At 58.9% G+C, this 68267-nt stretch overlaps 2 protein-coding genes across 8 annotated transcripts; both read left to right on the forward strand.

Annotated features, from left to right (window-relative positions):
* The first annotated feature begins 8174 nt into the window (after window positions 1-8174).
* On the forward strand, window positions 8175-48464 carry LOC106731983 (uncharacterized). 6 transcript variants are annotated; one of them, XM_075918166.2, is made up of 6 exons: window positions 29784-33171; window positions 38466-38553; window positions 39773-39899; window positions 40430-40543; window positions 44088-45733; window positions 47552-48464. In XM_075918166.2, exons 2-6 carry the CDS (start codon window positions 38530-38532, stop codon window positions 47612-47614), a joined length of 1974 nt encoding a protein of 657 aa, XP_075774281.2. In that variant the 5' UTR covers window positions 29784-33171; window positions 38466-38529; the 3' UTR covers window positions 47615-48464. The 6 variants fall into 6 exon arrangements, with proteins under 6 accessions (XP_089630424.1, XP_075774282.2, XP_075774281.2 ...); XM_089774298.1 differs by lacking the exons at window positions 29784-33171; window positions 39773-39899; window positions 47552-48464 and adding exons at window positions 8175-8208; window positions 19930-20014 and having other exon boundaries at window positions 44088-46771; XM_075918167.2 differs by lacking the exons at window positions 29784-33171; window positions 47552-48464 and adding an exon at window positions 19931-20014 and having other exon boundaries at window positions 44088-46770.
* LOC102457868 (uncharacterized) lies at window positions 19925-28317 on the forward strand. Of its 2 annotated transcripts, none has more exons than XM_014572428.4 (2): window positions 19925-20014; window positions 25706-28317. In XM_014572428.4, the coding sequence occupies exon 2, from the start codon at window positions 25880-25882 to the stop codon at window positions 26726-26728; it is 849 nt and encodes a 282-aa protein (XP_014427914.2). In that variant the 5' UTR covers window positions 19925-20014; window positions 25706-25879; the 3' UTR covers window positions 26729-28317. The 2 variants fall into 2 exon arrangements, with proteins under 2 accessions (XP_014427914.2, XP_014427915.2); XM_014572429.4 differs by having other exon boundaries at window positions 19997-20014; window positions 25709-28317.
* Window positions 48465-68267: the final 19803 nt, after the last annotated feature.

Consider the following 68267-nt stretch of genomic DNA (forward strand, 5'->3'; position numbering starts at 1 on the left):
AGGGGGGGGACCGGTCGGGGGGGGGAGTTGGCCGGGGGAGGAGGGGGGGAACCGGTGGGGGGGGGGAGTTGGCCGGGGGAGGAGGGGGGGGAGAACCGGTCGGGGGGGCGGAGTTGGCCGGGGGGGGGGGGGAGAACCGGTCGGGGGGGAGTGGCCGGGGGAGGGGGGGGGGGGAGAACCGGTCGGGGGGGCGGAGTTGGCCGGGGGAGGAGGGGGGGGGGAGAACCGGTCGGGGGGGCGGAGTTGGCCGGGGGAGGAGGGGGGAGAACCCGTGGGGGGGGGGCGGAGTTGGCCGGGGGAGGAGGGAGGGAGAACCGGTCGGGGGGGAGCAGAGTTGGCCAGGCATGTCAAACTCGAAACCTACTGAGGGCCACACAAACGAAAACTGATAGCTTTCAGGGCCACCAAAGAAAACGTACTTTTATCGGAAAGTCCTAATTGTTTATTATTATTAGATTATGTTTTAGGTATATTTGATAATATTTTTTCAGGTTTGTTTGAATAGAATACAGTAATTTGATGTGTAAAATTGTTATTTGCATTCATGAAGACTTTTGAGTTTAAGGTGCTTGCCCCCCCCCCCGCTATAACCCAATCCCTCTCCCCTCCCCCAGAGCCAGGCACCCTCAGCCTTCCCTCCTCCCGCTCTAACCTAATGCTTGGGCCTCAAAGCCACCACCATCTCCTCCATGCGCTGGGGCACGTGCACAGAGCGGCCGGCCGTGAGCAGTCCTGGCGCGCAGTTCAGAACCAGCAAGAGCCTCGTTTCCTTAATCAAAGAGCCGTGGATTGGCCACCCCTGTTATAAACAGTGTAACTGGGCTGCACTTAGATCATTTATAAAGATGTAGTTGCGGGCCACAAAAAAATTCTGTTGGGCCACATGTTTGACATGACTGCTGTAAGGGCTACAGTTGGGAACCCAAGGATATTAGCCTACTTGCTAGAGGACACTAGAGCCTGCAGCAGGGTGGGAGGGTTGCCCTGGGCCTAGAGAACTGAGGGGGAGTATCAGAGGGGTAGCCGTATTAGTCTGAATCTGCAAAAGCGAGGAGGAGTCCTGTGGCACCTTATAGACTAACTGAAGTGTAGGAGCATAAGCTTTCGTGGGCAAAGACCACGAAGTGCATCTGACGAGGTGGGTCTTTGCCCACGAAAGCTTATGCTCCTACACTTCGGTTAGGCTATAAGGTGCCACAGGACTCCTCGCCGCTTTTGAGGGGGAGGTTGTCCAAGATTCCCCCACCGAGCAAGGCTGGATTCAGACCGTTAGAGGCCCTACACACCGTTAGAGGCCCTAGGACCCGGCGGGGCTGGGGGCGGGGGGAAGCGGCCGGGGCCCAGCGGGGCTAGGGGCGGGGCCCGCACGGAGCGAGGGGGAGGCGCTAGGACCCGGCGGGGCTGGGGGGGTGGGGGGAGGCGCTAGGACCCAGCGGGGCTAGGGGCGGGGCCCGCACGGAGCGAGGGAGGGCGCGGGGACCCGGCGGGGCTGGGGGTGGGGCCCGCACGGAGCGAGGGGGAGGCGCTAGGACCCGGCGGGGCTGGGGGCGGGGGGGGGCGCTGGGACCCGGCGGGGCTGGGGGCGGGGGAGAGGCGCTAGGACCCGGCGGGGCTGGGGGCGGGGGAGGCGCTAGGACCCGGCGGGGCTGGGGGCGGGGCCCGCACGGAGCGGGGGAGGCGCTAGGACCCGGCGGGGCTGGGGGCGGGGCCCGCACGGAGCGGGGGGGGGGATGGGGAGGCGCTAGGACCCAGCGGGGCTGGGGGCGGGGCCCGCACGGAGCGAGGGGGAGGCGCTAGGACCCGGCGGGGCTGGGGGGCGGGGAGAGGCGCTAGGACCCGGCGGGGCTGGGGGCGGGGGAGAGGCGCTAGGACCCGGCGGGGCTGGGGGCGGGGAGGAGGCGCTAGGACCCGGCGGGGCTGGGGGCGGGGGGGAGGCGCTAGGACCCGGCGGGGCTGGGGGCGGGGAGGAGGCGCTAGGACCCGGCGGGGGAGCGGGAGGCGCTAGGACCCGGCGGGGCTGGGGGCCGGGGGAGGGAGGCGCTAGGACCCGGCGGGGCTGGGGGGCGGGGGAGAGGCGCTAGGACCCGGCGGGGCTGGGGGCGGGGGGAGGCGCTAGGACCCGGCGGGGCTGGGGGCGGGAGGGAGGCGCTAGGACCCGGCGGGGCTGGGGGGGCGGGGGAGAGGCGCTAGGACCCGGCGGGGCTGGGGGCGGGGGAGAGGCGCTAGGACCCGGCGGGGCTGGGGGCGGGAGGGAGGCGCTAGGACCCGGCGGGGCTGGGGGCGGGGGGAGGCGCTAGGACCCGGCGGGGCTGGGGGCGGGAGGGAGGCGCTAGGACCCGGCGGGGCTGGGGGCGGGGGAGAGGCGCTAGGACCCGGCGGGGCTGGGGGCGGGGGGGAGGCGCTAGGACCCGGCGGGGCTGGGGGGGGGGGAGAGGCGCTAGGACCCGGCGGGGCTGGGGGCGGGGGAGGCGCTAGGACCCGGCGGGGCTGGGGGGGCGGGGCCCGCGGAGCGGGGGAGGCGCTAGGACCCGGCGGGGCTGGGGGCGGGGCCCGCACGGAGCGGGGGGGGGGGGGATGGGGAGGCGCTAGGACCCAGCGGGGCTGGGGGCGGGGCCCGCACGGAGCGAGGGGGAGGCGCTAGGACCCGGCGGGGCTGGGGGGGGGGGAGGGGGGGGGGGGGGGGGGCGCTAGGACCCGGCGGGGCTGGGGGCGGGGAGAGGCGCTAGGACCCGGCGGGGCTGGGGGCGGGGAGGAGGCGCTAGGACCCGGCGGGGCTGGGGGCGGGGGGGAGGCGCTAGGACCCGGCGGGGCTGGGGGGCGGGGAGGAGGCGCTAGGACCCGGCGGGGGAGCGGGGGGCGCTAGGACCCGGCGGGGCTGGGGGCCGGGGGAGGGAGGCGCTAGGACCCGGCGGGGCTGGGGGCGGGGGAGAGGCGCTAGGACCCGGCGGGGCTGGGGGCGGGGGAGAGGCGCTAGGACCCGGCGGGGCTGGGGGCGGGAGGGAGGCGCTAGGACCCGGCGGGGCTGGGGGGCGGGGGAGAGGCGCTAGGACCCGGCGGGGCTGGGGGCGGGGGAGAGGCGCTAGGACCCGGCGGGGCTGGGGGCGGGAGGGAGGCGCTAGGACCCGGCGGGGCTGGGGGCGGGGGAGAGGCGCTAGGACCCGGCGGGGCTGGGGGCGGGAGGGAGGCGCTAGGACCCGGCGGGGCTGGGGGCGGGGGAGAGGCGCTGGGACGGCGGGGCTGGGGGCGGGGAGAGGCGCTAGGACCCGGCGGGGCTGGGGGCGGGGAGAGGCGCTAGGACCCGGCGGGGCTGGAGGCGGGGGGGAGGCGCTAGGACCCGGCGGGGCTGGGGGCGGGGGGGAGGCGCTAGGACCCGGCGGGGCTGGGGGCGGGGCCTGGCTCAGCTCCGCGCAAGAAGCGGCTCGGAGGCGCCCCCGGCCCTGGACAGAGCCCGGCGGGGGGATCCCCAGCAGGGCCGGTCCCGCTGCTCCCTCCGCGCCCCCCGCCCGGCCAGGACCCCCCAGGGCAGCGCTGGGGCGGGTAAGAGAGACCCCCTCCCAGGGCAGCGCTGGGGCGGGTAAGAGAGACCCCCCCTCCCAGGGCAGCGCTGGGGCGGGTAAGAGAGGCCCCCGCAGGGGCAGCGCTGGGCCCCCCTCCCAGGGCAGCGCTGGGGCGGGTAAGAGAGACCCCCCTCCCAGGGCAGCGCTGGGGCGGGTAAGAGAGACCCCCCCTCCCAGGGCAGCGCTGGGGCAGGTAAGAGAGACCCCCTCCCAGGGCAGCGCTGGGGCAGGTAAGAGAGACCCCCTCCCAGGGCAGCGCTGGGGCAGGTAAGGGCCCCCTCCCAGGGCAGCGCTGGGGCGGGTAAGAGAGACCCCCTCCCAGGGCAGCGCTGGGGCGGGTAAGAGAGACCCCCCTCCCAGGGCAGCGCTGGGGCGGGTAAGAGAGACCCCCCTCCCCAGGGCAGCGCTGGGGCGGGTAAGAGAGACCCCCCCTCCCAGGGCAGCGCTGGGGCGGGTAAGAGAGACCCCCCCTCCCAGGGCAGCGCTGGGGCGGGTAAGAGAGACCCCCCCCCAGGGCAGCGCTGGGGCGGGTAAGAGAGACCCCCCCTCCCAGGGCAGCGCTGGGGCGGGTAAGAGAGACCCCCTCCCAGGGCAGCGCTGGGGCGGGTAAGAGAGACCCCCTCCCAGGGCAGCGCTGGGGCGGGTAAGAGAGACCCCCTCCCAGGGCAGCGCTGGGGCGGGTAAGAGAGACCCCCCTCCCAGGGCAGCGCTGGGGCGGGTAAGAGAGACCCCCCCCCAGGGCAGCGCTGGGGCGGGTAAGAGAGACCCCCCCTCCCAGGGCAGCGCTGGGGCGGGCCCCCTCCCAGGGCAGCGCTGGGGCGGGTAAGAGAGACCCCCCCTCCCAGGGCAGCGCTGGGGCAGGTAAGAGAGACCCCCCTCCCCGGGCAGCTGGGGCGGGTAAGAGAGACCCCCCCTCCCAGGGCAGCGCTGGGGCAGGTAAGGAGACCCCCCCCCTCCCAGGGCAGCGCTGGGGCGGGTAAGAGAGACCCCCCCTCCCAGGCAGCAGCGCTGGGGCAGGTAAGACACCCCCCTCCCAGGGCAGCGCTGGGGCGGGTAAGAGAGACCCCCCCTCCCAGGGCAGCGCTGGGGCGGGTAAGAGAGACCCCCTCCCAGGGCAGCGCTGGGGCGGGTAAGAGAGACCCCCTCCCAGGGCAGCATTGGGGCGGGTAAGAGAGACCCCCCCTCCCAGGGCAGCGCTGGGGCGGGTCAGAGCCCCCTCCCAGGGCAGCGTGGGGCGGGTAAGAGAGACCCCCCCCTCCCAGGGCAGCGCTGGGGCGGGTAAGAGAGACCCCCCCTCCCAGGGCAGCATTGGGGCGGGTAAGAGAGACCCCCCCCTCCCAGGGCAGCGCTGGGGCGGGTAAGAGAGACCCCCTCCCAGGGCAGCATTGGGCTGGTAAGAGAGACCCCCCTCCCCAGGGCAGCGCTGGGGCAGGTAAGAGAGACCCCCCTCCCAGGGCAGCGCTGGGGCGGGTAAGAGAGACCCCCCCCCCCAGGGCAGCGCTGGGGGCGGGTGAGACCCCCCTCCCAGGGCAGCGCTGGGGCGGGTAAGAGAGACCCCCCCTCCCAGGGCAGCGCTGGGGCAGGTAGAGAGACCCCCTCCCAGGGCAGCCCCCCCCCTCCCAGGGCAGCGCTGGGGCGGGTAAGAGAGACCCCCCCCTCCCAGGGCAGCGCTGGGGCGGGTAAGAGAGACCCCCCCTCCCAGGGCAGCGCTGGGGCGGGTAAGAGAGACCCCCCCCTCCCAGGGCAGCGCTGGGGCGGGTAAGAGAGACCCCCCCTCCCAGGGCAGCGCTGGGGCGGGTAAGAGAGGACCCCCCCCTCCCAGGGCAGCGCTGGGGCGGGTAAGAGAGACCCCCCTCCCCAGGGCAGCGCTGGGGCGGGTAAGAGAGACCCCCCCCCCCAGGGCAGCGCTGGGGCGGGTAAGAGAGACCCCCCCTCCCAGGGCAGCGCTGGGGCGGGTAAGAGAGACCCCCCCCTCCCAGGGCAGCGCTGGGGCGGGTAAGAGAGACCCCCTCCCAGGGCAGCGCTGGGGCGGGTAAGAGACCCCCCTCCCAGGGCAGCGCTGGGGCGGGTAAGAGAGACCCCCTCCCAGGGCAGCGCTGGGGCAGGTAAGAGAGACCCCCCTCCCAGGGCAGCGCTGGGGCGGGTAAGAGAGACCCCCCCCCTCCCAGGGCAGCGCTGGGGCGGGTAAGAGAGACCCCCCCCTCCCAGGGCAGCGCTGGGGCAGGTAAGAGAGACCCCCCCCTCCCAGGGCAGCGCTGGGGCGGGTAAGAGACCCCCTCCCAGGGCAGCGCTGGGGCGGGTAAGAGAGACCCCCCCCTCCCAGGGCAGCGCTGGGGCGGGTAAGAGAGACCCCCTCCCAGGGCAGCGCTGGGGCGGGTAAGAGAGACCCCCCTCCCAGGGCAGCGCTGGGGCAGGTAAGAGAGCCCCCCTCCCAGGGCAGCGCTGGGGCGGGTAGAGAGACCCCCCTCCCAGGGCAGCGCTGGGGGGCAGAGAGACCCCCTCCCAGGGCAGCGCTGGGGCGGGTAAGAGACCCCCCCCCCTCCCAGGGCAGCGCTGGGGCGGGTAAGAGAGACCCCCCCTCCCAGGGCAGCGCTGGGGCCCCCCCTCCCAGGGCAGCGCTGGGGCGGGTAAGAGACCCCCCCTCCCAGGGCAGCGCTGGGGCGGGTAAGAGAGACCCCCCCAGGGCAGCGCTGGGGCAGGTAAGAGAGACCCCCCCAGGGCAGCGCTGGGGCAGGTAAGAGAGACCCCCCCCTCCCAGGGCAGCGCTGGGGCGGGTAAGAGAGACCCCCCCCCTCCCAGGGCAGCGCTGGGGCGGGTAAGAGAGCCCCCCCCCCTCCCAGGGCAGCGCTGGGGCGGGTAAGAGACCCCCCCCCCCCAGGGCAGCGCTGGGGCAGGTAAGAGACCCCCCCCTCCCAGGGCAGCGCTGGGGCGGGTAAGAGAGACCCCCCCCAGCCCAGGCAGCGCTGGGGCAGGGAAGAGAGACCCCCCTCCCAGGGCAGCGCTGGGGCGGGTAAGAGAGACCCCCCCCCCCCCCAGGGCAGCCCCAGGGGCGGGGCAGGAGAGCCCCCCCCCCAGGGCAGCGCTGGGGCGGGTAAGAGAGACCCCCCCCCTCCCAGGGCAGCGCTGGGGCGGGTAAGAGACCCCCCCCCCCCAGGGCAGCGCTGGGGCGGGTAAGAGAGACCCCCCCCCTCCCAGGGCAGCGCTGGGGCGGGTAAGAGAGACCCCCTCCCAGGGCAGCGCTGGGGCGGGTAAGAGAGACCCCCCCTCCCAGGGCAGCGCTGGGGCGGGTAGGAGAGACCCCCCCTCCCAGGGCAGCCCTGTGGGCGGTGAAGAGACCCCCCTCCCCAGGGCAGCGCTGGGGCGGGTAAGAGACCCCCCTCCCAGGGCAGCGCTGGGGCGGGTAAGAGAGACCCCCCCCCTCCCAGGGCAGCGCTGGGGCGGGTAGAGAGACCCCCCCCTCCCAGGGCAGCGCTGGGGCGGGTAAGAGAGACCCCCTCCCAGGGCAGCGCTGGGGCGGGTAAGAGAGACCCCCTCCCAGGGCAGCGCTGGGGCGGGTAAGAGAGACCCCCCCCCCAGGGCAGCGCTGGGGCGGGTAAGAGAGACCCCCCTCCCAGGGCAGCGCTGGGGCGGGTAAGAGACCCCCACACCCCGGGCAGCGCTGGGGCGGGTAAGAGAGACCCCCCCCCCCCAGGGCAGCGCTGGGGCGGGTAAGAGAGACCCCCCCCCTCCCAGGGCAGCGCTGGGGCGGGTAAGAGAGACCCCCTCCCAGGGCAGCGCTGGGGCGGGTAAGAGAGACCCCCCCCCAGGGCAGCGCTGGGGCGGGTAAGACCCCCCCCTCCCAGGGCAGCGCTGGGGCGGGTAAGAGAGACCCCCCTCCCAGGGCAGCGCTGGGGCGGGTAAGAGAGACCCCCTCCCAGGGCAGCGCTGGGGCGGGCCAGAGACCCCCCCCCCCTCCCAGGGCAGCGCTGGGGCGGGTAAGAGACCCCTCCCCTCCCAGGGCAGCGCTGGGGCGGGTAAGAGAGACCCCCCCCTCCCAGGGCAGCGCTGGGCCAGATGAAGACCCCCCTCCCAGGGCAGCGCTGGGGCGGGTAAGAGAGACCCCCCCCTCCCAGGGCAGCGCTGGGGCGGGTAAGAGAGACCCCCCTCCCAGGGCAGCGCTGGGGCGGGTAAGAGACCCCCCTCCCAGGGCAGCGCTGGGGCGGGTAAGAGAGACCCCCCCAGGGCAGCGCTGGGGCGGGTAAGAGAGACCCCCCTCCCAGGGCAGCGCTGGGGCAGGTAAGAGAGACCCCCCCTCCCAGGGCAGCGCTGGGGCGGGTAAGAGAGACCCCCTCCCAGGGCAGCGCTGGGGCGGGTAAGAGAGACCCCCCCTCCCAGGGCAGCGCTGGGGCGGGTAAGAGGGACCCCCCTCCCAGGGCAGCGCTGGGGCGGGTAAGAGACCCCCCCCCCAGGGCAGCGCTGGGGCGGGTAAGAGAGACCCCCCCTCCCAGGGCAGCGCTGGGGCGGGTAAGAGACCCCCCCTCCCAGGGCAGCGCTGGGGCGGGTAAGAGACCCCCCTCCCAGGGCAGCGCTGGGGCGGGTAAGAGAGACCCCCCCCCCAGGGCAGCGCTGGGGCGGGTAAGAGAGCCCCCCTCCCAGGGCAGCGCTGGGGCAGGTAAGAGAGACCCCCCTCCCAGGGCAGCGCTGGGGCGGGTAAGAGACCCCCCCCTCCCAGGGCAGCGCTGGGGCGGGTAAGAGAGACCCCCCCCAGGGCAGCGCTGGGGCGGGTAAGAGAGACCCCCCCCTCCCAGGGCAGCGCTGGGGCGGGTAAGAGGGGCCCCCCCCCCCTCCCAGGGCAGCGCTGGGGCAGGAGGGGCGGGTAAGAGAGACCCCCCCTCCCAGGGCAGCGCTGGGGCGGGTGGGGCCCCCCCCCTCCCAGGGCAGCGCTGGGGCGGGTAAGAGAGACCCCCCCCCCTCCCAGGGCAGCGCTGGGGCGGGTAAGAGAGACCCCCTCCCAGGGCAGCGCTGGGGCGGGTAGAGACCCCCCTCCCAGGGCAGCGCTGGGGCGGGTAAGAGAGACCCCCCCTCCCAGGGCAGCGCTGGGGCGGGTAAGAGAGACCCCCCTCCCAGGGCAGCGCTGGGGCGGGTAAGAGAGACCCCCTCCCAGGGCAGCGCTGGGGCGGGTAAGAGACCCCCCTCCCAGGGACCCCCCCTCCCAGGGCAGCGCTGGGGCGGGTAGAGAGACCCCCTCCCAGGGCAGCGCTGGGGCGGGTAAGAGAGACCCCCCCTCCCAGGGCAGCGCTGGGGCGGGTAAGAGAGACCCCCCCTCCCAGGGCAGCGCTGGGGCGGGTAAGAGAGACCCCCTCCCAGGGCAGCGCTGGGGCGGGTAAGAGACCCCCCCCTCCCAGGGCAGCGCTGGGGCGGGTAAGAGAGACCCCCCCCCCTCCCCAGGGCAGCGCTGGGGCGGGTAAGAGAGACCCCCTCCCAGGGCAGCGCTGGGGCGGGTAAGAGAGACCCCCCCTCCCAGGGCAGCGCTGGGGCGGGTAAGAGACCCCCCCTCCCAGGGCAGCGCTGGGGCGGGTAAGAGAGACCCCCCCTCCCAGGGCAGCGCTGGGGCGGGTAAGAGAGACCCCCCTCCCAGGGCAGCGCTGGGGCGGGTAAGAGAGACCCCCTCCCAGGGCAGCGCTGGGGCGGGTAAGAGAGACCCCCTCCCAGGGCAGCGCTGGGGCGGGTAAGAGAGACCCCCTCCCAGGGCAGCGCTGGGGCGGGTAAGAGAGACCCCCCTCCCAGGGCAGCGCTGGGGCGGGTAAGAGAGACCCCCCCCTCCCAGGGCAGCGCTGGGGCGGGTAAGAGAGACCCCCCCCTCCCAGGGCAGCGCTGGGGCGGGTAAGAGAGACCCCCCTCCCCCGGGCAGCGCTGGGGCGGGTAAGAGAGACCCCCCTCCCAGGGCAGCGCTGGGGCGGGTAAGAGAGACCCCCCTCCCAGGGCAGCGCTGGGGCGGGTAAGAGAGACCCCCCCCAGGGCCCCCCCCCTCCCAGGGCAGCGCTGGGGCGGGTAAGAGAGACCCCCCCTCCCAGGGCAGCGCTGGGGCGGGTAAGAGAGACCCCCCCCCCTCCCCAGGGCAGCGCTGGGGCGGGTAAGAGAGACCCCCCCCCCAGGGCAGCGCTGGGGCGGGTAAGAGAGACCCCCCCTCCCAGGGCAGCGCTGGGGCGGGTAAGAGAGACCCCCTCCCAGGGCAGCGCTGGGGCGGGTAAGAGAGACCCCCCCTCCCAGGGCAGCGCTGGGGCGGATAAGAGAGACCCCCCTCCAGGGCAGCGCTGGGGCGGGTAAGAGAGGACCCCCCCTCCCAGGGCAGCGCTGGGGCGGGTAAGAGAGACCCCCCCCTCCCAGGGCAGCGCTGGGGCGGGTAAGAGAGACCCCCCCAGGGCAGCGCTGGGGCGGGTAAGAGAGACCCCCCCTCCCAGGGCAGCGCTGGGGCGGGCAGAGACCCCCCCCCCCAGGGCAGCCGCTGGGGCGGGTAAGAGAGACCCCCCCCTCCCAGGGCAGCGCTGGGGCGGGTAAGAGAGACCCCCCCTCCCAGGGCAGCGCTGGGGCGGGTAAGGAGACCCCCCCCTCCCAGGGCAGCGCTGGGGCGGGTAAGAGACCCCCCTCCCAGGGCAGCGCTGGGGCGGGTAAGAGAGACCCCCCCCTCCCAGGGCAGCGCTGGGGCGGGTGCAGAGAGACCCCCCCCCTCCCAGGGCAGCGCTGGGGCGGGTAAGAGAGACCCCCCCCCCCAGGGCAGCGCTGGGGCGGGTAAGAGACCCCCCCCTCCCAGGGCAGCGCTGGGGCGGGTAAGAGAGAGCCCCCCCCCCTCCCAGGGCAGCGCTGGGGCGGGTAAGAGAGACCCCCCCCCCTCCCAGGGCAGCGCTGGGGCGGGTAAGAGAGCCCCCCCCCCTCCCAGGGCAGCGCTGGGGCGGGTAAGAGAGACCCCCCCCCCCTCCCAGGGCAGCGCTGGGGCGGGTAAGAGAGACCCCCCCCCCTCCCAGGGCAGCGCTGGGGCGGGTAAGAGAGACCCCCCCCCTCCCAGGGCAGCGCTGGGGCGGGTAAGAGAGACCCCCCCCCCCTCCCAGGGCAGCGCTGGGGCGGGTAAGAGAGACCCCCCCCCCTCCCAGGGCAGCGCTGGGGCGGGTAAGAGAGACCCCCCCCCCCTCCCAGGGCAGCGCTGGGGCGGGTAAGAGAGACCCCCCCCCCCTCCCAGGGCAGCGCTGGGGCGGGTAAGAGAGACCCCCCCCCTCCCAGGGCAGCGCTGGGGCGGGTAAGAGAGACCCCCCCCCCTCCCAGGGCAGCGCTGGGGCGGGTAAGAGAGACCCCCCCCTCCCAGGGCAGCGCTGGGGCGGGTAAGAGAGACCCCCCCCCTCCCAGGGCAGCGCTGGGGCGGGTAAGAGAGACCCCCCCCCTCCCAGGGCAGCGCTGGGGCGGGTAAGAGAGACCCCCCCCCCCAGGGCAGCGCTGGGGCGGGTAAGAGAGACCCCCCCCCTCCCAGGGCAGCGCTGGGGCGGGTAAGAGAGACCCCCCCCCTCCCAGGGCAGCGCTGGGGCGGGTAAGAGAGACCCCCCCCCCCTCCCAGGGCAGCGCTGGGGCGGGTAAGAGAGACCCCCCCCCTCCCAGGGCAGCGCTGGGGCGGGTAAGAGAGACCCCCCCCCTCCCAGGGCAGCGCTGGGGCGGGTAAGAGAGACCCCCCCCCTCCCAGGGCAGCGCTGGGGCGGGTAAGAGAGACCCCCCCCCCCTCCCAGGGCAGCGCTGGGGCGGGTAAGAGAGACCCCCCCCCCCTCCCAGGGCAGCGCTGGGGCGGGTAAGAGAGACCCCCCCCCCCTCCCAGGGCAGCGCTGGGGCGGGTAAGAGAGACCCCCCCCCCTCCCAGGGCAGCGCTGGGGCGGGTAAGAGAGACCCCCCCCCCTCCCAGGGCAGCGCTGGGGCGGGTAAGAGAGACCCCCCCCCTCCCAGGGCAGCGCTGGGGCGGGTAAGAGAGACCCCCCCCCCTCCCAGGGCAGCGCTGGGGCGGGTAAGAGAGACCCCCCCCCCTCCCAGGGCAGCGCTGGGGCGGGTAAGAGAGACCCCCCCCCCCTCCCAGGGCAGCGCTGGGGCGGGTAAGAGAGACCCCCCCCCCTCCCAGGGCAGCGCTGGGGCGGGTAAGAGAGACCCCCCCCCCTCCCAGGGCAGCGCTGGGGCGGGTAAGAGAGACCCCCCCCCCTCCCAGGGCAGCGCTGGGGCGGGTAAGAGAGACCCCCCCCTCCCAGGGCAGCGCTGGGGCGGGTAAGAGAGACCCCCCCCCCTCCCAGGGCAGCGCTGGGGCGGGTAAGAGAGACCCCCCCCCCTCCCAGGGCAGCGCTGGGGCGGGTAAGAGAGACCCCCCCCTCCCAGGGCAGCGCTGGGGCGGGTAAGAGAGACCCCCCCCCCTCCCAGGGCAGCGCTGGGGCGGGTAAGAGAGACCCCCCCCTCCCAGGGCAGCGCTGGGGCGGGTAAGAGAGACCCCCCCCCTCCCAGGGCAGCGCTGGGGCGGGTAAGAGAGACCCCCCCCCCTCCCAGGGCAGCGCTGGGGCGGGTAAGAGAGACCCCCCCCCTCCCAGGGCAGCGCTGGGGCGGGTAAGAGAGACCCCCCCCCTCCCAGGGCAGCGCTGGGGCGGGTAAGAGAGACCCCCCCTCCCAGGGCAGCGCTGGGGCGGGTAAGAGAGACCCCCCCCTCCCAGGGCAGCGCTGGGGCGGGTAAGAGAGACCCCCCCCCCAGGGCAGCGCTGGGGCGGGTAAGAGAGACCCCCCCCCTCCCAGGGCAGCGCTGGGGCGGGTAAGAGAGACCCCCCCCCCTCCCAGGGCAGCGCTGGGGCGGGTAAGAGAGACCCCCCCCCCCCTCCCAGGGCAGCGCTGGGGCGGGTAAGAGAGACCCCCCCCCCCCAGGGCAGCGCTGGGGCGGGTAAGAGAGACCCCCCCCTCCCAGGGCAGCGCTGGGGCGGGTAAGAGAGACCCCCCCCCTCCCAGGGCAGCGCTGGGGCGGGTAAGAGAGACCCCCCCCCTCCCAGGGCAGCGCTGGGGCGGGTAAGAGAGACCCCCCCCCCTCCCAGGGCAGCGCTGGGGCGGGTAAGAGAGACCCCCCCCCCCCTCCCAGGGCAGCGCTGGGGCGGGTAAGAGAGACCCCCCCCCCTCCCAGGGCAGCGCTGGGGCGGGTAAGAGAGACCCCCCCCTCCCAGGGCAGCGCTGGGGCGGGTAAGAGAGACCCCCCCCCCTCCCAGGGCAGCGCTGGGGCGGGTAAGAGAGACCCCCCCCCTCCCAGGGCAGCGCTGGGGCGGGTAAGAGAGACCCCCCCCCTCCCAGGGCAGCGCTGGGGCGGGTAAGAGAGACCCCCCCCCCTCCCAGGGCAGCGCTGGGGCGGGTAAGAGAGACCCCCCCCCCCCTCCCAGGGCAGCGCTGGGGCGGGTAAGAGAGACCCCCCCCCCCCCTCCCAGGGCAGCGCTGGGGCGGGTAAGAGAGACCCCCCCCCCCTCCCAGGGCAGCGCTGGGGCGGGTAAGAGAGACCCCCCCCCCTCCCAGGGCAGCGCTGGGGCGGGTAAGAGAGACCCCCCCCCCTCCCAGGGCAGCGCTGGGGCGGGTAAGAGAGACCCCCCCCCCTCCCAGGGCAGCGCTGGGGCGGGTAAGAGAGACCCCCCCCCCCTCCCAGGGCAGCGCTGGGGCGGGTAAGAGAGACCCCCCCCCCCTCCCAGGGCAGCGCTGGGGCGGGTAAGAGAGACCCCCCCCCCCCCCAGGGCAGCGCTGGGGCGGGTAAGAGAGACCCCCCCCCCCCCAGGGCAGCGCTGGGGCGGGTAAGAGAGACCCCCCCCCCCCCAGGGCAGCGCTGGGGCGGGTAAGAGAGACCCCCCCCCCCTCCCAGGGCAGCGCTGGGGCGGGTAAGAGAGACCCCCCCCCCCTCCCAGGGCAGCGCTGGGGCGGGTAAGAGAGACCCCCCCCCCCTCCCAGGGCAGCGCTGGGGCGGGTAAGAGAGACCCCCCCCCCCTCCCAGGGCAGCGCTGGGGCGGGTAAGAGAGACCCCCCCCCCTCCCAGGGCAGCGCTGGGGCGGGTAAGAGAGACCCCCCCCCCCTCCCAGGGCAGCGCTGGGGCGGGTAAGAGAGACCCCCCCCCCTCCCAGGGCAGCGCTGGGGCGGGTAAGAGAGACCCCCCCCCCCTCCCAGGGCAGCGCTGGGGCGGGTAAGAGAGACCCCCCCCCCCTCCCAGGGCAGCGCTGGGGCGGGTAAGAGAGACCCCCCCCCCCTCCCAGGGCAGCGCTGGGGCGGGTAAGAGAGACCCCCCCCCCCTCCCAGGGCAGCGCTGGGGCGGGTAAGAGAGACCCCCCCCCCCCAGGGCAGCGCTGGGGCGGGTAAGAGAGACCCCCCCCCCCTCCCAGGGCAGCGCTGGGGCGGGTAAGAGAGACCCCCCCCCCCTCCCAGGGCAGCGCTGGGGCGGGTAAGAGAGACCCCCCCCCCCTCCCAGGGCAGCGCTGGGGCGGGTAAGAGAGACCCCCCCCCCCTCCCAGGGCAGCGCTGGGGCGGGTAAGAGAGACCCCCCCCCCCTCCCAGGGCAGCGCTGGGGCGGGTAAGAGAGACCCCCCCCCCCTCCCAGGGCAGCGCTGGGGCGGGTAAGAGAGACCCCCCCCCCCTCCCAGGGCAGCGCTGGGGCGGGTAAGAGAGACCCCCCCCCCCTCCCAGGGCAGCGCTGGGGCGGGTAAGAGAGACCCCCCCCCCCCTCCCAGGGCAGCGCTGGGGCGGGTAAGAGAGACCCCCCCCCCCTCCCAGGGCAGCGCTGGGGCGGGTAAGAGAGACCCCCCCCCCCTCCCAGGGCAGCGCTGGGGCGGGTAAGAGAGACCCCCCCCCCCCTCCCAGGGCAGCGCTGGGGCGGGTAAGAGAGACCCCCCCCCCCTCCCAGGGCAGCGCTGGGGCGGGTAAGAGAGACCCCCCCCCCCTCCCAGGGCAGCGCTGGGGCGGGTAAGAGAGACCCCCCCCCCCCTCCCAGGGCAGCGCTGGGGCGGGTAAGAGAGACCCCCCCCCCCTCCCAGGGCAGCGCTGGGGCGGGTAAGAGAGACCCCCCCCCCCTCCCAGGGCAGCGCTGGGGCGGGTAAGAGAGACCCCCCCCCCCTCCCAGGGCAGCGCTGGGGCGGGTAAGAGAGACCCCCCCCCCCTCCCAGGGCAGCGCTGGGGCGGGTAAGAGAGACCCCCCCCCCCTCCCAGGGCAGCGCTGGGGCGGGTAAGAGAGACCCCCCCCCCTCCCAGGGCAGCGCTGGGGCGGGTAAGAGAGACCCCCCCCCCTCCCAGGGCAGCGCTGGGGCGGGTAAGAGAGACCCCCCCCCCCCTCCCAGGGCAGCGCTGGGGCGGGTAAGAGAGACCCCCCCCCCCTCCCAGGGCAGCGCTGGGGCGGGTAAGAGAGACCCCCCCCCCTCCCAGGGCAGCGCTGGGGCGGGTAAGAGAGACCCCCCCCCCCTCCCAGGGCAGCGCTGGGGCGGGTAAGAGAGACCCCCCCCCCCTCCCAGGGCAGCGCTGGGGCGGGTAAGAGAGACCCCCCCCCCCTCCCAGGGCAGCGCTGGGGCGGGTAAGAGAGACCCCCCCCCCCTCCCAGGGCAGCGCTGGGGCGGGTAAGAGAGACCCCCCCCCCCTCCCAGGGCAGCGCTGGGGCGGGTAAGAGAGACCCCCCCCCCCTCCCAGGGCAGCGCTGGGGCGGGTAAGAGAGACCCCCCCCCCTCCCAGGGCAGCGCTGGGGCGGGTAAGAGAGACCCCCCCCCCCTCCCAGGGCAGCGCTGGGGCGGGTAAGAGAGACCCCCCCCCCCTCCCAGGGCAGCGCTGGGGCGGGTAAGAGAGACCCCCCCCCCCTCCCAGGGCAGCGCTGGGGCGGGTAAGAGAGACCCCCCCCCCCTCCCAGGGCAGCGCTGGGGCGGGTAAGAGAGACCCCCCCCCCTCCCAGGGCAGCGCTGGGGCGGGTAAGAGAGACCCCCCCCCCCTCCCAGGGCAGCGCTGGGGCGGGTAAGAGAGACCCCCCCCCCCTCCCAGGGCAGCGCTGGGGCGGGTAAGAGAGACCCCCCCCCCCTCCCAGGGCAGCGCTGGGGCGGGTAAGAGAGACCCCCCCCCCTCCCAGGGCAGCGCTGGGGCGGGTAAGAGAGACCCCCCCCCCTCCCAGGGCAGCGCTGGGGCGGGTAAGAGAGACCCCCCCCCCTCCCAGGGCAGCGCTGGGGCGGGTAAGAGAGACCCCCCCCCCCTCCCAGGGCAGCGCTGGGGCGGGTAAGAGAGACCCCCCCCCCCTCCCAGGGCAGCGCTGGGGCGGGTAAGAGAGACCCCCCCCCCCTCCCAGGGCAGCGCTGGGGCGGGTAAGAGAGACCCCCCCCCCCCCCCAGGGCAGCGCTGGGGCGGGTAAGAGAGACCCCCCCCCCCTCCCAGGGCAGCGCTGGGGCGGGTAAGAGAGACCCCCCCCCCCTCCCAGGGCAGCGCTGGGGCGGGTAAGAGAGACCCCCCCCCCCTCCCAGGGCAGCGCTGGGGCGGGTAAGAGAGACCCCCCCCCCCTCCCAGGGCAGCGCTGGGGCGGGTAAGAGAGACCCCCCCCCCCTCCCAGGGCAGCGCTGGGGCGGGTAAGAGAGACCCCCCCCCCCTCCCAGGGCAGCGCTGGGGCGGGTAAGAGAGACCCCCCCCCCCTCCCAGGGCAGCGCTGGGGCGGGTAAGAGAGACCCCCCCCCCCCTCCCAGGGCAGCGCTGGGGCGGGTAAGAGAGACCCCCCCCCCTCCCAGGGCAGCGCTGGGGCGGGTAAGAGAGACCCCCCCCCCCCTCCCAGGGCAGCGCTGGGGCGGGTAAGAGAGACCCCCCCCCCCTCCCAGGGCAGCGCTGGGGCGGGTAAGAGAGACCCCCCCCCCCTCCCAGGGCAGCGCTGGGGCGGGTAAGAGAGACCCCCCCCCCCTCCCAGGGCAGCGCTGGGGCGGGTAAGAGAGACCCCCCCCCCTCCCAGGGCAGCGCTGGGGCGGGTAAGAGAGACCCCCCCCCCCTCCCAGGGCAGCGCTGGGGCGGGTAAGAGAGACCCCCCCCCCCTCCCAGGGCAGCGCTGGGGCGGGTAAGAGAGACCCCCCCCCCTCCCAGGGCAGCGCTGGGGCGGGTAAGAGAGACCCCCCCCCTCCCAGGGCAGCGCTGGGGCGGGTAAGAGAGACCCCCCCCCCTCCCAGGGCAGCGCTGGGGCGGGTAAGAGAGACCCCCCCCCCCTCCCAGGGCAGCGCTGGGGCGGGTAAGAGAGACCCCCCCCCCTCCCAGGGCAGCGCTGGGGCGGGTAAGAGAGACCCCCCCCCCTCCCAGGGCAGCGCTGGGGCGGGTAAGAGAGACCCCCCCCCCTCCCAGGGCAGCGCTGGGGCGGGTAAGAGAGACCCCCCCCCTCCCAGGGCAGCGCTGGGGCGGGTAAGAGAGAGCCCCCCCCCCTCCCAGGGCAGCGCTGGGGCGGCTAAGAGAGACCCCCCCCCCTTCCAGGGCAGCGCTGGGGCGGCTAAGAGAGACCCCCCCCCCCCTTCCAGGGCAGCGCTGGGGCGGCTAAGAGAGACCCCCCCCCTCCCAGGGCAGCGCTGGGGCGGCTAAGAGAGACCCCCCCCCCTCCCAGGGCAGCGCTGGGGCGGCTAAGAGAGACCCCCCCCCCCTCCCAGGGCAGCGCTGGGGCGGCTAAGAGAGACCCCCCCCCCCTCCCAGGGCAGCGCTGGGGCGGCTAAGAGAGACCCCCCCCCCCTCCCAGGGCAGCGCTGGGGCGGCTAAGAGAGACCCCCCCCCCCTCCCAGGGCAGCGCTGGGGCGGCTAAGAGAGACCCCCCCCCCCTCCCAGGGCAGCGCTGGGGCGGGTAAGAGAGACCCCCCCCCCCTCCCAGGGCAGCGCTGGGGCGGGTAAGAGAGACCCCCCCCCCTCCCAGGGCAGCGCTGGGGCGGGTAAGAGAGACCCCCCCCCCCTCCCAGGGCAGCGCTGGGGCGGGTAAGAGAGACCCCCCCCCCCTCCCAGGGCAGCGCTGGGGCGGGTAAGAGAGACCCCCCCCCCTCCCAGGGCAGCGCTGGGGCGGGTAAGAGAGACCCCCCCCCCCTCCCAGGGCAGCGCTGGGGCGGGTAAGAGAGACCCCCCCCCCCTCCCAGGGCAGCGCTGGGGCGGCTAAGAGAGACCCCCCCCCTCCCAGGGCAGCGCTGGGGCGGGTAAGAGAGACCCCCCCCCCTCCCAGGGCAGCGCTGGGGCGGGTAAGAGAGACCCCCCCCCCTCCCAGGGCAGCGCTGGGGCGGGTAAGAGAGACCCCCCCCCCCTCCCAGGGCAGCGCTGGGGCGGGTAAGAGAGACCCCCCCCCCTCCCAGGGCAGCGCTGGGGCGGGTAAGAGAGACCCCCCCCCCTCCCAGGGCAGCGCTGGGGCGGGTAAGAGAGACCCCCCCCCCTCCCAGGGCAGCGCTGGGGCGGGTAAGAGAGACCCCCCCCCCTCCCAGGGCAGCGCTGGGGCGGGTAAGAGAGACCCCCCCCCCTCCCAGGGCAGCGCTGGGGCGGGTAAGAGAGACCCCCCCCCCTCCCAGGGCAGCGCTGGGGCGGGTAAGAGAGACCCCCCCCCTCCCAGGGCAGCGCTGGGGCGGGTAAGAGAGACCCCCTCCTCCCAGGGCAGCGCTGGGGCGGGTAAGAGAGACCCCCCCCCCCAGGGAGAGGGACCCCCGGGCTGCGTGGGAGCGGAAGGGAAAAGGCGGCTCCTAGCCGGACTGGCTGTGATCCCTGCAGCTGCCGCCTGCCCTGCTGTTTGCAGGGCGGGAGGGGCTGAGATGGGAGAGTGACAGCCAGGGGGCACAGGGATGTGTGGGGTGGGGCTGAAGGGCTCGGGAGGGGAGAGCCAGGGCGGGGGGTGAGGGATACAGCGGCAGCTCCCCAGCCTGTGAGGTCAGAGCGGGAGGGCAGGTTCTGGGTTTGCTTCCCTTTCATTGTATGTGTCAGGCGGGGCGGGGGGGGGGGGGTTGTGGGGGAGATGGCCAGCCCCGGGGTTGGGGGGGGAGTTGTGGGGGAGATAGGCCAGCCCCGGGGTTGGGGGGGGTTGTGGGGGGGAGTTGTGGGGGAGATAGGCCAGCCCCGGGGTTGGGGGCGGGAGTTGTGGGGGAGATAGGCCAGCCCCGGGGTTGGGGGCGGGAGTTGTGGGGGAGATAGGCCAGCCCCGGGGTTGGGGGCGGGAGTTGTGGGGGAGATAGGCCAGCCCCGGGGTTGGGGGCGGGAGTTGTGGGGGAGATAGGCCAGCCCCGGGGTTGGGGGCGGGAGTTGTGGGGGAGATAGGCCAGCCCCGGGGTTGGGGGCGGGAGTTGTGGGGGAGATAGGCCAGCCCCAGGGTTGGGGGGGGAGTTGTGGGGGAGATGGCCAGCCCCGGGGTTGGGGGGGGAGTTGTGGGGGAGATAGGCCAGCCCCGGGGTTGGGGGGGGAGTTGTGGGGGAGATAGGCCAGCCCCGGGGTTGGGGGCGGGAGTTGTGGGGGAGATAGGCAGACATTTACCTTTCTGCCAGGGCTCAGAGAGCTATTTCTAACTCTGGGATCCAGCTCCCCTTCTGCGGGGGCAGCTGATCCCGTGGCTGGCTGGGCGGGGGCTGGCTGGTTCTGCAGGGAAAGTGCGAGCTGGACGGTTGCTTGTGTTCGTTGTCAGTCATTTTCCCAGCTCAGCTTCAGCGGCTATGAGGCAAATCCGGTTCCAGACTGGCCGAGCCTAGTTAAACTCCCCATGTCTATATTGGCAAGATTTACGCAAATGCTCTTTAACGCAAGAGTTTTTGCATTAGAGTATTTGCGCAAGAGAGCGTCTACACTGGCATGTGCCTTTGCGCAAGAGATGTGCTTTTGCAAGAGCATCCGTGCCAGTGTGGACGCTCTCTTGGGCAAGAAAGCTCCGATGGCCATTTTAAACATCGGGCTTTCTTGCGCAAGTAATTGACGTTGCCTATCTACACTGGCCTCTTGCACAAGAACAGTTGCACAAGATGGCTTATACCTGAGCGGGAGCGTCAGAGTGTTTGCGCAAGAACCACTGATTTTATACATTAGAACGTCAGTGCTCTTGCGCAAGTACTCGCGGCCAGTGTAGACAGGTGGCAAGATTTTGCACAAAAGCGGCTGCTTTGGCGCAAAATCTTGCCAATGTAGACACAACCCCTGGGTCTGGCTCGTTTCCGGCGCGAGTGCAGCCGGGCACATAGAAGCCGCATGTGCGGAAGTGTCCCTGGGCGGCCAGGGGGCTGCCTTGCTGGTGCGTGGCTGTGACTGCTCATGCTAGCAGAGCCCAGGCAATCAGATGCATCGCGGGGCTCTGTGTGGGGAGAGAACGGCTGCAGGGAGAGCGCTCGGGGCGGGGCGGAAGCGGGTGTGAAATGTGCTAACCCCCCTCTCGCCCTGGCAGGCTGCAGAGTAGTGGCCGCATTTGGCACCAGCTCACCCGCCTCCCGGAGGCAGGCAGGGACATGGCTGTGGTGGAGCCAGCTCAGGTAGGGGGTTTTATTTGCTCTGTTGACTTCGTTATGTTACGTGTGATTTCTAATGTCCTGTAGTATCCCCGTGTGTGCACCAGTACCTAGCTGGGGATGGGAATTTTGGTGCAATGGTCTCCCTCTCCTACACCATGGCTGATGCCTTCTGTAACCCCATCGTGGGAGGTGGCTGTGTATTTCAATGCCGGGCAAGGGGCTCTGTTGGACCCCACTCAGAGAGCTCTCTACACTTCTACAGGGAGATCTATGAGGCTGTGGCCTTGTTGGGTAAGGAGTCCCGTCCCCTCAGCTGTTTGAAGCCATGGGGCTGGCGTTTCTGCATTTGGCCAGGTTCTTCCTAGTCAGAGGGGACTGGGTCCCATAGTCCACAGCCCCAGTGTGGGGGCACTTTCATCACCATACCTTCTTCTGCTCCAACGGGTCTGGGTTACCACTGTGATGCCAGCCTTGAGGTGCAACCCAGGGATAGAATCATAGAACACTAGGACTGGAAGGGACTCAAGAGGTCATCGAGTCCAGTCCCCTGCCCTCATGGCAGGACCAAATACTGACTAGACCATCCCTGAAAGACATTTATCTAACCTACTCTTAAATATTTCCAGAGGTGGAGATTGCACAACCTCCCTGGGCAATTTATTCCAGTGTTTGACTACCCTGACATTTAGGAACTTTTTCCTAATATCCAACCTAAACCTCCCTTGCTGCAGTTTAAGCCCATTGCTTCTTGTTCATCTTGACCTCTGAGGATAGAACAAGTTTTCTCCCTCCTCCTTGTGACACCCTTTTAGATATCTGAAAATTGCTATCATGTCCCCCCTCAATCTTCTCTTTTCTAAACTAAACAAACCCACGTCTTTCAGCCTTCCTTCATAGGTCATGTTCTCTAGACCTTTAATCATTCTTGTTGCTCTTCTCTGGACCCTCTCCAATTTCTCCACATCTTTCTTGAAATGTGGTGCCCAGAACTGAACACAATACTCCAACTGAGGCCTAACTAGTGCAGAGTAGAGCGGAAGAATGACTTCTCATGTCATGCTCACAACACACCTGTTAATGCATCCCAGAATCGTGTTTGCTTTTCTTGCAACAGCATCACACTGCTGACTCATATTCAGCTTGTGGTCTACGATAACCCCTAGACCCTTTCTGCTGTACTCCTTCCTAGACAGTCGCTTCCCATTCTGTATGTGTGAAACTGATTGTTCCTTCCTAAGTGGAGCACTTTGCATTTGTCTTTATTAAACTTCATCTTGTTTACCTCTGACCATTTCTCCAATTTGTCCAGATCATTTTGAATTATGAGCCTATCCTCCAGATTAGTCACAACCCCTCCCAGCTTGGTATCATCTGCAAACTTAATAAGCGTACTTTCTATGCCAATATCTAAATCGTTGATGAAGATATTGAACCAGAGCCGGTCCCAAAACAGACCCCTGCGGAACCCCACTTCTTATACCTTTCCAGCAGGATTGTGAACCATTAATAACTACTCTCTGAGTATGGTTCTCCAGCCAGTTATGCACCCACCTTATAGTAGCCCCATCTAAGTTGTATTTACCTAGTTTATTGATAAGAATATCATGCGAGACCATATCAAATGTCTTAGTAAAGTCTAGGTATACCACATCCACCGCTTCTCCCTTATCCACAAGACTCGCTATCCTATCAAAGAAAGCTATCAGATTGGTTTGACACGATTTGTTCTTTACAAATCCATGCTGGCTGTTCCCTATCATCTTGCCACCCTCCAAGTGTTTACAGATGATTTCCTTAATTACTTGCTCCATTATCTTCCCTGGCACAGAAGTTAAACTAACTGGTCTGTAGTTTCCTGGGTTGTTCTTATTTCCCTTTTTATAAATGGGCACTAGATTTGCCCTTTTCCAGTCTTCTGGAATCTCTCCTGTCTCCCATGATTTTCCAAAGATGATAGCTAGAGGCTCAGAGACCTCCTCTATCAGTCCCTTGAGTATTCTAGGATGCATTTCATCAGGCCCTGGTGACTTGCAGGCATCTAACTTTTCTAGGTGATTTTTTACTTGTTCTTTTTTTATTTATCTTCTAAACCTACCCCCTTCCCACTAGCATTCACTATGCTAGGCATTCCTTTAGACGTCTCGGTGAAGACTGAAACAAAGAAGTCCTTAAGCATCTCTGCCATTTCCAAGTTTCCTGTTACTGTTTCTCCCTCCTCACTGACCAGTGGGCCTACGCTGTCCTTGGTCTTCCTCTTGCTTCTAATGTATTTATAAAAAGTCTTATTGTTTCTCTTTATTCCCGTAGCTAGTTTGAGCTCATTTTGTGCCTTTGCCTTTCTAATCTTGCCCCTGCATTCCTGTGTTGTTTGCCTATATTCATCCTTTGTAATTTGTCCTACTTTCCATTTTTTATATGACTCCTTTTTTATTTTTAGATCATGCAAGATCTCGTGGTTAAGCCAAGGCGGTCTTTTGCAATATTTTCTATCTTTCCGACGCAGCAGAATAGCTTGCTTTTGGGCCCTTAATAATGTCCCTTTGAAAGACTGCCAACTCTCCTCAGTTGTTTTGCCCCTCAGTCTTGATTCCTATCAGCTCTCTGAGCTTACCAAAATCCGCCTTCCTGAAATCCATTGTCCCTATTTTGCTGTTCTCCCTTCTACCCTTCCTTAGAATTGTGAACGCTATGATTTCATGATCACTCTCACCCAAGCTGCCTTCCACTTTCAAATTCTCAACCAGTTCCTCCCTATTTGTGAGGATCAAATCTAGAACAGCTTCCCCGCGGGAGCTTTTTTTAACCTTCTGATATAAAAAGTTGTCTCCAATGCAGCCCAAGAACTTATTGGATAGTCCGTGCCCTGCTGTGTTATTTTCCCAACATATATCTGGATAGTTGAAGTCCCCCATCACCACCAAATCTTGGGCTTTGGATGATTTTGTTAGTTGTTTAAAAAAAGCCTCATCCACTTCTTCCACCTGGGTAGGTGGCCTGTAGTAGACTCCTAGCATGACATCACCTTTGTTTTTAATCCCTTTTAGCCTAACCCAGAGACTCTCAACACTTCCGTCTCCTATGTCCATCTCCACCTCACTCCAAGCGTGTTCATTTTTAATATATAAGGCAACACCTCCTCCCTTTTTTCCCTGTCTGTCCTTCCTGAGCAAGCTGTACCCTTCTATACAAACATTCCAATCGTGTGTATTATCCCACCAAGTTTGTGATGCCAACAATGTCATAATTGTACTTATTTATTAGCACTTCCAGTTCTTCCTGCTTATTACCCATACTTCTCACATTTGTATATAGGCATCTAAGATACTGATTTGACCTCGCCTTCCAGTTTTGCCCTGACCATCCTTTCTCTCTGCTATTATAGCCCACGCTCCCTCCCATTTCTGACCCATCTCCCAGGTCTCCATGTTCTCCACTTACCTGTGGGCTTTGCTCACCTGTCCCCGTCAAACCTAGTTTAAAGCCCTCCTCACTAGGTTAGCCAGTCTGTGTCCAAATAGGGTCTTCCCCCTCCTCAAAAGGTGAACGCCATCTCTGCCTAGCAGTCCTTCCTGGAATAGCATCCCGTGGTTGAGGAAGCCAAAGTCCTCCTGGTGACACCATCTACGCAGCCAGGCATTCACCTTCAGGATGCACCTGTCTCTGTGCCCGTAACTCCCCAGCCTGGGCTGTCTCAGTGCTTTGCTAGTGACCAGCAGGCCCTGTGATAACACCGCACAATGGCATGTGGAGCCCACACCCAGCTAGACTGCACAAATGCTCATCGGTCCCAGAGCAGCACCAGCAAGATCCCACTAGCTCCCAGCCCTGTCTCTCAGGAATGACCATGTATCAATGGAAAGTGGGCATAGGCCAGCCAGGGCAGGGGGCACATCATCACCCTCCGCATTTGGCCTTTAGTCAGAGACACTTCAGACAGGTGCCCCACCTACATTCTTCATTCATGATCCATTTCACCACCACCAGGTTCCAGCTGTCTACGGCTTTGCAACTGCTTGGCCTGGCCTGCACCACCCTGGGAGGCTCCTCCCTTGCCTTGTGCCACGCCTGGTCTGGCCAGCCCTCCCTCACTTGGCCTCTGCCCCCCCTTCTCTCACTTCCTTACAGGCACATGCTGTGCCATTCCCCCATCCCAATCCAGCTGAGTAAAAGCTGCTCCAGCAGTGCCCTGCCACACACCTGCCCCCTTCAGCACCTGCCAGGTGGGGCCTGCTCTGGCCCCTTCTCCCTCTGCCAAGGAGCCCATTGCTGCCCACTGGTGATTCCATGGCCTCCTTGTGGGTCTTTGCCCCCTACCCAGTGTGCCTTCTCAGGCTGGGGGGATAGAGGAGTGCCCCACAGGCCCTCGCACCAGGCGCCCCCTCGCAATTGTCCTGCCTGCTGGTGTTCCAGCAGGGGAGCTGGGTGGGCCAGGATGTGACTTGGGTTTTGCTACCTGGCCAGGAGGGTCTGGCTCGCCCTGCCTGGAGACCTCTCCTTCTAGTCTTTGGCCTCCCTTCCCTGGGTGCTCTATACTGGGGCTCTCCTTTGGCCCCTCACCCACTATTTCTCCCCATCTTTATTCTGGCCTTGTCTAGGGCAGGTTCTCAACCTTTTATTATAAAGTACCCCCTTTAAATATATATTATATACCCCTAGTGCCTGCAGTTTTCAGATGCACGATTTTTTTTTTCCATCATTGCAACACATTTGTTAAAACAACTTAATCATAGCTGGGCAAGTGATGAAATTTTTGGGTGTAAAAAGTACAACAATAATAAAGCTGTAAAACTTAAACACAAATTCAGTTTTCTCCAAATGTCAGTTGTGTTGATGTGCTCTCTTCCTTGCTTTTCTCTGGTGTGGGGGCATCGCCATGTCCCTCAGTGAAGCAGTACCTCTGCGTCTGTCCTGTGAGTCACTGAGTTGCAGCTCCTCTGCTGGGTGGACATGTCTGAGCAGGCCTTGGTTACCTCCTTTGCTGTTGTCTCTGGAGAGCTGGTATCTGGGCACTTTCCACAGCATATTTTAGTGACAACCCTGCAGCACAGTTCTTACAATTGTATATACATTAATGATGCACATATTTAGCTGGAATAGAGGCTTTCAGCAGGTCATACCCTTCCCTAGATGCATCACATGGCCTGCTTTATATGCAGTATCACAGTTACCTAGAGATGAGGAATATGGGAGTTACAGAGCACACACCCCACCGCCAGGTATAGACTGTCACAACCACAGCCCCATGGAGGCGAAGCCTGAGCAGGCTTTCCCACTTCCAAACCTGCCCTGACTGTCCGGCTGGCGGGCGGGGAAGAGCCATAAGTCGCACATCTCCAGCTCTCCAAGGGAAGGGAGATCCTGAGAGGCAGCTGCACAGTTGAGGGTCAGAGAAGCTGTGATGGGAACGATCTGGGGAATGAAGGGAAAAGATTGGACTCCCAAAACATGCTGCCCCTGCTCACCCAGGTCAGGGCTGCAGTCAGCAAGTGCCATAGATCATGGAAAATACTGTCATGGCTTCCCATCCCTTCAGGAATGTCAGGGATTTCCTTCCTGTCTTTGTTCCCTGGGAGTGTTTGGGTGGGAGGTGGAGGCAGAATCCAATCTCTCGGTCTCCCCAGCAGTGGCTGTTTTCCTGCTTTGCTAGTCCCCTGTCGTCTCCCTCCCCCCATGCACTCACAGTGACTCCTGCCTGGATTCTCTTTCTCCCAGCAGGTTACAGGACAGTGAGTGAGAACAAGCAGGAGAATCCTCAGCAGGACACTCCTGGAAAAGTGGAGCTTCAGGAGACATTTTTGAGAAAAGCTGAAGGGACTTTTTTCCAGTGCATTAACTGGAAATCAACACAGGTCAGAGAGGCAGCTGGAAAACCATCCAAGGAAGAATATGGATGAATTCATTCAGTATGGCGAAGGATGCACAAATCCCAAGGAAACCACAGCCCAGCAGACAAGTCCCAAGGAAGAAAAACCCTACAAATGCCTTGACTGTGGAAAAGGATTCAGTTTAAGTACAAACCTTATTACACATTGGAGAACCCACACGGGAGAGAAATCCTACAAATGCTTGGACTGTGGGAAAAGCTTCAGTGAAAAGTCATACTTTATTACTCACCAGAGAGTTCACACAGGAGAGAGACCGTATAAATGCTTTGCATGTGAGAAAAGCTTCAGTCAGAAGTCATACCTTATTACACACGAGCGACTGCACACAGGAGAGAGACCATATAAATGCCATGAGTGTGGAAGAAGTTTTAGTGAAAGTACATCTCTAATTAAACATGGGCGAACCCACACAGGAGAGAGACCCTATAAATGCCTGGAGTGTGGGAAAAGTTTTATTGAAAATTCATCCCTTACTAAACATGGGCGAGTCCACACAGGAGAAAAACCCTATAAATGCCTTGAGTGTGGGAAAAGATTCAGTCTGAAATCAGCCCTGAACACACACCGGAGAACCCACACAGGAGAGAAGCCCTATAAATGCCTGGACTGTGGGAAAAGTTTTGCTCACAATTCAGGATTTAGTGCTCATCAGAGAGTCCACACAGAAGAGAAGCCCCATAGGTGCTTGGACTGTGGGAAAAACTTCAGCCACATATCAAACCTTACTAGACATCAGAGAATCCATACAGAAGAGAAGCCTTATGGATGCTTGGACTGTGGGAAAAACTTCAGCCACAAATCAAATCTTACTAGACATCAGAGAATCCACACAAGAGAAAGTCCATGTTAACACCTGGACACTGGGAAATATTTCTGGGTTGACTTGGGACACCTTGGGATGCCTGTTCTGCCTGTCTGGGCCCCCTTTTACCTGGCCTTGCTAGGCCAGACTCAAGCCTTTTTCAGCCAAGTCCACAGGCAGGAACGATCCAGACACACATCAGCTCTGGGAAGACTCGGCTGAAAAGGACCCTCCCTTGGGATACCATTCCAAAGTGACAGGACATTTGCCTCTTCCTCAATGAGGAGGAAGGTTTGCACAGCTTCCTCCTCTGCCCCGTGGCAAATTACATAAGCTGGGTGATATTCTGCACCCGACGTAAGTTTGTGAACTGTGAAAAGTGTATTTTAAGTAGTCAAAAAGAACAAAGCCGATTACTAAGAAGATAATACAAAATATACAAATGGAGCTAGATTTCCTAAAGACACTAGCTACAAATAATAATTTCTCACCTGAAATGTTGATTGAGGTAGAGTCATTTGCAGGCCAGAGGGGTCTCTTCTAGCCTGGATCCAGCATTGCTCCCCTCCCCCTCAGCCCCGTCAGTTACAGTCCTGTGGTTTCCAGGTATCATTTGGGTGGGAAGGCCAAGTGAAGCAAGCTGAAGATGATAGTTGTTTCCTCCCCCACCTTGTATAGGATTTCCATAAAGCAGGTGGCCCCAGGAGTGGGGAAGGGGGGATAGAGCCAGGGGAAGGTGATGTGGGGGAAAGGAGGGATAAAAGTGCTTGGTGCAGGCTGGATGGGGGAAGCTCAGCGACCCCGCGCCTCACAGGATCACAAATTAGTGACTCCAGGGGAACAGATGACAGACTTCAACCCTTCCCCTCTCCTCCCCCCCTCCGATGGCACTAGGACCTGCAATAGCAGCCAGGGAGGGCTTGTGGATGGGGTGAGAGAGGCAGGTGGGCAGGAGTCAAGTGGGCTGGGAGAGTCCAGTGCAGGCGGTCAGTCTGGGCTGTCTTGCCTTGGCTGACCTCACAGCAAGCTTCAAGGCCCAGGCTGTAGCTGTATATGATTCATGCCCATTTCATTTGAAATTATTCCTGCCGTAATGCATTGTCTGAGTGTGACGCTACCAGTGTAACAAGTTTCTCAGTGATTCATGACTTTTGGCGGACATATATTTGTGATTGGGAAGACTCGAATCATGAGGCTAAGAGAGTTTATGTCCACAGAGTGTTGCCACGGACAGCACACGAACCAATGGGGAGCACCAGGGGACAAAAGTCTTTGTGGATTTCTCTGCCTACCATGAAGAGGAGACAGGCGAGTGATTCCTCCCAACAATGAATTTGTGATTTGAAGCAGAAACGAGGGGAAGAAATAAAAAGGCCTAAGAGAGAGGGACGGTATCTTTTATGCTGCTTCGACTCTGAGGGACAAGGATTATTAAGCAGAAAGCAAAATCTCCCCAGTGTTTGGGCTGGGATAGCCCTAAAGGACATAACAAGCTTGTTATTATAGAAGCATCTTTTTCTTGTTGAAACTTAAGAGTGGAATTGATTTGTGTGTCTCTCTGTTTACCTGCTTTAAGCTTGCAAATAAGGCTCTTCTCTCCTCTCCCCTCCCTTGCTAATAAATCTGTAGAGAGTTAATTATGGGATTGGCAGCACGTGTTGTCTTCGATGTAAGATTTAAAATACAATTGATCTGGGGTAAGTGACTGGCCCTTTGGGACTGGGCATAACCTGAGTATGAAGTAAGGGACCATCTGTCACAGAAGCAGGCTGACCTGGGTGACAAGACAGACTGGGATAGCCAAAGGGTGTTCATGATTCAGAGGAAAGGCTGTTGTGCTGTCTGGGGAAGTGAAGTGATCTCTGGTTGGGGAGATCGAAGAATTACTCCCAGCCAGCGTGGAGTGCACCCTGCTTGCCTGCCTGTCTGCGGGCTAGGACTCAAGCTGTGGTGCCACTGCAGGCCTGCTGGGCAGCGATATGCACAAACAGGCTGAAGCAAGGGCACTTATCTCAGCTGAATGCCATCCTATAGCCCAGGTCCCAGCCCCAGGGAGCCAGGAGTTGTCTGAATTGCAGCTGGAAAAGGCACCAGGCAGGCAGATGCCTGATGGGAAAGGGGACCACAGCTGCTCCGTGCTGCGTGGTACATTGCAATACAGTTCTGGGTCCTCCCCTATTGGTCTAGCCTTTTTCCACCTTTTGCTCGCTCCATCCAGGCCATGTTGGTAATTAAGGAAATCGTATGCAAACACTTGGAAGGTAATAAAGTGATAGGGAATAGCCAGCATGGGTTTGTGAAGAACAAGTCATGCCAAACTAATCTGATAGCTTTCTTTGATAGGATAACGAGCCTTGTGGATAAGGGAGAAGCGGTGGATGTCATATACCTAGACTTTAGTAAGGCATTTGATACGGTCTCGCATGATATTCTTATTGATAAACTAGGCAAATATAACTTAGATAGGGCCACGATAAGGTGGGTGCATAATTGGCTGGATAACCGTAGTCAGAGAGTTGTTGTTAACGGTGCTAAATCCTGCTGGAAAGGGATAACACGTGGAGTTCCGCAAGGGTCTGTTTTGGGACCCGTACTGTTCAATATCTTCATCAATGATGTAGATATTGGGATAGAGAGTACGCTTATTAAGTTTGCAGATGACACCAAACTGGGTGGGGTTGCGACTTCTTTGGAGGATAGGGACATAATTCAAAATGACCTTAGCAAGTTAGAGAAATGGTCAGAGGTAAACAGGATGAGGTTTAATAAAGAGAAATGCAAAGTGCTCCACTTAGGAAGGAACAATCCATACATACAAGATGGGAAGCGACTGTCTAGGAAGGAGCATGGCGGAAAGGGATCTAGGGGTCATAGTGGACCACAAGTTGAATATGAGTCAACAGTGTGATGCTGTTGCAAAAAAAGCAAATATGATTCTAGGTTGTATCAACAGGTGTGTTGTAAGCAAAACTCGTGAAGTCATTCTGCCGCTCTACTCTGCACTAGTTAGGCCTCAGCTGGAGTACTGTGTCCAGTTCTGGGCGCCACATTTCAAGAAAGATGTGGAGAAATTGGAAAGGGTACAGAGAAGAGCGACAAGAATGATTAAAGGCCTAGAGAACATGACCTGTGAAGCCAGGCTTCATGAACTGGGCTTGTTTAGTTTGGAAAAAAGAAGATTAAGGGGGGACATGATAGCGGTTTTCAAATATCTAAAAGGGTGTCACAAGGAGGAAGGAGAAAATTTGTTCCTCTTGGTTTCTGAGGACAGGACAAGGAGTAATGGGCTTAAAGTGCAGCAGGGGAAGTTTAGATTGGACATTAGGAAAAAATTCCTAACTGTCAGGGTGGTCAAATATTGGAATAAATTGCCAAGGGAGGTGGTGGAATCTCCCTCTCTGGAGATATTTAAGAACAGGTTAGATAGACGAAGCAAAATGCAGGACAATGTAGCACTTTAAAGACTAACAAGATGGTTTATTAGATGATGAGCTTTCGTGGGCCAGACCCACTTCCTCAGATCAAATAGTGGAAGAAAGAAAGACTAACAAGAAGGTTAGATAGACATCTGTCAGGGATGGTGTAGACGGAGCTTGGTCCTGCCTTGAGGGCGGGGGGCTGGACTCGATGACCTCTCGAGGTCCCTTCCAGTCCTATTATTCTATGATTCTAACTCTCTGGCCCCCTTCCCCAGGTGTCTAATCCCACCCCCTCTGCTCACAGCTGCATCCTGCAAGGGAGGAGTGGAAAAACCATGATTTCTGCTTCCTGCCTTCCTATGGCTGCTCTGTCAGGGACCATTCTAATCCCCTGCCCTTGCTTGTTCCTGGCCAAAAAAAAAAGTGGGGGGGAGCCTTGTGGAAGAGGTAGAGCAAGAGCAGGCAGAGGCAGGAACCTGCTCCCTCCTGCTTCTCTGGAGCTTTGCTCCCAGCACTTGCATTGTGTTTCCAGAGGAGGGACCTGCACCACATCCCCAGCATTCCTCAGCCTCCCCATGCTCAGCTCCTGTCAAGCTCCAGAGAGAAGCAGCGCCCTGTGTGAGGACTGAGCTATGGGGAGCTAGGCAAGGGCTGCAGGAGCTGAGAGTTTGCCTGAGAGCGTCCCAGGCATCTCTCTGAAAGGAGTGGAAAGGGATTTATGGGGGGGCATCTCAGGTGCTGTGTTGCCCTGGAGAGGGGTATGGCTAAAACGTAGGCCTCACTGTGAACAGGATTTGAACCTGTGCAGGGACACCCTATTGGATTTTAACTCCAACACCGTAACCGCTTGGCTGTCATAGCTGTGAGCGTAACAATGCCCCAGCCTCAGAGAAACAGTGTTCAGGCCTGAAGTCATCTGACAAAGTACCGGGGAGTCTGACAGTCTGGGTGCTGAGCCATGTGGTCATGGTTGCCAGGTGTCCAGTTCTGAACCGGACAGTCCAGTATTTGAGCTTTCTGTTTGGGAAACAAATTGAGCAAATAGAAATGTCGGGTATTTTCCAAATAAGATGGAATGTAGATTGTCATGTCAAGTGTGTCTTGTTTTTGTTGAAACCATCTGGCAGCCCTTATGTGGCTAAGCATCAAACCAGTATGTACCCTCCTGTGGGGCCTGTAATGGAGACAGGGAGAGGTTAAATGAACCACGTTCACTCAGGGCCACGTTCACTCAGCTCTGACCCCTGCTCAACCCACCCCTTCTCTGAAGCCCCTCCCTGCTCACTCCACCTCTCCCTGCCCTGCAAAGCAAGCAGGAGGTTCCCAGGCAGAGGGCAGCAGCAGCACATTAGTGTGGGGAAGGACAGCTGAAGCGCTGGCACTCGATAGCCTCCCAGCTAAACCAGTCAGGATCCCCTGTCAGAGGCTCCAGGGATCCCTGTTCTACTGGTTAGAGACCTAAAGTGGGAGAATTCCTTTCCCTCTGAGGTCTTTGTCCCTGATTATCACTAGGACCATTGGGGTTCATATTTGATTTCTCTTTTCCCTGTTTCCTTCCCCCCACTGGCAAGGAGAGGGCTGCTCTCTAGCTCGTCTGGTGGGAAGCATCTAACCCTGTCTCTACCTGGGAATTCAGCCAGCAGGTCCCCAGCCCGGCATCCCAGGAGGCTTACCAAGACCTCGTGCACAGCTGACAAGGGAAGGAAGGGAGAACCATGGCTCAGGGGCTGTACCTGTCGCAGCACCGTGAGATATGTGAAGCCCTTGTGAGGCACTCCACACCCACCCTTGCCTGTCTGTCACATCCCAAGAAGTCTTAGGGGAGTCCTGACCTAATGCCTCCATCTCCCAGGGGCACCCTCCCTATGCCCTGGCTCCCAAGAGACCCCCTCCTTGTGGGGAGCTAGGGACCAACTCAGGCCTGGCTCAACACATGGGTCTGGTGTTACAGAACCCAACACTGAGGTGTCCAGAAAATCACTGGAACAACAGTAGGATCCACAAGGCCTGGGCTGATCCCCAGCTACCTGTAGGAAGCACTGGAGACAGGCAGGCACTTTGGAATGGGGTTTGCAACCCCAGCATCCCAGGCCCTGGCAGGGACCTGCCAAAAGTAGCAGAAGGACACCCCTCCTGGATATCAGCCTTCTCCAATTGAGGTGCCTGTCGTGGGTAGTGGATCTACAGATGCAGCCAGGTGTCTCAGGGCTTGTCAGAGGGAGCAAGACAGGATCCCAGTCCCACACAAAGCTGCTGAGGGAGGGGAGCATGGGCTGATGCCTTTCCCCTTTGCCCAGGGGCTAGTGCTGTCACCCTGGTGGGGGAGACCCAGCTTTGATTTCCCTCTCTGCCTGTGTAATATCGTGGGGGTTTCTGGGGCACCAGGGAGAATCCTAGAACACTAGGACTGGAAGGGACCTTGAGAGGTCATCAAGTCCAGTCCCCTGCCCCCATGGCAGGACCAAGCCCCATCCCTGATGGACATGTAGGAGAGGGTCAAGCCAGGGGGAATTGCTTAGAGACGAGGCTATGGACAGACCAAGACTGGCTCCTCCACTATAAAGCACCAAGCAGGCACCCGGAGCCCTTCTGTGCCCCCACTGGCCAGCCAGAAATCCAGGCCTAGGAGTGAGCGGCAGAGTCCGGGGCGAAGCTCTGACCAGCCCCCCTGCTGCCCTGTGTCCCTGGTACTGTCGAGGGCTCTGGGACAAGGCGCCCCCTTGCCATGGCCCATGGTCCTCGCTCCCCTGGGGTCTGCCCGGCTCCGTCCCCTCCTCCCACTGAGTCCGCGGCCGCTGGGCAGAGAGTCCGGACCTCCCGGGCTGGACGGAGGCTCGGTCGCTAGGACCCAGCAGCAGCGGCTGGGAGCGGGGCTGGCTCAGCCCGGCCGCGGGAAGCGACTCGCCGGCTGCAGCGACTGGGAGAGAGAGAAGCGCCCCGGCCCTGGACAGAGCCCGAGCTGCAGCCGGGGGGGGATCTCCAGCAGCGCCGGTCCCGCTGCTCCCTCCCCGGAGCCTCTCCAGGGCAGCGCCCCCAGCCCGGCCAGGACCCCCCAGGGCAGCGCTGGGGCAGGTAAGAGACACCCCCCCCACCCAGGGCAGCGCCCCGAGCCCCGCCAGGATCCCCCCCCCCCCAGGGCAGCGCTGGGGCAGGTAAGAGAGACACCCCCCTCCCAGGGCAGCGCCCCCAGCCCGGCCAGGACCCCCCCCAGGCAGGGCAGCGCTGGGGCAGGTAAGAGAGACACCCCCCCACCCAGGGCAGCGCCCCCAGCCCGGCCAGGACCCCCCAGGGCAGCGCTGGGGCAGGTAAGAGAGACCCCCTCCCAGGGCAGCGCTGGGGCAGGTAAGAGAGACACCCCCCCTCCCAGGGCAGCGCCCCCAGACCGGCCAGGACCCCCCCCCCAGGCAAGGCAGCGCTGGGGCAGGTAAGAGAGACACTCCCCCTCCCAGGGCAGCGCCCCCAGCCCGGCCAGGAACCCCCCCCCCTCCCAGGGCAGGGCAGCCCCCCCCCCCAGGCAGGGCAGCGCTGGGGCAGGTAAGAGACACCCCCCCCACCCAGGGCCCCCCCCCCAGCGCCCCCAGGCCGGCCAGGACCCCCCCAGGCAGGGCAGCGCTGGGGCAGGTAAGAGAGACCCCCCCCCCAGGGCAGCGCCCCCAGGCCGGCCAGGACCCCCCCAGGGCAGCGCTGGGGCAGGTAAGAGAGACCCCCCCCCCTCCCAGGGCAGCGCCCCAGGCCGGCCAGGACCCCCCCCAGGGCAGCGCTGGTAAGAGAGACCCCCCCCCCAGGGCAGCGCCCCGAGCCCGGCCAGGACCCCCCCCAGGGCAGCGCTGGGGCAGGTAAGAGAGACCCCCCAGGGAGAGGGGCTGCGGGGCGAGAGCCAGAGGGCATAGGAGACACTGGGATGTGTAACTCGGCGTGGGGGAGGCAGCCCGGCGGCCGGTCGGGGGCACGGCTTGGGAGCGGGCAGAGGGCTGGGGCCGGTGCGGGGGTGTAGGCGAGAGGCCGTGGGGGTAACAGGTGTGAGAGGAGGCCTGTTTAAGGGAAGAAGAATTGAGCAGCCTGTTCCCTGGGCTTGAGGGGTTCTTGTTAATTCATGGGACCAGGGAGCCCCCCGCCCCTTCTCGTGGGCCAGGCCGCTGCTTTGTTGCCTGGCTTTGCAGGGAACGCGAGATCAGAGATGGGTTAGTTTTGTTTTGTCAAAGCTTGAGCTGAACAATCGCTGCATCTTTACTGTACGGGCAGCCATTTCCCGAGTGTGGCTCTGATGCAGGCTCGCTGCTGAAGAGGAAAATGATGGTTTGAACCCGGTTCCAGGGCGGTGTAACAGATCGGCTCCAGCTGGTCTGGTTCTGCTCTGGTGCCAGTCCAGCTGGGCTGAGGGGAGGGGTGTTACCATTGTCCTTTGCAGAGGCTGCGTTGTCCTTTGCTCGCACTTCCCTCCCCTCATCACAGCATGATTCTCTTTGCATCTTGGAATTCTGTTTTCAAGGAGACTTTCAGGTAGTTTGCCAGGGGCTGCAGTGCAGCTGGCTGGTCTGTACAGTGTTTAATAATCTGTAGCATCATTAGAGCTGGGCCCTTTGCTCCCCACCTGTTCTCCAGTAGGGTGGTTGCTTTTAATGCCAGTGTCTATTTCTGCTGCACTGGTGTCTCTGCTCATGATAGTAGAGCCCTGCAGATCTTTGAGCTTCGTCGTCAGTTGGTGCTGCCTCCTCCTTTGTGCTCTGGGAGCCCAGACTGAGTGGCTGCTGCTCCCCCAGTGGGGGTCTCTGCCAGGGTGAGACCTTCAGTAAAGTCCCTCTGTGCCTAGCCTAGGCGGGGCCATTCCCTGATGCCTTGTACTGGCTCTATGGGGTAGCCCCCAGCATTCAGCTGACTATTGGAAAGGGCTGGGGCCAGGCGGAAAAGCGGCTCTGTGTAAAGGACATTCTCCGGGGTCTGCTGGTGAGTTTGTAGCAGAAGGGAGGGGTCCCCATGTGTCTGTGGGTCCCAGAACTGCTGCCCTCAGGGGCACAAGCTCAGTAGAGAGCAATTGCCCATGGGAGCAGGACAGTCACCAGTTCCCACAGGGCGAGTGGAGAGGGAAGGAGACAGAAAGGGGAATGGTGAGACCAAAAGGGGCAACAGGATCAATAAGTGGGGAGGGAGGATCCCAGTTCCTAGCCCTGCCCAAGTCCATTCGCTGCATCACCCTGGGCAGTCTGACTCTGCTGGGAACAAGGCGAGGAGCTGGCCCAGGAAAAGCTGGGTCCTGTCCCTCCTCGTCCCATCGCTGCTGGGGGGACGCTCAGCCCTTGGGAACAATGTCAGGGGGCTCCCCGAAAGTAGCTCCTTTGATTCCCTCTTTTCTAGTCTGTCAGAGTATTTGTAGCGGCATATTGTATTTAAAGTGAATTTAGTAATATGGGTGTACACCACCATGGGTTCGAACATCCACTCTTCTGCTTGCTCCAGATTCACAGTCTGTAGGAACACACAAAGACTAAGGGCAGGGCCACACAGAGATTCACAAGTACAACTTCTCATCTGTTTTACAAGTTGTATTACAATTACCATTATGGATAGAAATGCCGTATAGACCTACTATGCATGAGGTATAAAGATCGTTACGTATCCATCCCCTTAGATAGGGTTATAGTCTGTTTGGTCTCTCCTGGGCTGAACAGCAGCGGAGGGATGGTTCCTGCTGGAGTTTTGTTGTAGGAAATGCAATTTTCCTAATCTGGGCACCCTCTTTTTGTAGTGTGATTCTGACTTTACCTGCATTCAGTGCATGGTCATGGGTGTGTCACCCTTCCTGGTTCTTATTACGCAATGTCCCCACAAACACAAGAGACCTCAGTTTGTATTGGTCAGAGAGGGTCTCTGTTCCCATTAGCACTGATGCACAATTTGTATTCTGTGGATAAGACGCTTGCGGGAAACAGATGTCCCATTACAGCACTTGGATGATGATCTTCTGCCTAATTTTTTACGTTATTACTGGCTGATTAATCTTTCATTGTACTCTTGTGGCAGCAGGTCCTTCTTTGATGACTTACTCATGTGAGCATTTCCTAGCTCCATGGCCTAATATGGCTAAACTAAACTTTTAGGATATGTCTACACTACAATGTTAATTCGAACTAACTTAGTTCGAATTAGTTAATTCGAACTAAGCTAATTCGAACTAACAGATCCAGACTAAAAAACTAGTTGGAATTAGCATTTTGCTAATTCGAACTAGCATGTCCACATTGAGTGGACCCTGAACCGAGGTTAAGGATGGCTGGAAGCAGTGCCGGCAGGGCATCAGAGGAGGACTTAGAGCATGGAGCTGCTGTCTCAGGCTAGCCGAGGGCTGTGCTTAAAGGGTCCCGACCCCCACCCTGGACAGACAGTTCTCAGGGGTGCCCCGCTTGCAAAGCAGTCCTGACTTGGATTGCCCGGAGTGCCCACACTGGGCACATCACAGCACTAGGCCATCAGCCCGGCTGCACTTGCCGCAGGCTGCCATCTGGGGAGAGGGGGCAATCGGGGGGCTGCAGGAGAGCTTCCAGCCCCAGAAGCCCACAGAGCCAGCCCAGTCCTCCCCATTGGGGGCTCGTACCCCATTCCTCCCTCACCTCCCTCCACTTACCCTTCCCAAGCCCCTCTTCTTGATGTACAAAATAAAGATAACATGTCTTCCAAAATAGAATCTCTCTTTATTGAACAAAACTGGGGGAGACTGGGAAAAGGAGGTGGGAGAGGGGAAGAGAGAGGCTAGGAGAGGGGAGGGCAACTAAAATGATCAGGGGTTGGGAACAGGTCCCATATGAAGAGAGGCTAAAGAGACTGGGACTTTTCAGCTTAGAAAAGAGGAGACGGAGGGGGGACAGGATAGAGGTCTCTAAAAGCAGGAGTTGGGTAGAGAGGGTCATACAGAAAAGTTCTTCATTTGTTCCCATAAAGAAGGACTAGAGGACACCAAAGGAAAGGAATGGGTAGCAGGCTTCAAAGTAGTAACAGAAAGTTGTTCTTCACAAAAGCAAAGAGTCAACCTGTGAAACTCCTTGCTGCAGGAGGCTGTGAAGGCTAGAATTAGAACAGAGTTTAAAGGGAAGTGAGATCAAGTCATGAAGGTTGGGTCCATGGAGTGGTATTAGCCAGGGAGTAGGAGTGGTGTCCCTGCCCAAGGTTTGTGGAAGGCTGGAGAGGGATGGCACGAGACAAATGGCTTGGTCACTGTCTTCGGTCCATCCCCTCCAGGGTCCCTAGGGTTGGCCGCTGTCGGCAGACAGGCTACTGGGCTAGATGGACCTTTGGTCTGACCCAGGACGGCCATTGTAAGCTCAGGGCTCAGGGTCGGGGGTCTCAGTGGACCACCTTGATTCTCTTGCACACCTGCTCCTGGGTGGCCAGGCTGGCAGCTCTCCTGCCCTAGACGGCCACTTTCCTGTGCCTAGTGCGGAGATCGTGGACAAGGTCCACGATGTCCGCACTAGCCCAGGCGGGTGCCCGCCTCTTGCGGTCCCGGGCAAGCTCCCGGGAGCCGCCAGCCTGGTCCCGGGAAGAGGGGGAGGGCTGGGTGGCAGCGGGTGGCTGGCTCGATCCGTGCCAGGTGCAGGGTCTGCTGGCTGGGTGCTGGCAGGCTTGCACCTGGCACGGGCACCGTAGCCAGCCTGTGCCCCTTTAAGGGGTCCGGGGCCGGGACGGGGGCAGACGAGTTTCCCTGGTGTTGGCCAGAGTGGCCACCAGGGAAACCTGGGGAGGGCTAGCCTCCCACTAGTTCGAATTAAGGGGCTACACACCCCTTAATTCAAACTAGCTAGTTCGAACTAGGCTTAATCCTCGTAAAATGAGGTTTACCTAGTTCGAACTAAGCGCTCCGCTAGTTCGAATTAAGTTCGAACTAGCGGAGCGCTAGTGTAGCGCCTATGAAAGTTAGTTCGAACTAACTCTGTAGTGTAGACATACCCTTACAGACTTCAACCTGTAGGCCTTGATTTGCGTTTTGCTTACTTTGATACCTAATGCATAATTATCCCTTCTAACTTCCAGGCAATCTTGTACTTTTATAATCCTAGTTTCACTCTATTCAGCATACAGTGTTTATATATGACATCACCTGTTAATTAATCATATGATCTCACAATAAATGACCAAAATACTAAAACAATTGGCTGCAGGACTCTGTCCCTGGAAAGGTTGAAAAATACCCCCATAGGGGTAGCCCAGAGAGGAGGGAGACGGGTCTACGTTGGGATCAAGTGACTGAGGGTTTTTCCAGCATGGCACAGTCCAGTGGCTGGCTGGCTGGCTGGCTGGCTGCTTGGGGACTCGAGGTGTGAAATGGACTCAAGCCCCTTCTACAACTTCTCTTATCACCTCTTTCACCCCAACAGGCTGAGGAATTACGTCCACATTTCACCTCAGGTCGTCCCATCTTCCAGGGCACAAGCAAGGGAAATGGCTGTGATGGAGCCAAGTCAGGTAGGGGGTTTTCAGGGAGCTGCGGGCCAGTGTTCCCTCCATTTGTTATGTCCATGTGCAGAATGAATTTTGTAATGTGCACTAATATGGAGATGATGAAACAAAATGTGTGACACATGACCTCCAAATTAGTGCACATAACCACATCCATTCTGCACGAGGACGATCCATGGTGGGAGTTGGGCCAAGGGGTTCAGCATGTGGGAGGGGACTCAGGGTTGGGGGGTTGAGGACACTGGCTGGGGGGTGCAGGCTCTGGGGTGGGGCTGAGCATTTGGAGTGCATGAGGGGGCTCCAGGCTGGGGCCAAGGGGTTTGGAGTGTGGGAGTGGGTTCAGGGCAGGAGGCTGGGTGAGCGCGCAAGGACTGGGTGTTAGTTAGGGTGCAGGAGGGGCTTCAGGGTTGGGGTATGGGGTCAAGGAGAGAGCTAGGGTGGTGGAGCAGGTTAAGAGCTGGAGCTCTGGGTTGGAGTGTGGGGTGTGGGAAAGAGTTAGGAACTTAGGGTGTGGGAGGGAGCTCAGGACCAAGGCAGAGGGTTGGCGTGCAGGGCATTTACCTGGGGCAGCTCCCATTTGGTGGTGGCGGGGACACAGGTGGTTCCCTGCAGGTCTTTGGCCATGAATCCCAGCCAGTGTGAGCTGTGGGGGCAGAGCAGCGCAGGGATGTGGCTCCAGTCAGGGCAGGGAAGGAACAGCAGTGTGTGGCACCCCCTAGGGCTGGCCCAGAACACAGGGGCTTTGTGGGCTGCAGCCCAAGGCCCCGGACTAAGGGCATTGGTCTGGGGCCCTGAGCTGCAGCCCCGAACGTAGGAATGGGGAACCTTTTCGGGGTCCAGGGCCACTGACAAAGAGAAATAAGTCAAGGGCCACACACAAGTGAAAAGCAAAAACAACCCCTCCTCCCCGACCTGGCCTCCAGGCGAGGAGAACAAAACTCCTCACAGGTGTGGCCCCCAGCTGAGAAGTTGCTCCCCAGACCCGGGGCCAGTAGATCTTGTGGGGACTTCCCAGAGATCTTCTTCCTGCATCAGCCTATGGCTGGCAGGTGTGTGGGAAAGGAGAAGAGCCTACCCTGTTCCCAACCATCTCCCACCTCCTGCAGTGTCGTGGCTGCTCTGAGCAGGGTGGGGTGGGATTCTGCTTCTCCGGCTTTCCTCCTCCATGACTAGTGGGGTTGCAGCTGAGGCAGCAGGCACTGAGTGGGGGCCCCTGTTGTTTCAGATGCGGGTGACCTTCGAGGAGGTGGCTGTGTATTTCACTGCGGGGCAAGGGGCTCTGCTGGACCCTGCTCAGAGAGCTCTCTACAGGGACGTCATGCAGGAGAACTACGAGATGGTCACCTCGCTGGGTAAGGATTCCTGTCCCCTTGGTTAGTAGAAGCCATAGGTTTGAATCTGGCCAGGTTCTCCCTGGTCAGTTGGATTAAGGCAGCGGATCCCAGATGCTAGTGTGAGAGAGACCTGCTTCTCCATACTCCCTCCGAGGGAGCACCTAATGGACGTGCTCAGTCATCCCCATCTCTCCAGCTTTCAAGGAGTCAGAGGCAGGGTATTGCCCTATATAGTATTTCTCCTTCATAGACCATTCGCCTGCAGTCTTGGGACTAGCTCCAGATGTGGAAAGGGCTGTAGGTTCTGCAGGTTTGGAAAGAGGCAGGAGTTTAACACCCAAGCTGTGTGTGTGGCAGCAAGTTCCCCAGAGCACTTCTACCCTGAGAACACCTAGTAAGGGTGTAACAATCCCCACCCCAGATATTTGCTGCTCCCAAGGGTTCTGAGTGACCACAGTCCCCTGGAGAGCCATGTTAAACTCTGGGAATATTCCTTGTGACCAATGCTCCATGCACCCTGACCTTGCCTCATTTTACCCCCTGCACAGGTTTTCCCATTCCCAAACCTTCCCTCATCACTCATCTGGAACGAGGGGAAGAGCCGTGGGTCCTGGATCGCCAGGTCATCGAGGAAATGGAGAGCTCAAGAGGTACCTGCACAGGTGAGGAGTTAGGGAAACTAGAGAGAAACATCTGTCGAGTGAAGGAAAAAACTGGGACTCCCAAAATGTGCTGTGAGCCAGAGCCCTCATGCTGCTCCATCTCACCCAGAACAGGGCTGCAGTCAGCAGGCGTCATAGCATCAAGGCAAAGATCAGTCACAGTTTCCCTCCCTGATTTCACTTCCCTGGGAGTGTGTGGGTGGGACGTGGAGGCAGAATCTAATGTTTCGATCGTCCCGACAGTGACTGTGTTGTGTTTTCTCTCTTTGGGGGAAAGCCGATTGGTGCGAAGATGCACGTAAATCGGAGGGAGACTTCTCTTAGAGGAGAATCCATTGATAGAGATTGTCTAAGCTGTAGTCAGAAAGAGAGGAGGGGAGAGGGCAAACGGTGGCCCAGAGCAGACAAACAACCTCATATAAAGGAATCCAATGCATCAGGGAAGGGCAGACAAATAAGCAGTGGCAAATTTTTAAAGTGCTTGTACACAAATGCTAGGAGTCTGACTAATAAGATGGGTGAACTAGAGTACCTCGTATTAAATGAGGAGATTGACATAATAGGCATCACTGAAACCTGGTGGAATGAGGAAAATCTGTGGGACACAAACATACCAGGATATAAAATATATCGAAAGGATAGAGCAGGCCGGGTGGGTGGCGGAGTGGCACTGTATGTGAAAGATAATGTAGAATCAAATGAAATAAAAATATTAAATGAATCAACATGTTCAATAGAATCGCTATGGATAGTAATTCCATGCTACAATAATAAGAAATTAGCAGTAGAGAGATATTACCGACCACCTGACCAGGACAGCGATACTGACATTGAAATGCTGAGGGAGACTAGAGAGGCTACCAAAATAAAGAACTCTATACTAATGGGGGATTTTAATTACCCCCATATTGACTGGATACATGTCACCTCAGGAAGAGAAGCGGAGATAAAATTTCTCAATGGCTTAAATGACTGCTTCTTGGAGCAGCTGGTGCAGGAACCCACAAGGGGAGAGGCAATTCTCGATTTAGTCCTGCGTGGAGTGCAGGATCAGGTCCAGGATATAACTGTTACCGGACCGCTTGGGAATAGTGACCATAATATAATAACATTCAACATTCCTGTGGTGAGAAGAACACCTCAGCAGTCCAGCACCCTGGCATTTAATTTAAAAAAGGGAAATTACACAAAAATGAGGAGGTTAGTTAAACAGAAATTAAAAGGCACAGTGACTAGAGCCAAATCCCTGAAAGCTGCATGGAAACTTTTTAAAGACACCATAATAGAGGCCCAACTTAAATGTATACCCCAAATTAAAAAACATAGCAAGAGACCTAAAAAAGAGTCACCGTGGCTTAACCACCATGTAAAAGAAGCAGTGAGGGACAAAAAGGTATCTTTTAAGAAGTGGAAGTCCAATCCTAGTGAGATAAATAGAAAGGAACATAAACACTGTCAAATCAAGTGTAAAAATGTAATAAGAAAAGCAAAAAACAATTTTGAGGAACAGCTAGCCAAAAACTCAAAAAGAAATAACAACATGTTTTTTTAAGTACATTAGAAGCAGGAAGCCTGCTAAAAAACCTGTGGGTCCCCTAGATGATCGAGCTATAAAAGGAGCAACCAAGGACAATAAAGCCATTGCGGAGAAACTAAATGATTTCTTTGCTTCGGTCTTCACGGCTGAGGACGTTGGGGAGATTCCTGAATCTGCACCGTCCTTTGTGGGTGATGAATCTGAGGAACTGTCCCTGATTGAAGTGTCATTAGAGGAGGTTTTGGAACAAATAGAAAAACTTAATGTTAACAAATCTCCGGGACCGGATGGCATTCATCCAAGGGTTCTAAAAGAACTCAAATGGGAAATTGCTGAGCTATTATCTGTGGTTTGTAACCTATCCTTTAAATCGGCTTCCGTACCTAATGACTGGAAGGTAGCCAACGTGACACCAATATTTAAAAAGGGCTCTAGAGGCGATCCTGGCAATTACAGACCGGTAAGTCTAACTTCAGTACCGGGCAAATTAGTCGAAACAATAGTGAAGAATAAAATTGTGAAGCATGTAGAAGAACATAATTTATTGGACAAAAGTCAACATGGTTTGTGTAAAGGGAAATCCTGTCTTACTAATCTATTGGAGTTCTTTGAAGGGGTTAACAAACATGCGGACAAGGGGGATCCAGTAGATATAGTATACTTGGATTTTCAGAAAGCCTTTGACAAGGTCCCTCACCAAAGGTTCTTGTGTAAATTACATGGCCATGGGATAAGAGGGAAGGTACTTTCTTGGATTGAGAACTGGTTAAAAGACAGGAAACAAAGGGTAGGAATAAATGGTAAATTTTCAGAATGGAGAGGGGTAACTAGTGGTGTCCCCCAACGGTCAGTCCTGGGACCAATCCTTTTCAACTTATTCATAAATGATCTGGAGAAAGGGGTAAGCAGTGAGGTAGTAAAGTTTGCAGATGATACCAAACTGTTTAGGATAGTCAAGACAGAAGCAGACTGTGAGGGACTCCAAGAAGATCTCACCAAACTCAGTGATTGGGCAACAAAATGGCAAATGAAATTTAATGTGGATAAGTGTAAAGTAATGCACATCGGGAAAAATAACCCCAACTATACGTACAGTATGATGGGGGCTAATTTGGCTACGACAAATCAGGAAAGGGATCTTGGAGTTATCGTGGACAGTTCTCTGAAAACTTCCACGTGGTGTGCAGCGGTGGTCAAAAAGGCAAATAGGATGCTAGGAATTATTAGGAAAGGGATAGAAAATAAGACCCAGAATATCTTACTGCCCCTGTATAAAACTATGGTACGCCCACATCTTGAATACTGTGTACAGATGTGGTCTCCTCACCTCAAAAAAGATATTATGGCCTTGGAAAGGGTTCAGAAAAGGGCAACTAAAATGATTAGGGGTTTGGAACGGGTCCCATATGAGGAGAGGTTAATGCGACTGGGACTCTTCAGTTTAGTAAAGAGGAGACGGGGGGGGGGGGGTATGATAAAGGTCTATAAAATCATGAGTGGTGTGGAGAGGGCCGATAAAGAAAAGTTATTTATTAGTTCCCTAAATAGAAGAACTAGAGGACGCCAAATTAAATTAATGGGTAGCAGGTTTAAAACTAATAAATGAAAGTTCTTCTTCACACAGTGTATAGTCAACCTGTGGAACTCCTTGCCAGAGGAGGCTGTGAAGGCTAGGACTATAAAAGAGTTTAAAGAGAAGCTAGATAAATTCATGGAGGTTAGGTCCATAAAAGGCTATTAGCCAGGGGATAAAATGGTGTCCTTGGCCTCTGTTTGTCAGAGGCTGGAGAGGGATGGCAGGAGACAAATTGCTTGATCATTGTCTTCAGTCCACCCTCTCTGGGGCACCTGGTGCTGGCCACTGTCGGCAGACAGGATACTGGGCTAGATGGACCTTTGGTCTGACCCAGTACAGCTGTTCTTATGTGTTTTCTCTCTTTGTGATTCCCCATTCTGTCCTTTGCTGCTAGCACACTTAATGACTTCTGCCTGGATTCTGTCTCCCAGCAGGTGACAGGACAGTGAGTGAGAACAAGAAGGAGAATCAATGGCAGGAAGGTCTTAGGAAATTGGAACTACAGGGGATATTTTTGAGAAGAGCTGAAGCGGATTCTTCCCCAGGCTTGGAACAGGGAAATGCCTGGGTAGATCGGCACAAATCAGAGATGCAGCAGGGAAATTATCCCAGAAAGGAACTGGATGAATCTGTTCACCGTGGCAGAACATGCAAGGAACCCAAGGAAGCTACAATCCAGCAGACAAGTCCCAATCAAGAGAAACCCTACAAATGCCTTGACTGTGGAAAAAGCTTCAGTAGGAAGCCATGTCGTCTTATACACCAGAGGCTGCACATGGGAAAGCGACGCCATAAATGCCTTGAGTGTGCAAAAGTCTTCAGTGCACAATCAGCTCTTATTAGACATGAGAGAACTCACACTGGGGAGAAACCCTATAAATGCTTGGACTGTGGGAAAACATTCAGTCAGAAGTCAGACCTTATTAAACATAGGAGAATCCACACAGGAGAGAGACCATATAAATGCCTTGAGTGTGGAAAAAGTTTTATGGATAGTTCCTCTCTTATTCAGCATAAAAGAATCCACACAGGGGAGAGACCCCATAAATGTTTGGATTGTGGGAAAAGCTTCATTCAGAAGTCACAGTTTATTATACACCAGCGAGTGCACACAGGAGACAGACCCTTTATATGCCATGAGTGTGGGAAAAGTTTTATTCAAAAATCACAGCTTGTTACACATCAGCGAACCCACACAGGAGAGAGACCCTATAAATGCCTTGAGTGTGGGAAAAGTTTTATGCGAAGTTTATCTCTTAATCAACATAGGAGAATCCATACAGGAGAAAGACCCTATAAATGCCTTGAATGCGAAAAAAGTTTTATGGAACATTCATCCCTCACTAAACACAGGAGAATCCACACAGGAGAAAGACCCTATAAATGCCTGGAGTGTGGGAAAACCTTTATGGAATGTTCAGCCCTTACTAAACATAAGAGAATCCACACAGGAGAAAGACCCTATAAATGCCTTGAATGTGGGAAAACCTTTATGGAACGTTCCACCCTTACTAAACATAGGAGAATCCACACGAGAGAAAAATCCTATAAATGCCTTGAGTGTGGGAAAAGTTTTATGGAACATTCATCCCTTACTAAACATGGGAGAATCCACACAGGAGACATACCCTATAAATGCCTGGAGTGTGGGAAAAGCTTTCTGGAACATTCATCCCTTACTAAACATGAGAGAATTCATACAGGAGAAAGACCTTATAAATGTTTTGAGTGTGGGAAAGATTTCATTCATCGCTCACACCTTATTAAGCATCAGAAAATCCACAAAGATGATAACCCCTATAAATGCCTCGATTGTGGGAAAAGTTTCATTGACAGAACAAATTTTACTAATCATCAGAGAATCCACACAGGGGAGAGACCCCATAAATGCTTGGACTGTGGGAAAAGCTTCATTCAGAAGTCACACCTTACTAGTCATCAGAGAGTGCACGCAGGAGAGAGACCCTTTAAATCGGAGGTCTCAGACTCACGGCCTGTGGGCCATCAACAGCCCAAGCAGTTCCACAGTCCAGCCCCTGCATGGCTGCCAGCACGTGAGCCCCTGCAACCTTGGAGGGTTTGTGTCCGTACCCTTCCCTCCGCCTCAGCCCCTGCTCTGCCCCCACTCCTCTTCTTGCCACTGCTACACCCTCTCCCCCTGCCATTGCATCCTTTCCCTCAAGCGCCTTCTCCTAAGGGACAAGGCCTTGTGGATTACCAGGGGGCATGGAGCGAGGCAACAGCAGAGGTTGGGCCTCCCCATGTTCAATTTGTTGACAAGAGCCGTGATAAAGTGGAGCAACTGGGCTGGCCTGGAAGTTGGTGGCCAAGCAGAGAAAAGTCTGCCACAGTAAATGTGGGGGGGCTGGACCCCAACCCCTGCTACCAGCCCCGGCCTGCCCAGGACCCCACGGGCTAACCTGAGTATGTTCTGTACATAGGATGGTTGGGGTGGCCACGGCAGGCTCCCCAAAGCACAGCCTGGGACAGCTGCTCTAAACCATTCTATGGCCGAGATGGCTTTGCACACCCCTCCCCTGGGCTACAGGGATGTGCCAGTAACAGCACAGAGCTAGCCATCAGAAGCCCCTCTAGCCGTGCTGCACTGCTGGTGGTGGTGGCACCGGTCCCTGGAGGATTTTAAATCACCCAAATGGAGCAGGTAGGGCCAGGGGACCTGCTGGGGAGCAAGTGGAGATGCTCTCAGAGCCCTGCCAGAGGAGGGTGCCTGCTTAGGATTAGGATTGCATGCGGGGTGGGGGGGGTGGAGTCCGTGTCTCGGGAAGGATTTGAGGACTGCTACTGGCCCTAAGTTAGATGTGAGTTGGAGACCCCTGCTTTAAATGCCTTACATTTGGGGAAAGTTTTCATGAGAGCTTGCAGCTGCTTAATGAGCCCCACCCAGAGGCTTAGGGCTGTGGCACAGAGAGCTTCTAGGGTTACCAGGTGGCTTCAAAAAATACCGGACACACTTGATCTCAGATGGGGGAGGAGGACCGGCCAGGAGGAGGGGGAAGGTCGGGGGCAGTGGGGCTGGCTGGGAGGAGGTGGTGCGGGAACCGGCCGGTGGGAAGCAGTGCTGGTGGGGGAGTTGGGCTGGCTGGGACGGGGTGTGTGAAACCGGACGGTGGGAAGCAGGGCTGGCGGGGGGGTCAAGAGCAGCGGGGCTGGCTGGGAGGAGGTGGTGCGGGAACCGGCCGGTGGGAAGCAGTGCTGGTGGGGGAGTTGGGCTGGCTGGGACGGGGTGTGTGAAACCGGACGGTGGGAAGCAGGGCTGGCGGGGGGGTCAAGAGCAGCGGGGCTGGCTGGGAGGAGGTGGTGCGGGAACTGGCTGGCGGGAAGCAGTGCTGGTGGGGGAGTTGGGCTGGCTGGGAGGGGGTGTGTGAAACCGGACGGTGGGAAGCAGGGCTGGCTGGGGGGAGGTGGGGGGAACTGGCTGGCGGGAAACAGAGTTGGTGGGGGGAGTCGGGGGCAGTGGGGCTGGCTGGGGGAGATTGGGTGGGGGGGGGAGAACTGGTTGGCGGGAAGCAGGGCTGGCCGGGAGGGGGTTGGGGGCTGGCCGGGGGATGGAGCGGGGGGATAGAATTGGCCGGCGGAGAGCGGGACTGACTCCGGCGCACGCAGATCCCAGGGCTCTGCCCGTCTCTCACACTGTCCCGGCAAAGCACGAGCGAGTCCGGCTCTGGAGATTCTCTCCTGCCCTGCGCCCCCCCCCCCCCCTCGCATAGTTGCAGACTGCCTGGCTGGTAGACATGCTCACACAACATGAGCACGTCTACCAGCCAGGCCGTACGCAGCTACGTACTGATATTCCTAATAATACTAAAACTTACCTAGTTAGAAAATACCCGACATTTTATGTGTCCGGTATTTTCTCAATTTGTTTCCTGGACAGAACCCTCAAATACCGGACTGTCTGGTTCAAAACCAACACCTGGCAGCCCTAAGAGCTTCCTGACTGGGAAGGGACACGCCCTCAACAGCAGACGCTCCCTGCTCCAGACAATGAGCTTGCAGGTAGGAAAGGAAACGTAAGGAGAAGGGCAAGACTAAGTACATGGCTGAGACAGGAGGAGAGTTTGCAGGTGCAGTCTCCCAGCTGAGAGGTTTGATTATAGCAGCTGGGTTTTCCTGCAGCTTCCTGTGAGGAAACTCAGCAATCTCCTCTAGCTTACCATCAGAAAAGAAAGGATTTTTAACATATTTTTTGTAGTGTTGTAAATTAATGCAAACTCTGATCTTAATGATTTTTTTTAAAAACCCTGTGTTAGTAGTTATTACATGTTACATTGTTAAAACTGGAAGAACTTTACCATGGCTCCTGTTTAATGTGTTTGGCCTTTCAGTTAGTTGGATTCTGGACAAATGCTCTGGGTCTTCTACTCTTTGAGTTAGTGATACACACAAAATGAAGGTTTCAAACAAGAACTTTCATCAGTTTTTATAGGTTTCTATTTCATTTGTGTAGTATGGATCCTAAACTTTCCCTAGTGAAAGTGCATAAGCCTGAGTGAAGAACGCCTTTTACTATTCTTTCCAATATCAGTAAATATTGTATTAATATTTTCCAGGAGAGCGTGACTATTTCTAGTTGACTCATATATTTGTTTAGCATCTGAAAGTTGTGCATATTTTTTATGCTTAATGGCCATGTCTTTGATTTATTTATATAGCTATTTGCAGTCTGTCCCATGTTGGTGTGTTTACTAGCTCGAGTTGTTAGGACAATAATACATGTACTCCAAGGGTAGTGTTAATTTTCTTTATTTGATTTCATATTAAACATCTTAAGCATTGTGCCTTGTTAATTGTCTCTTGTTTTAATATATTCTTCCGTACCTATGGACTGTTTAAAATACATATTTATACTTAGGTTTTTTGTTTGTACTGGGACATGCTGCACATCCTCACAGAATCTCAATATAGGTGGTGCACATAAGAAATTTAAAACCACCCAAGGATGGAAAATGTTAGAGGGAACACTGCCCCCCACCACCTGTGGCTCGGAGCTCTGAGGATCTCCCACTGCCCTTGGCAGCCTAGAGCTGGGGGAGAGGCAGCTGTGTGTGATGACCCAGAACTCCCGGGGACTATCCATGGCATCTGGGTGACCCCCATGGCCTGAATTATCTAGATGCTAAAAAAAATGGGGAACAGAGAGAGCAAAATGTGGTGTTTTAGTTTCAGTGCTATTTCAGGGCAACTATGGTGAATTTGAGGCATTTCCTCCTTCCCCCATCACCTTCACGCTCAACACAGCAGCCTCTATCCAAGTAATGGAGAATTTTATCTTGACCCTTTCTACTTCTCTGCCTCCCAAGGCTCTCCCTGGCACTCTATACTTAGGAATCACAGTTCTGATGCCTGTGATCCTAAGTCAGACTCTGTGGGGTTGGAGAAGAAAGTGTCACTGAGCTGGAACAGGGTGTCCAATGAACCTCAAAGCAGAGTGTGACTTTACAAATCTTACAGCCCTGTTTCTATTTCTGGGTAAAATTGCTTCCCAGCTTTTTCTGGGCTCAGTCCAGGCCATTTATAGATGGGAAGATATTTCTCTTTTTTCCTCTCCTCTTTCTTTTCATGGTATTAAAACTTTGCATCCAATACAATTGAATAATAAGGCAAGAAGTGAAGCCAGTTTAGCCACTTCAGAAGAAACTGGGCACATTTATTTTCCTGTTTTTTAGAGTTTGAAAGGACTCCCTGAGATTTCTCTTTATGAATGGGAAAACCTTTTATAGCCCAGGCTGGACTGTGGTTTTCTCTCTCTGCATGAAGGCTATTTGGTCACATACTTTGATGTCAGTTTAGGATGTAGCTCAGATGTACTGAAGATTTCATAAGACAAATGCTCATTTGCCAGAATAGTCCTTTTTTACACTTTATTTTACTCTTCATCTAACCCGTTGTCCGAGATGTTTTGTGTGGTTTGAACAATGACAGTGATCAATATCGCTCAGCACAAACAGTGAGGGTGAGAGCTAGAGTCATGGGACAAGAGGCAGAGACTGAAACCAGAAATGAAGTTCCTGCTTGATGCCTGCAGTGATGGGAGATACCACCAGGAGGCGATAGGTGGAGGAACAGAGCTGGGAAACTGCTGGATTTGTTCCTCAGAGCCAGACAGCTGAGGCTGAAAACTGTGTACTTGCTGCATCAGCGCCACGAAAAGCTTATGTTCCAATAAATCTGTTAGTCCAGCGTTTCCCAAACTATGGGCCGCGGCCCGGTACCGGGCCTCAGTGTGGCTGCCGGGAAGGGAGCGGGGCGGGCTGGGAGGAGGGGTGTGTGTGGGAGAAACCGGCCGCCGGGAAGCAGGGTTGCGGGCAGCGGGGCTGTCCGGGGGAGATCGGGGGGGGCGACGGAAGCAGGACTGGCCCCGGGGATGGGGGGCGGAGAGCTGGCTGGGGGAGATGGGGAGGAGGAAGATGGGAGAACCAGCCTCCGGAAGCAGGGCTGGATGGGGGGAGAAGCGGCTGGCTGGGAGGAGGTTGGGGGAGTGGGGCTGGTTGGGTGAGATGAGGGTGGGGAACCGTCCAGCGGAAGCAGGGCTGGCGTGCCGGGAGAGGGGGGAGGCTGGCCAGGGGAGATCAGGAGGAGAAGCGGGGAGAATTGGCCAGCTGGGAGGGGGTCAGGGAGAGCGGGGCTGGTCGGGGGGAGTCAATGAATCAGGGGTGATAAGTGGGGAAGCTATCTTTGTAATGGTTAAGGTAATTAGCATCTTTGTTTAGTATCCTATAGACAACCACCTAACCTCAGGAGGATTCTTAACAACCACCACAGGACATACTACACTAATACCAACCCTGGTACCTTCCCTTGCAACAAACCCCGGTGCCAACTTTGTCCACATATTTACTCTGGTGACACCATCACTGGACCTAACCATGTCAGTTATATGATCAAGAACACATATTCCTGTTCATCCAGAAATATAATTTATGCCATCATGTGCCAAAAGTGTCCTTCCGCTGTGTATATTGGGCAGACTTCTCAGACACTTTGCCAAAGAATTAATCCTCACACATCAGACATCTTCACAAGGAAAAACCAGTTGCTTTTCATTTCAACCTACCTGGACATTATCTTAATGACCGTACTACATACATCTTACTTCAAAGAGACTATAACACCAGATTACAGAGGGAAACTTCAGAACTTTCTTTCATGCTTAAATTTGACACTTTACGAATGGCCCTTAACAAAAATGCTAATTACCTTAACCATTACAAAAGATAGCTTCCCCACTTATCACCCCTGATTCATTGACTCATAAATAGCTATTCCGTCCCTCTCTCTCCCTCACCCCACCTTTTATACTAAATCTGATTTGTCAGTTTAATAATGTGTTCACTTTTTTCATTGTATTCCTTTGGTATATATGGCCATGCCAATTCTCTTCCAGAATATGATCTGAGGAAGTGGGTTGGGCCCACGAAAGCTCATCACCTATTAAACCATCTTGTTAGTCTTTAAAGTGCTACATAGTTTTTCCTTTTGTTTTTGTCTCTTATAAATAACTCAGCACAGGGTCTGAGGCAAGTTTTACCATAAGGGATCCTGAGAGATCATCTGATCCAGCAATGGGAGGGTCTGAGAGAGGGCTATAAATAGAGGAAAATATTGCAGTATTAATTATCTTTCTATTTAAATGTTTTTATATGAAGTCAAAGTCATGGCCCTTGTTAATTATGGCTTGTTTTAGTATTCTTTCTTTCAGAACGTTTTAAAAAATATATGCAAGATATTTGTTCACTTGGGTGCCATGGTGCATCCGAACAAGCACACGTGATCTCAATCTTTGCACACGAGGCAAAACTCACTCTGCTCCTGGATGGGAAATTTTAGAAGGAACATTGGACTCCAGGGTGCAGCATCCAGGTGATGTGTGTGTCTGTCCATTTTGCACGCCTGTGATGGCCTATCTTATAAGTGTTCGCTTTCTCTTTTTGGTTCCTATAGACCTGAGGTAGAGGAGAGGATGGCCAGCCTGTGGCAGAGACCAAAAGGAGCAGCCACACTGAGACCATCCAGGGAGACAGAAACGAGACCGAGATCTATGGAGTAAGAGCAAATAGCAATTGGCTCAAGGTAAGTATTGAGGGAGGGCTGCAGACTCTTGTGAGCATGGGATGGGTTCCTGAGAAAAGACCCTCTGGCGTTAGTGAGAAACTTGAAAATATGAACTACAAAAGTTCCTTAAACTGAAGACTTAATTTTGTATTTTCAAAAAGGTCATTCCTCCCCCTCCCCCCGTTTTTTTTAAATCTCCTAGTTGGCAATACTTAATTTTCCATATGTGCATAGACCCACAAGGTTAGTAGGCTGCTAACATAGGGTATGTCTACACTACAAAGTTAGTTCGAACTAACGGACGTTAGTTCGAACTAACTTTAATAGGCGCTACACTAGCGCTCCGCTAGTTCGAATTTGAATCGAACTAGCGGAGCGCTTAGTTCGAACTAGGAAAACCTCATTTTACGAGGACTAACGCCTAGTTCGAACTAGCTAGTTCGAACTAAGGGCTGTGTAGCCCTTTAGTTCGAACTAGTGGGAGGCTAGCCCTCCCCAGGTTTCCCTGGTGGCCACTCTGGCCAACACCAGGGAAACTCTATGCCCCCCTCCCGGCCCCGGACCCCTTAAAGGGGCACGGGCTGGCTACGGTGCCCGTGCCAGGTGCAAGCCTGCCAGCACCCAGCTAGCAGACCCTGCACCTGGCACGGCACAGAGCCACCCACCCGATGCCCCCCAGCCCACCCCCTCTTGCCGGGACCAGGCTGGCGGCTCCCGGGAGCTTGCCCTGGACCGCAAGAGGCGGGCACCTTCCTGGGCTAGTGCGGACATCGTGGACCTCGTCCACGATCTCCTCACTAGGCACAGGAAAGTGGCCGGCTAGGGCAGGAGAGCTGCCAGCCTGGCCACCCAGGACCAGGTGTGCATGAAAATCAAGGGGGTCCACTGAGACCCCCGACCCTGAGCCCTGAGCTTACAATGGCCGTACTGGGTCAGACCAAAGGTCCATCTAGCCCAGTAGCCTGTCTGCCAACAGCGGCCAACCCTAGGGACCCTGGAGGGGATGGACCGAAGACAATGACCAAGCCATTTGTCTCGTGCCATCCCTCTCCAGCCTTCCACAAACTTTGGGCAGGGACACCACTCCTACCCTCTGGCTAATAGGACTCCATGGACCCAACCTCCATCACTTTATCTCACTTCCCTTTAAACTCTGTTCTAGTTGTAGCCTTCACAGCCTCCTGCAGCAAGGAGTTCCACAGGTTAACTATTTGCTTTGGGAAGAAGAACAACTTTCTCTTACTAGTTTCAAGCCTGCTACCCATTCCTTTCCTTTGGTGTCCTCTAGTCCTTCTTTATGGGAACTAATGAAGAACTTTTCTGAATGCACCCTCTCCACCCAACTCCTGCTTTTAGAGCCCTCTATCCTGTCCCCCCTCCGTCTCCTCTTTTCTAAGCTGAGAAGTCCCAGTCTCTGTAGCCTCTCTTCATATGGGACCTGTTCCCAACCCCTGATCATGTTAGTTGCCCTCCCCTCTCCCAGCCTTTCTCTTCCCCTCTCCCACCTCCTTTTCCCAGTCTCCCCCAGTTTTTTTTCAATAAAGACAGAGTCAATGTTGGAAGAAACGTTATCTTTATTTTGTACATCAATAAGAAGGGGGGCTAAGGAAGGGTAAGTGGAAGGAGGTGAGGGAGGAATGGGGTACGAGCCCCCGATGGGGAGGACTGGGCTGGCTCTGCGGGCTTCTGGGGGTGGAAGCTCTCCTGCAGCCCCCCAATTACTCCCTCTCCCCAGATGGCAGCCTGCGGCAAGTGCAGCCGGGCTGATGGCCGAGTGGTGTGATGTGCCCAGTGTGGGCACTCAGGGCACTCCAAGCCAGAACTTCTTTGCAAGCGGGGCACCCCTTAGAACTGTGTGTCCGGGGTGGGGGTCGGGACCCTTTAAGCGCAGCCCTCGGCTAGCCTGAGACAGCATCTCCATGCTCTAAGTCCTCCTTTTATGCCCTGCCGGCACTGCTTCCGGCCATCCTTAAGCCCTGTTCAGAGTCCACTCAATGTGGACTTACTAGTTCGAACTAGCAAAACGCTAGTTCGAACTAGTTTTTAGTTCTAGATGCGTTAGTTCGAACTAGCTTAGTTCGAATTAACTAATTCGAACTAAGTTAGTTCGAACTAGCGCTGTAGTGTAGACGTACCCATATATAAATAGGGTTGCCAGGTGTCTGGTATTGAACTGGACAGCCCGTATTTGCGCCTTCCATCCGGTGGTAAAATTCAGAAAACCGAACCCCCCCCTCTCTTTTTTTTAAAGGGAGGGGGGTGGTATTTTTGTTAAACCATTTGGCAACCCTATATATAAAGTTACGCATGCTGAGAGTTTGCAAAACTGGGATTGAAATAAATACTTTGTCGTGCAGCAGCACATGGGAGCCACAATAATGGATCAGGACCTCATTGTAATAGTTCTCTTCTAATTGATCTAATATTTGGCTTTTGAATTTGATATTGTTGCTATTTCCTTCTATGCTACTGTTACTTTGTGTGCATGTGTGTGTTCATATGTATGAGTGCATGTCACCGTGTGTGTGTGTGTGTATGTGGGTGCACGTGTGCAAGTGTCCATTCACTCATGTGCATAGCTGTGTGCATGCACATCGTGCATATGTGTGCGTGCATTTGTGCATGCCTGTGTGTGTGCGCGAATGTATGTGAATCTGTGTGTTCACATACATGCTCATGCAGGCATATGCATGCACATGTGGCTGTGCGCATACATACATATGTACATTTGTAAATGTGTCTACTTGTGTGTCTGTGTGCAAGTGTGCGCACACATTTGTTAATTTATGTTTGTGCATGTCTGCAAGGCTGTGTGCACGGGAGTATGTGTGCATTCCTGTGTGTGAGCATTTGGCGTGGAGTGTGGCTTTTGCATGTGTGTGTGTGTGTGTGTGTGTGTGGTGCTGCTGTGATCAGACATTGTTACCCAATGTAGCAATTACTGAGCTGTGTTCTCTTCAAACAGTCCCATTCCAAACTCATTCACTCCCCCTCCCCAGGAACTACAGTTATTTCACACATGGGAAAAGGTTTACAGTTGTCCATACAAAAGGTATCAATCTATTTCAGCGCAAAGATTCTATGAGTATATATTTATAATCATTCATCATATTTTCTTTGCAATACAACCAATATTCTAATTACTTCTAAGAGCAACAGTGTGTTCCTGCTGAATCACATGGTATGTTTCCGGGCACAATTTAAGGTTTTAGTTATGACCCATAAAGCCTTAAATGAGTTGGGTCCCGGGCATCTGAAGGACCCTCTTCTCCCATATGAACCAGCCTGGGGATTGAGGTCAGCGGAGGAGGCTTTGCTTCGTGTCCCCCCACTTGAGGAGATAAGATTAACATCTACGCGGAGCAGGGCCTTCTCAGCCTTTGCTCCCAGGCTGTGGAATTCTCTTCCTTGGGATAGTCACATGGCGCCAACGCTAGCGTTGTTTTGGCATCAGGCTAAAGCCACCCTTTTTACTCGTGCTTTTATTAAGGTTTGAATCTGTATGTGTGTGTTCCTCCTCTCTATACGTTTTTAGCTGGTTATGTCCCTCTGAGGTCTCAGATTTTAAATTTTTATATATATTTGTATTTTTGTTTGTTTGTTCTTGTAAGCCGCCTTGAATATTTTAAATAGAAAGGCGGGGTAAAAATATTTAAATAAATAAAAAAAATAGTTGGGATTATTTTTCCAATGTGCATTACTTTACATTTATCAACATTAAATTTTATTTGCCATTTTGTTGCCCGGTCACTTGGTTTGGTTAGATCTTTATGAAGCTCTTTACAGTCTGCTTTGGTCTTAACTATCTTGAGCAGTTTGGTATCATCTGCAAATTTTGCCATCTCACTGTTTACCCCTTTGTGTAGATCATTTATAAATAAATTGTTGAAATTAATAGGCAGTAGGTTTAAAACAAACACAAGGAAGTTTTTCTTCACTCAGTGCAGTCAACCTGTGGAACTCCCTGCCAGAGGAGGCAGTGAAGGCTAGAACTTCAACAGGGTTCAAAAAAGAGCTAGATAGATTCATGGAGGTAAGGTCCATCAATGGCTATTAGCCAGGATGGATAAGAACGGTGTCCCTAGCCTGTGTTTGTCTGGAGGTGAGTGACGGGGGAGGGATCACGTGAGCCTGTTGTGATTCCTCCTGCTGTGGCTTTTGCTATTGGCCACTGTTGGCAGACAGGATACTGGGCTAGATGGACTTTTGGTCTGACCCAGTATGGCTGTTCTTATGTTCTTAGGAGCTGGGTGGGAGATGGGGTGCACAAGGGGAAGAGGTTGTGGGTTCTGGGTGGGAGGTAGGGTGAAAAGCAGGCTGGGGGCAGGATGTCTGGCCAGGAGAGAGGGTGCAGGCACAAGGAAGGATGTTGGATCAAGCAGGGGTGCAGGGTCTTGGTGGGGGGAGGAGAGTAAGTGGGATTGGAGTATATGGGTCTGGACATGGGGGGGGGGATGCTTAAGTGGTTTCATGCCCCCTTGCAGTGGGGAAAGCCTCAGGACAATGTGCTGCTGCTCCCCCAGTGGGGTGGGAAAGGGGAGGGATCTCAGCCCCGCCATGCAGCAGAGATCCTGGTGGCAGGAGGCACAAGCCTGGAGTACCAGCTCCACACTTGGAGGGCATGGAGTGGGGTGAAGAAACCCTGACCTTCCCCACCAGACCAGGCTTGTTGCTAGTGGGGTGGCGGGGGAGAGAGCAGCAGTGCATGGAGCTCTGCACGGCCCCTACCAGGGCTCTGGCAACAGCTCCAAAACATTGAAATGCTGAGGGAGACTGGAGAGGCTACCACAATAGAGAACTCTGTAATAATGGGGGATTTTAATTACCCCCATGTTGACTGGATACATGTCACCTCAGGTGTCTGGGTGCTGTTGTTGGTGAGGTGGAGGTGGGGAGTTTGCTTATGGCGTGTTCTCCTGTCCTGACTCCCAGCTGGGCTGTAGCTGTGGAAGCCTGCAACTCTGAGAGGCAGGGCTGCCAGATACCTTCACAAAAAATCCTGAACAGGCAGGGAAAAATTGGTTGAGCAAAAAAAAAAGAGAAAGAGAAAAGAGGTTGCTGCTCCTTAAATTACCTCGCTCCCCCTGCCCTCATAAAGAAGCCACCGTCCGTCCGTCTGTCCGAGGAAAACAGAAAATATCAGACATTTTACATGTCCGGTCTTCTCTGGGGTTTTTTAACCAGACAGAAGGCCACGCGTGGGGACAGCAGCTTGCTGTGGGGCCCCTTAGCCCCCCCATCAATGTTCTTTTCTCTTGCTTACACGTGCCTATATCCTCCTTGGAAATCGCTGCATCCCCTCCCCGCCCCTCACTGTCACCTAGACCAGCCCCAGATCCCCTCATCCCGCACACCAGGCTCCCCTCCTGCCCACGGCCTCCTCATCCCCATGCGGCACCCACACTCCAGGCTCCGCGCAGCCCTCTCCCCTCCTGCCCCCGGCCCCCTCATCCCGCACACCAGGCTCCGCGCAGCCCTCTCCCCTCCTGCCCCCGGCCCCCTCATCCCGCACACCAGGCTCCGCGCAGCCCTCTCCCCTCCTGCCCCCGGCCCCCTCATCCCGCACACCAGGCTCCGCGCAGCCCTCTCCCCTCCTGCCCCCGGCCCCCTCATCCCCATGTGGCACCCACACTCCAGGCTCCGCGCAGCCCTCTCCCCTCCTGCCCACGGCCCCCTCATCCCCATGCGGCACCCACACTCCAGGCTCCGCGCAGCCCTCTCCCCTCCTGCCCACGGCCCCCTCATCCCGCACACCAGGCTCTGCGCAGCCCTCTCCCCTCCTGCCCCCGGCCCCCTCATCCCGCACACCAGGCTCCGCGCAGCCCTCTCCCCTCCTGCCCCCGGCCCCCTCATCCCGCACACCAGGCTCCGCGCAGCCCTCTCCCCTCCTGCCCCCGGCCCCCTCATCCCGCACACCAGGCTCTGCGCAGCCCTCTCCCCTCCTGCCCCCTCATCCCGCACACCAGGCTCCGCGCAGCCCTCTCCCCTCCTGCCCACGGCCCCCTCATCCCGCACTCCAGGCTCCGCGCAGCCCTCTCCCCTCCTGCCTCCGGCCCCCTCATCCCACACACCAGGCTCTGCGCAGCCCTCTCCCCTCCTGCCCCCTCATCCCGCACTCCAGGCTCCGCGCAGCCCTCTCCCCTCCTGCCCACGGCCCCCTCATCCCGCACACCAGGCTCTGCGCAGCCCTCTCCCCTCCTGCCCACGGCCCCCTCATCCCACACACCAGGCTCCGCGCAGCCCTCTCCCCTCCTGCCCCCGGCTCCCTCATCCCACACACCAGGCTCCGCGCAGCCCTCTCCCCTCCTGCCCCCTCATCCCGCACACCAGGCTCCGCGCAGCCCTCTCCCCTCCTGCCCACGGCCCCCTCATCCCGCACACCAGGCTCCGCGCAGCCCTCTCCCCTCCTGCCCCCTCATCCCGCACTCCAGGCTCTGCGCAGCCCTCTCCCCTCCTGCCCCCGGCCCCCTCATCCCGCACTCCAGGCTCCGCGCAGCCCTCTCCCCTCCTGCCCACGGCTCCCTCATCCCGCACACCAGGCTCTGCGCAGCCCTCTCCCCTCCTGCCCACGGCCCCCTCATCCCGCACACCAGGCTCCGCGCAGCCCTCTCCCCTCCTGCCCACGGCTCCCTCATCCCGCACACCAGGCTCCGCGCAGCCCTCTCCCCTCCTGCCCCCGGCCCCCTCATCCCGCACTCCAGGCTCCGCGCAGCCCTCTCCCCTCCTGCCCACGGCCCCCTCATCCCGCACTCCAGGCTCTGCGCAGCCCTCTCCCCTCCTGCCCCCGGCCCCCTCATCCCGCACTCCAGGCTCCGCGCAGCCCCCTCCCCTCCTGCCCACGGCCCCCTCATCCCGCACTCCAGGCTCTGCGCAGCCCTCTCCCCTCCTGCCCACGGCCCCCTCATCCCGCACACCAGGCTCCGCGCAGCCCTCTCCCCTCCTGCCCCCGGCCCCCTCATCCCGCACACCAGGCTGTGTGCAGCCCTCTCCCCTCCTGCCCACGGCCCCCTCATCCCGCACTCCAGGCTCTGCGCAGCCCTCTCCCCTCCTGCCTCCGGCCCCCTCATCCCGCACACCAGGCTCTGCGCAGCCCTCTCCCCTCCTTCCCATGGCCCCCTCATCACGCACTCCAGGCTCCGCGCAGCCCTCTCCCCTCCTGCCCCCTCATCCCGCACACCAGGCTCTGCGCAGCCCTCTCCCCTCCTGCCCCCGGCCCCCTCATCCCGCACACCAGGCTCTGCGCAGCCCTCTCCCCTCCTGCCCCCGGCCCCCTCATCCCGCACACCAGGCTCTGCGCAGCCCTCTCCCCTCCTGCCCACGGCCCCCTCATCCCGCACACCAGGCTCCGCGCAGCCCTCTCCCCTCCTGCCCCCTCATCCCGCACACCAGGCTCTGCGCAGGCTCTCCCCTCCTGCCCACGGCCCCCTCATCACGCACACCAGGCTCTGCGCAGCCCCCTCCCCTCCTGCCCCCGGCCCCCTCATCCTGCACACCAGGCTCCGCGCAGCCCTCTCCCCTCCTACTTCCTCACCCCAGCCTGCACCCCCCGTCCATATTCTTATCCCGGGGCCCTTCCTCTCCCCAGCCTGCACACCCCGTCCATACTCTTATCCCAGGGCCCTTCCTCACCCCAGCCTGCACCCCCCGTCCATACTCTTATCCCGGGGCCCTTCCTCTCCCCAGCCTGCACACCCCGTCCATACTCTTATCCCAGGGCCCTTCCTCACCCCAGCCTGCACCCCCCGTCCATATTCTTATCCCGGGGCCCTTCCTCTCCCCAGCCTGCACCCCCGTCCATACTCTTATCCCAGGGCCCTTCCTCAGCCCAGTCTGCACCCCCATTCTTGGGAGCCATCAGTCCACCTTTTCCCTGCACCACATTCAGTAAAGTGTCTGATCAGGGTATGAGAGCAGCCCTGAGCCTTTGTCTCCACTCAGCAGGTTGCACCACACAGGATATGTGGATGGTCCTGGCCTTTGTACAGCACTCCAGACTGACCCCGGGCACGGCTTCTGGGTCCTAGCCCTTTGCTGTCACTCCTGCCCGAGGGCTTTGCTGGCTCCAGACTGGGTAACAGCTGGGAAACTGGCTGGGCAGGGGGCTAATGACAGGGAGCAGAAGTCTTCCCAATCAGCATTGAGACTTGATGGGAGGCTGAGAGGTCACAGCAGATGTCCTAAAGGATGGGCCAGCTCACCATCTGAGGGGATCAGTCTCAGAGCAATTCCAGCCCTGCCTCTTTGGGAGAGCCTCCCACAAAGCCATAAGGCGGGGTCTCTGAGGTTGCCCCCACCTTGCACCTCTGTCCCGTGTGTCTGATGTCAGGATCTCTCTACGAGGTCACCGCCTCCCCATCGCCTTTCCCCAATAGACTGAGATTCTACAACAGGCCTTTGAGATGTCATCGCCCCCCCACCCCGACCGTCTCCTGCAAGGATGGCGTTCTGCCCCTCGTCCGGCCCTGCCCCTCGGGACACACTGACTGATAAGAATACAGTACTCTCAGATAGACATGGAAAGGGGTAACGGGTTAATGAGCGCTAGAGCAATTCCACCCACAGGATCCTGCTCAACCTTAACTTAGTGATTTCTATGCCTAGAGCTCAGGTGGATCAGAAGGAACAGGCTCCAAACCTCTCTGCGGCTCTTACCTTCTGAACAGGTAACATCAACTCCGTGGGTAGGGAAGGAGAAAACTCTGACGAGATTCCTCCTCGTGCTCCCATAATTAATCCTAATTCTTTCTCCGCCCTCGACGAGAGACCTTGAGAAGGAGCCTTGCTGCTGCAAAGCCATTAGAATCTCTGAGCTTGTCCCTGCCTTGCACCTCTCTTCTGATTGGCTGATGTCAGGTTAGGGTCTCTCTGTGAGGTCACCACCGACCTATCACTATCGCCCAGTAGGCTGAGATCCTGCAACAGGCCTTTGTGATGTCACTACCCCCCTTCCATCCCCTGCAACGCTGGTTTCCTGGCCCTGGTGAGCCTCTTTGGATGTGTGAGTGGGATGATGTAGGGCAGTGGTCTCCAACCTTTTTACACCCAAGATCACTTTTTAAATGACAGAACAAGCCAAGATCTACCGTCTTGCCCCTTCCTTGAAGCCTTGCCCTCTCTATTCTCCTCCTCTCCATCACTTGCTATCCCCAACCCTTATACTGCTGCTTTTTTTTTTTTCCAATTCTTCTGTAGGAAGAGGTTTTTCCAACATTTGGCCTGTCTAGACTGGACCAAATGTCAGAAAAAACCCTTCTTTTGGAAGCTCCCTTATTCCTCGTGGAAAGAGGAATATAGGGGTGACCAAAAGAGCATGTTTGCTCTTCCACTAAAAAAAGCAGAAGAACAAATACATCCCTGGATGCAGAAGAGTTTTTCTGGGATATTTCCAGAATCCTGAAAAACTCCTGGGCTGAGTCTAGACTGGCAAGTTTTTCCGCAAAATCATCTGCTTTTGCGGAAAAACTTGCCAGCTGTCTACACTGGCTGCTTGAATTTCCGCAAGAACACTGACGATCTCATGTAAGATCGTCAGTGTTCTTGCAGAAATACTGTGCTGTTCCCGTTCGGGCAAACGCCCTCTTGCACAAATCATTTGCGCCGGTGCAGGGAAGTCGCTGTGCTCCGCCTCTGGGGCCGACGCCCCCTCCCACAGTGTGCCCGGCAGAGCAGCCAGTGAACTTCCGGAACCCCCGGAAGTGGCGCTAAGCTGTGGGACTTCCGTCCACCTGCGGGGAGCTGGCACTACCTCCATTTTCGCTGGCGGTAGGTAGTGGGGCTCCTCGGGGGTGGGAGGAAAATGGGGGGGCGGTCTGCATGCTTCATGATCGACTGGTCGAGGCCTCGTGATTGACCTGTTGGTGACCACGGCCCTAACCCTTTGATTGCCAGAATCTGGGATTTGATTGTGGGATGCATCATTGACTGCCTGGATTGTTAATTCCCTCTGAAGTATCGAGCACTAGTCACTGCTGCAAGACAGGATACAAGACTGGATCAATCATTAGTCTGATCCAGTAGAGCCGTTCTAAGTACCATATGTCTTAAAGCTGCCCCAATGCCAATCTATCCCTGCACACTTCTACCCATGCCTGGGCTTTTTTGTGTGTCGGCTCCTCTTGATGTTGGTGATACTCTGTATGACATCCCCTCCCCCATATAGCCCTTCATCTGGCTGGTGAAGGCCAAAATCTGCATTGACTAAGAGGCTTAAAGGGAACTCTCTCCCTAGAAGCAGCTGATAGGCAGGATGGGAACAATATGGCAGTATCCCCTCTAGCCCACCTGGATGCCATGGCTGGAGCTGAATTGGCTGTCACTTCCACACCCTCCCATGAAGTGGTCTGGTTTCAGACACCAGTGTGTTAGGGGGATACATTTTTAAAAGGATTGCACAACTGAGGGATGGTGCCAAGACTGTTTTAGGACTGAAAAGATGTTTGAACAGATGGCTGCCCCGAGGTACGGTGGAGATAATGACCAGTAAGAACCTGATAGAAAATGCAGTGGAGAAAGCCTATTGGGACCAACTGGGGAGAAGTGACTGCCAGGGCGGATGAGCAATAAACTATCTCCAAGAGCCTCTGGACAGAAACTCTCAAGGAGCAGCCAAGCACCCTGGCATGGCCACACCCAACTGCAGAAATGTATAGACCAGGTCTAGGCAAAGTACAGCTAAGGTTCGGACAATCCAGTATTTTTGCCACCTGTCTGGTAAAAAAAATTCAGAAAATACCGGACACCTAAAATGTCTGGTATTTTCTGATTTTTTTTTCCCAGCCAGAAGGCAAAAATACCGGGTGCTTACCTGGTTCCGCAGGGGAGCTGTCTGGGCTGGAGCAGGAAGACGAGATGGTGGAGGGCGGCCAGTGGCCACCAGTAGCCTGTTAGGGCTAAAAAGCCTCAAAAGCATTTGTTAAAGGGGCCAAGCTATTTTAAAAAATATATATGTATATATTTTGCTTAGTAACTCTCAGGGTCCTTGGTTTTTTTTCCTCAACAACTTTGGTTCCCTCTCTCCCCCCTTTTTTCCCCCTCAACAGAATTTTTTCCCTGGTGTTTTTTTGGGGGGGAAGAGGGGCGTTCGGTATTTTTGGTTAAACCATCTGGTAACCCTAAATACGGCCCACGGGCTGGATGCAGCTCGCAGGCTGGATGCGGCTTACGAAACCACCAGATCTGGCCTACGGAGGCAGCAGGGAGCCCCAGGCAGGCTCCCCTACTTGCCCCGCAGCCCTGTGCGCTGTGCAGACACATGTCTGCAGGGCTCCATTTCTGTTTTAAAACTGGAGGAGAGGGGGAAGTTTCAGGAGCTGCTCTGCACCCAACACAATCCCACTGGTCAGTTTCTGGCCAGAAACCAGCCAATGGGAGCTGCTTGTTGGAATAACAGACAGCCAAAAAGAACCACGCCCCTTCTCTAGTTATTCAATGAAGCACATGGCCAGGTAAGCAAGCAGTCTGTCTGGGAAAGGTTTTAAACTCTGCAAGCCTTAGCGCTACAGGCTAAGTTTGGCAGCTGGCAGGTAAGTCTCTTGGCCACAGCCTACTTCTGGCACCCCAGCCCTTTCCCACCCCCCCTCAACATACCCAAACCCTCTGTCCCTCTCTGCCACCCATACCCCCTCTCAATCACAATACCCTCCTACCTTAGGTTACATCCCAAACCCCTGCACTCCAGTCCCTTGCCCTAGTCACAGCTGCCTCCTTCACTCAAACTCCCTCCCAGACTCCAGTCTCCCTCCTGCACCCCAGTCTCTCTTTTGCACCCAACCTCCTTCACAGACTCTGCATTTCCTCCATTAATATCATGGAAGAGTGCAGCTCTCGACCTCTTTCCAAAACCTTGGAGTTGCCCCCCTCCCATCAAAAATTATTGGCCACCCCTTGTATAGACACTGAGATCAGCTCTAGGAAGACTCATCTTAAGGGACTTGCCCCAGCCCCAGGTGTTCACCTGCCTTGGGTGTGCAAACCTAACATTATATGAAATTTGCCTGTGTGTGTGGAGGAAAGTATGCCAACTTCCTGCCCCCCTTTCCAGTTAGAAATTAGATAAATGGGGTTCTATCGCACACCAGAAATAAGTTTGTTAGCTCCAAAGGTGTATTTAAGTGGTTAAAGAAAAAGCAAACAGAACACAGCAGGTTACAACCAAAATAATACAAAGCATGCAAACTAAGCTGGATTCACTACACAAATTGGTTACAAGAAATAATTCCCCACCCTAGATGCTGTTTTAAATAGATTCCTTCACAGGCTCAGGGTATCTTTTCAGTTTGTGTCCAGCAGCCTTTCCCACTACTCCCTCAGTTTGTCTCTTTTGTCTCTCCAGGTGATTTCAAGTATCTCTTTGCGTGGGGAGCTGGGGGAGAAGCAAAGTGAAGACCCTGATTGTTTTGCTCCCCACCCTTCCCTAGGATTTCCAGAAGGCAGTAATCACTTGTTCAATTCCCCCCACCTTCCAGTGGAAGAGGTCAGCAGTCTAAGATGGAGGTTAGTGTCAGGTGACTAGATCACCTGATTGTAGCATTATCCATGAGTCAGTGGCAGTATGGAGTGTCTACAGAAGTCCAAACCTTTTCACGATTCATTATCCTTGCTGCTGGGCTATCAGCCCCGTCTGGCTTTTCCATTGTTGCACCTGAAAGGTTAGCAGTGGCCATCACCCAAAACAGCATAGCTGAAATAAGAGACATTAGTCAATATTCCTGACTTATGACCTAGTCATGCAACTAGGAAAATTGTACTCAGTAAACTTTGTGGAAGTTATTTTCCATAAAGAATATGGTGTAATGTCACTCCCATGAGATTACTGTCAGAGGATTAATCACTCACCAATACACAGGGGCTGTGTCTAGACTGCATCCCTTTTCTGTAAACGGGATGCAAATTAGACACATCGCAATTGCAAATGAAGCAGGGATTTAAATCCCCCCTGCTTCATTTGCATGAACATGGCTGCCGCTTTTTTCCGGCTTGGAGCTTTGCCGGGAAAAGCGCCAGTCTAGACGCGGATCTTTCGGAAAATAAAGCCTTTTCCGAAAGATCCCTTATTCCTCTTAAAAGAAGGAATAAGGGATCTTTCGAAAAAGGCTTTATTTTCCGAAAGATCCCCATCTAGACTGGCACTTTTTGCTGGCAAAGCTCCAAGCCAGGCAGTCTGTCTAAAATCCGTATTTGGCTTTGGTTATACAACCCCCAAATGTTATCATGGGGAGTCTCCCAGTCCATAGCAATCTCCGGTGGTGGAGCAGGGCCGCTGCTTGCGCTGGGGCCAGGGCTAGGCTAGCAGAGGGCTGAGGGTCAAGATTGCCAGGCACAGAAAGAAGTCAGAGGGGCCATTGCTGGGCTACGAGGGGGCTGTGGGTTGAATGTGTCAGGCATAGGAAGAGGTCAGAGGAGCCAGGGCATGGCTAGCAGGGGCTGAGAGTCAGTTTTGCAGGGCTGATGGTGGGAGGAAAGACCAGATAGTGCACTGCCTTCATGCAGAGTCCAAATGGCACCGTGGGAGTTGTAGTGCCGCTGGGCCTGTATCCCGTCAGCCCCTGCAGCCGCACGGCACCGTGGGAGTTGTAGTGCCGCTGGGCCTGTATCCCGTCAGCCCCTGCAGCCGCACGGCACCGTGGGAGTTGTAGTGCCGCTGGGCCTGTATCCCGTCAGCCCCTGCAGCCGCACGGCACCGTGGGAGTTGTAGTGCCGCTGGGCCTGTATCCCGTCAGCCCCTGCAGGCGCACGGCACCGTGGGAGTTGTAGTGCCGCTGGGCCTGTATCCCGTCAGCCCCTGTAGCCGCACGGCACCATGGGAGTTGTAGTGCCGCTGGGCCTGTATCCCGTCAGCCTCTGCAGCCGCACGGCACCGTGGGAGTTGTAGTGCCGCTGGGCCTGTATCCCGTCAGCCCCCTGTATCCGCACGGCACCGTGGGAGTTGTAGTGCCGCTGGGCCTGTATCCCGTCAGCCCCTGCAGCCGCACGGCACCGTGGGAGTTGTAGTGCCGCTGGGCCTGTATCCCGTCAGCCCCTGCAGCCGCATGGCACCATGGGACTTGTAGTGCCGCTGGGCCTGTATCCCGTCAGCACCTGTAGCCGCACGGCACCGTGGGAGTTGTAGTGCCGCTGGGCCTGTATCCCGTCAGCCCCTGCAGCCGCACGGCACCGTGGGAGTTGTAGTGCCGCTGGGCCTGTATCCGGTCAGCCCCTGTAGCCGCACGGCACCGTGGGAGTTGTAGTGCCGCTGGGCCTGTATCCCGTCAGCCCCTGCAGCCGCACGGCACCGTGGGAGTTGTAGTGCCGCTGGGCCTGTATCCCGTCAGCCCCTGCAGCCGCACGGCACCGTGGGAGTTGTAGTGCCGCTGGGCCTGTATCCCGTCAGCCCCTGTAGCCGCACGGCACCGTGGGAGTTGTAGTGCCGCTGGGCCTGTATCCCGTCAGCCCCTGTAGCCGCACGGCACCGTGGGAGTTGTAGTGCCTCTGGGCCTGTATCCCGTCAGCTCCTGCAGCCGCACGGCACCGTGGGAGTTGTAGTGCCGCTGGGCCTGTATCCCGTCAGCTCCTGCAGCCGCACGGCACCGTGGGAGTTGTAGTGCCGCTGGGCCTGTATCGCGTCAGCCCCTGCAGCCGCACGGCACCATGGGAGTTGTAGTGCCGCTGGGCCTGTATCCCGTCAGCCCCTGCAGCCGCACGGCACCGTGGGAGTTGTAGTGCCGCTGGGCCTGTATCCCGTCAGCCCCTGTAGCCGCACGGCACCGTGGGAGTTGTAGTGCCTCTGGGCCTGTATCCCGTCAGCTCCTGCAGCCGCACGGCACCGTGGGAGTTGTAGTGCTGCTGGGCCTGTATCCCGTCAGCTCCTGCAGCCGCACGGCACCGTGGGAGTTGTAGTGCCGCTGGGCCTGTATCCCGTCAGCTCCTGCAGCCGCACGGCACCGTGGGAGTTGTAGTGCCGCTGGGCCTGTATCCCGTCAGCCCCTGTAGCCGCACGGCACCGTGGGAGTTGTAGTGCCTCTGGGCCTGTATCCCGTCAGCTCCTGCAGCCGCACGGCACCGTGGGAGTTGTAGTGCCGCTGGGCCTGTATCCCGTCAGCTCCTGCAGCCGCACGGCACCGTGGGAGTTGTAGTGCCGCTGGGCCTGTATCCCGTCAGCCCCTGTAGCCGCATGGCACCGTAGGAGTTTGGTGGTGGGGGGATCAGACTGCACGGGGCGGAGAGGAGTTTGGTGGGGGGAAGGAGGAGCAGACTGCATGGGGCGGAGAGGAGTTTGGTGGGGGGAGGGGGAGCAGACTGCACGGGGGGGAGGAGTTTGGTGGGGGGAGGGGGAGCAGACTGCACGGGGCGGGGAGGAGTTTGGTGGGGGGGGAGCAGACTGCACGGGGCGGGGAGGAGTTTGGTGGTCGGGAAGCAGACTGCACGGGGCAAAGAGGAGTTTGGTGGTGGGGGTTCAGACTGCACGGGGCGGGGAGGAGTTTGGTGGGGGGGTTCAGACTGCACGGGGCGGGGAGGAGTTTAGTGGGGGGGTTCAGACTGCACGGGGCGGGGAGGAGTTTGGTGGGGGGGGAGCAGACTGCACGGGGCGGAGAGGAGTTTGGTGGGGGGAGGGGGAGCAGACTGCACGGGGCGGAGAGGAGTTTGGTGGGGGGAGGGGGAGCAGACTGCACGGGGCGGGGAGGAGTTTGGTGGGGGGAGGGGGAGCAGACTGCACGGGGTGGGGAGGAGTTTGGTGGGGGGGGGGATCAGACTGCACGGGGCGGGGAGGAGTTTGGTGGGGGGAGGGGGAGCAGACTGCACGGGGTGGGGAGGAGTTTGGTGGGGGGGGGATCAGACTGCACGGGGGGGGGAGGAGTTTGGTGGGGGGGGGGATCAGACTGCATGGGGCGGGGAGGAGTTTGGTGGGGGGGGGGATCAGACTGCACGGGGGGGAGGAGTTTGGTCGGGGGAGGGGGAGCAGACTGCACGGGGCGGGGAGGAGTTTGGTGGGGGGGGGGATCAGACTGCACGGGGCGGACAGGAGTTTGGTGGGGGGAGGGGGAGCAGACTGCACGGGGCGGAGAGGAGTTTGGTGGGGGGAGGGGGAGCAGACTGCACGGGGCGGGGAGGAGTTTGGTGGGGGGAGGGGGAGCAGACTGCACGGGGGGGAGGAGTTTGGTGGGGGGGGGGATCAGACTGCACGGGGGGGAGGAGTTTGGTCGGGGGAGGGGGAGCAGACTGCACGGGGCGGGGAGGAGTTTGGTGGGGGGGGGGGATCAGACTGCATGGGGCGGGGAGGAGTTTGGTGGGGGGGGGGATCAGACTGCATGGGGCGGGGAGGAGTTTGGTGGGGGGAGGGGGAGCAGACTGCACGGGGCGGGGAGGAGTTTGGTGGGGGGGGTTCAGAGGGCACGGGGGGGAGGAGTTGGGGGGGGAGCAGTTGCCGCGGGGTCTCCTCTCCCGAGTGGGGGCGGGGCGGGATGAGGGGGAGTAGGGAAAGTAGCCGCAGTGGCTTGTGGGAAACTGAGTGCCCCTGTCCGCAGCTCCCATCGGCCATTGCAGGGCCAGGGCAGGCCCGGCGC

Source organism: Pelodiscus sinensis, chromosome 30 (genome assembly GCF_052426305.1).
Source record: "Pelodiscus sinensis isolate ZL-2025 chromosome 30, ASM5242630v1, whole genome shotgun sequence".
Lineage (NCBI taxonomy): Eukaryota > Metazoa > Chordata > Testudines > Trionychidae > Pelodiscus > Pelodiscus sinensis.

Excerpts from the sequence above, each read along its gene's own strand:
- LOC102457868 (XM_014572428.4), top strand. The coding sequence starts at position 25,880 with ATGGATGAATTCATTCAGTATGGCGAAGGATGCACAAATCCCAAGGAA.
- LOC106731983 (XM_075918167.2), top strand. The coding sequence starts at position 38,530 with ATGGCTGTGATGGAGCCAAGTCAG. Across the intron at positions 39,900-40,429 it reads CGAGATGGTCACCTCGCTGG|GTTTTCCCATTCCCAAACCT; the intron begins GTAAGGATTCCT and ends CCCCCTGCACAG. Across the intron at positions 40,544-44,087 it reads CTCAAGAGGTACCTGCACAG|CAGGTGACAGGACAGTGAGT; the intron begins GTGAGGAGTTAG and ends TCTGTCTCCCAG.